The sequence below is a fragment of the Pseudochaenichthys georgianus genome, chromosome 16, assembly GCF_902827115.2.
Source record: "Pseudochaenichthys georgianus chromosome 16, fPseGeo1.2, whole genome shotgun sequence".
Classification (NCBI taxonomy): domain Eukaryota; kingdom Metazoa; phylum Chordata; class Actinopteri; order Perciformes; family Channichthyidae; genus Pseudochaenichthys; species Pseudochaenichthys georgianus.
The window spans coordinates 39,427,731-39,480,924 of NC_047518.2; the positions used below are offsets into that span (position 1 = coordinate 39,427,731).

Here is a 53,194-nt window from a genome sequence, read left to right on the forward strand (position 1 = left end):
AATGTTGTCTGTCATAGTTGGCCAGAAAACAATGCCACGTGCTCTCCGCTTTGTAGCTTCTTCGCCAGGATGTCCTCTGTGCATGATGCTGATGTATTCTTTCTGTAGTGACAGAGGAATAACTGCTTTGTGACCCTTCATTATGACTCCATTTTCAACAATCAGTTCGTCTCTGAAAGGAAATACGGTCTAATGGCATGTGGAAGATTATGCTGTTTAGCGGGCCACCCGTGTCTGATAGTGGTGCTGAGTGTTTGCAGAGTCATGTCTTCAGCGGTGTGCCTCTCTAACTCTTCTAAGCGAGAGGAAGATATGTAGTTAACAGTCATCACGTCGAAGTTGTCCTCTTCTTCAGCTTGCTGAACTGTGGAGCTCGCGACAAAGTGTCAGCCAGAGTGATGTCGTACTTTTGTAGTCGTAGCATCATTCTTTGTAGTCTTGCAGGTGCTGTGTGTATGGGCTTTTTTAGTATGGTGACGAGGGGCTGGTGGTCTGTTTCAATAGTGACTGGTTTACCATAGATATAGTCATTGAATTTTGAACATGCAAAGACCACTGCCAACAACTCTTTTTCGATTTGAGCATATCTGGTTTCTGTTTCAGTTAGTGTACGCGAAGCATACGCTACAGGTTTTCCTTCCTGCAAACACGCTGCACCGAGTCCGTACTGTGAAGCGTCACAGGTAAGTGTCACTGGCTTGTCAACGTCGTAGTATAGCAACACCGGTGGGCAAGACATGCGTTTCTTTAAATCTTCAAAAGCTTTCTGCTGCTGTTCGTGCCATGTCCATTCTGTGTCTTTATGTGTGAGCTGCCGTAGTGGAGCTGATAGCTGGCTGAAGTTTGGTATGAACTTTCCAAGATAGTTGACCATCCCCAGAAATCTTTGTAAGGCTGGGACGTCTGCTGGCACTGGCATCTCCTTAATAGCACTTGTTTTGGAAGGATCTGCTTTGAGTCCTTCACTGGTGAAAACATGGCCGACATAGCCGACTTGGCTTAGCCTGAACTTGCACTTGAGGGGGTTAAGCCTTAAGTTTACCTCCCTGACCCTGTTGAGCACTTTTCTCAGGTTGGCATCGTGCTCTGCAACATCTTTACCTGCAATAATGATATCATCAACGATTATTTCACAGGGGTATCCGTCGAAAATCTGTTCCATGGAGCGCTGGAACACCTCGCTGGCAGAATTGATTCCAAATGGCATTCTTAGAAATCTGTAACGACCAAAAGGGGAGCTGAAAGTGGTTAACATGGAAGACTTATGGTCGAGTGGAATCTGCCAAAAAGATCTCTTTGCATCTAATACAGAAAACATAGTTGCTTTTGACATGTGTGTGGCGACTTCTTCCACAGTACGCATAGGATGGTGTGGTCTTTTCAGAGCCGTGTTCAAGTCTCTTGGATTGATGCATATCCTGATTTCTTGTTTGTCCTTTTTGCTAGTGGCTACCATAGAGGACACCCAATCAGTGGGCTCTGAGACAGGAATGATGACGCCCAGTTCCTGCATCTTGTCGAGTTCAGCTTTGACTCTGTCTTTCATAGCCACAGGTATGCGATGTGCAGGACGAACGACTGGTTTTACATCTGGGTCGAGAGTCATGGAGTACGTCACAGGTAGCTTTCCAAGCTCATCAGAGAAGAGATCGCTGTATTCTGTTTGGATCTCAACTGAAAAATCATCGTCAGTGGGGCTTAATTGATGAACTGCTTCACTGAATGAAACTAGTCCCATCCGTCTGCACGCTCGTAGCCCAAGCAGTGGCAGGACATCCTCTTCCACAATGTAGAATGGCAGTGTGTGGACTTTTCCCACTAGGTGGCACTGCAGTCTGACTACGCCCGCAGTTTTGATTTTGCTACCACCATATGCAACAAGATTAGTGGATTTAAAACACGTCTGTATTTTTTCATCTCCTTTTATCACATTGAATGACATTTTTGACATAACATTGCACTTCGCACCAGTGTCTACTTTCATCTCGACTACATTGTCATTGATTTGCACTGTGACAAAAGCCTCATCATTTTTATCGATCTGTGCATCAGTTGCGTCAACACTTACTTGCAGTGTTACGCCGTCAACATAGAATGTTTCATCTGTAGTTGTATCAGCTTGATCAGGTTCTAGTTGATGAACTATCCTCCTGGGCCCTTGCTTGTTATATGCTTGTTGTATGGAATTGCAACACTTCTTGAAATGATTCCACTTTTTGCAGGTATGACACTGTTGACCATTTGCTGGACAGTTGTCCCTCTTTGCTGCATGACTACCTCCACAGTTGTAGCAGTTGGAAATAGAGCTAGCTCCATTTGCCTGAGGTTTCCTTTTGTTGTCGTATTTTCGTGTTCCTCTCTGGTAAGTCTGAACTGAATCCACATTTGTGGCAGAGTGCTGTGGCATAGCTAGCGTTTTATTGTGCTCTTCAGTCATCTCATGGATCTGACATATGTTAACAGCCTTGATTAGTGTTAAATCACAGTCTCTCAGGAGCACTTTCCTTAAGTTGTCATTACTGATACCACAGACCAGTCTATCTCTGGTTAGTTCTTCATAGAGATTCCCAAATTTGCAGCTCTTTGCCTTGATCCTTAAAGCACTGACATACGATTCAATTGACTCACCGATTTTTTGATTCCTTGTATTGAACTTGTGTCTTTCCATAGTGACATTTGTTTGAGGGTTACACATCTCCCTAAATTTCCTTTTTAGACACTCCGGGTCTTCTTTAGACTCGGCATGAGTGATGATGGGCGCATCCTCGCCAGGACCCCTCACTTCAGCCGCATAGACGAAAGACCTCTCGCGCTCGATGGCCTCTGATCCCGCTATATTGAGGAGAATGTATGCTCGTGTCCGTGCTGGCTTGTCATAGTGTGCCGCCGCGATGAAAATGTCATATTCCTGTTCGAATACTCGCCAGTTCTCTGCGATGTTACCGTCAAAGACGAGTGGGTCGGGTCTCCGGAATCCTTCCGCCATGTTAGCTTAGCTGCATGCGTCGTGTTGGAGCAGGCTTAGTTGTCCTCTCAAACGTCACCCAGACGTGAAAAATCCGCCGTAAAAAAACTCCGGAGACTTGACTTCTGACACCATGTTTGATGTTCTCATAAACGAGTCATGTTTGTTATAGAACTTGGTTTAATAACCTTGATAGTAACGGAGCAACATACATACACCTGGTAGTTATCACAACACTACTCGTGTGCCGCATGTAGATCCCTACATCCGGTACGGTGTCTGCAGAAGGACCAAAGAGACCAAATGCGAATACACAAATAAAATAAAAGAAGCCTCCCGTGAGTTACGACAAGCTATAAAGTAGATTTAAAAAAACTTTTATAGAATAAAAGCTCACTGCGGGACGTTATAGAAATGCGTGTGTGCACCACGACAAAGGAGCCTGATTCACTTTACATTGGGGTTGTTTGCGTGGTGCCGACACGTAAATGTAACAAAGTTCGTGACTCCGCCACGCATTGTGGTGTTAAGGAGTCGTGGTGGAGTCACGCATTCTGGTGAGATCAGGTTGCAACCAAACCAATGAGTGTGGAGCGGTGTGGAGGGGGAGTGAAAGATGTTTGGAGTTTTATTTGAGTTATTAATTTACATTTTTTGTCTAAGAGATGCTGATTTGAAACCGTTGTTACATACAGTTACGGCATTTCCTGTTTCTGCCGGAGAGAGGGGAGGCCGTCCCAAAGCTTGCTGCTGTGTTTACTCCCTCCATCTGACAGGAGGGAGCCTCTTGTTGAGCTGCGAGTGTGGCTACAGACGGAGTTCACTCCGTCACGGAGGGGTAGGGTCGTGGGAGTGGTTTGAGATTGGGCCTAAATGTCATAAAGGGAGGAGGAGAACGAGTCAGGAGGACATGTTCTTCCAGCTCTCGTACAAAGATGAACTTTGAATTGAATGACCAGATGTTTACAGATGTACAATTAATGATTGTTTTTATATTTCCAATGACCAGACATGTGTTAAATAGTGGTGATTAATATATTGTTGGTACTTCCGGTCTGAGTTGTAGAGGGTCTATGGCAATGTCTGACTTTGATTGGGACTGAGATATTTATAAAACTGTTTGATTGGTTTCTATAAACTTAAAATGTGACAATCTTCTGATTAATCTTCTGGCCCTACTGTGTGGTTGAATGGTCAAATATCTAAACTTAAATGTGACGAATGATACAATGACATCACTAATCTATTGACTTTGTCTCTAGTGCTATCAGCTACCAGCTTAAGATTGAAATGAAAAATTGCCACAAATTTAGGTTGAAATGTTATTCTGACATCTTTTCTGTTACCACTGTTCTTTTACTGAATTAACGGACTCAAATTCCCTCTCAATACCTTTTCAATACAACATTGTTATTACAAATAAACATTAAAAAAAACACAGAGGACAAAAACAAAAAAGGCCATTAGATAAGAGCTGAATCTTAAACAAGAAATTAAAGATTTGTCGAACCTTAGCTGAAACATTCAGACATTTATTTATTCATTGATACTGGTTCTTACATCCTTTAAAAAAAAAAACTTCAATTAGGGTTTATACCAGCCGCTCTGAAATATTTACAATGGAAAATGGAAATGTTTCTCTGTTGTAGTCGACTGATCCACCACTCGATGTCACTGTTGTTATTTTGCATTAGTAGTAAAATAAATCAAGAAAAAGACAAATCATAAAAGAGATAGAAATTAGTTAAACAGAGAAATTGTAAATACACATAATGCTGTAAGGAGTGCTGAAGTGCAATATTAAATCATATTTAAATGACCTCGGGGAAAACAGCATAAAAAGCAAGGTTTTACGCCTTGATTCGAATGAACCCAGGTTTGGGTCCGACCTCAGATTCTCAGGACACTTGTCGTAGTTTCCAGACATTTTGTTGTCTGTTTTTACAATGGCGTTAGCTATTTTAGCAGTTAGCCTCTCCACTCAACTTCATCAACAAATAATGCTTATCATGATGAGGTAAAAAGGTTAAAACGTCATTTTCTGCAACAATGTTTTCGTTACCTTGGTTGCTGATTGGCTAATGGTTACACAAGACAACACATCTTTATGACATCATAAAGTGGCCAAAATCTGATCAGCTCATTTTCAGACAGGTTTTTATAGAAATGGATCAAAAAGAGAGAGAATATTTTTTCCTGAAACTTTCAGAGTCTCTTTCCACAGAGGGGACACATGGTGATGTAGAAGAGACATGAAGAAGAGGGGACACATGCTGATGTAGAAGAGACATGAAGAAGAGGGGACACACGTTGATGTAGAAGAGACATGGAGAAGAGGGGACACATGTTGATGTAGAAGAGACATGAAGAAGAGGGGACACATGTTGATGTAGAAGAGACATGAAGAAGAGGGGACACATGTTGATGTAGAAGAGACATGAAGAAGAGGGGACACATGTTGATGTAGAAGAGACATGAAGAAGAGGGGACACATGTTGATGAAGAAGAGACATGGAGAAGAGGGGACACATGTTGATGTAGAAGAGACATGAAGAAGAGGGGACACATGTTAGAAGAGACATGAAGAAGAGGGGACACATGTTGATGTAGAAGAGACATGAAGAAGAGGGGACACATGTTAGAAGTGAGAAGAGGGGACACATGTTGATAGAAGAGACATGAAGAAGAGGGGACACATGTTGATGTAGAAGAGACATGAAGAAGAGGGGACACATGTTGATGTAGAAGAGACATGAAGAAGAGGGGACACATGTTAGAAGAGACATGAAGAAGAGGGGACACATGTTGATGTAGAAGAGACATGAAGAAGAGGGGACACATGTTGATGTAGAAGAGACATGAACAAGTGGATTTTGCATAATAGGTGACCTTTAACATGTGACATTCATGATATTACTGCACTGTAAATGTAATCTTTTCTGACACATTAGAAAAAGCATTTAAAATAGTAATGTGATAACATTTAGGGCCGCTTTGTCTTTATGTTGTGAAGTTCTTCTTCCTCTGAACGGCCTGTTGGACGAGAAGTGAAAAGAGGGAAGTGTCAAAGAGCTTTGATCAACTGTATGTTAGAATGAGTGCTCTGATAATGTGGTTCTATTCCTTCAGATTAACTAAGTTACATATTTCTACAGAAACCTTTGAACATACATATATCATATCATAAAACGTACCTTTAGCACAAAGAAGACGGCTGAGTCTATACATTCTCGTATATCGCTGAAGTGTTCTCATACACAGCCTCTTCTACTTCTAGGAGGAAAGAAAAGTATCATTACATCTTATTTTTAATACATAGTACAATTTGATCACATGGATACTAACCTTTAATATCAGATTGTGGTTCAGCTTTGTTGTTGTTTCTGATTGTGTTACTGCTTTGTTGTTGTTGTTGTTGTTGTTGTTGTTGTTGTTTTCTAAAAAGCAATGATAAAATATAGACATTCAAACAGATCAACTCAATTCAAACTGTTTTTATTACACAGACTGCAGTTTAGATGTTTCAACTTACTTTGTGTTATAAACGTAGTACCCTCCACCGACAGCTCCAATGACGACTAAAACAGCGATTACTATTCCAGCGATGCAACCAGCCGAACAGCCTGGTGGTACTAAAATAAAACAGGAGATAAAACATGACTTTTACATCATTCTGTAAACGGGAACTGTCTCTTCATCTCATCATCCCAGCGGATAAAAGGCACAAATAAGCACAAGCACATAAGAGCAAACAAAAGCTCACAGGCACAGAGAATTAAAAAAGATAAAATCATAAGCGTTACAGATTAGAACAGCATGTTTGATTGTTTGATTTGAGTTTAAGATTTTGAGAGATGTCACGTTCCTTAATTCTGGTTATACACGTGCCGGTTTTATAATAATGATAATGATTTTTTGGAGCCCGCTAAGATGTTCCTTCTGATTTGAATGTACTCTTACTACTAACTCGCTACCTGTATGTGTTACGCTCAGTTCATGGACCGCTGATGATTTTCTCCCGGTTATATAATTCCTCTCTTCACAGAAGTAGTTCCCACTGTCAGAGAGTTCAGAGTTGGTTCTATAAATCACAGCAGAATTGATTATCGCCCCGGTGTTCGGCATCCTGGGGGGTGTACTACGAAGCAGGATTTTCGCTTAGCCGGCTAAATTCAGGGGAAACTCCGGCTTTCCGGTCCTACGAAGCTGGTTCTCTTTTTAGCAGGCTAGATCTCCATGGTAATATATGCTAAGCAGCTAACCTGGTCGGGACCAGGTTAGGTTGCAGGCTAAGAGCTCAACTCAGTGAAAGCACCGCCTGCTGACCAATCAGAGCTATGACGCTGCGCTGTCAGTGCGCTTCTCCATGTTTGTGATTGGTCGAATGCTCCAAATACCACCCCTTTCATGTGAACGCGCACCTAACTAGATAGGACACGGCTGGCTTGAGCGATCCACTTGATAACCCGCGTCGTAGTACAGTTTAGCGACAGCGCGTATGTTTTGGATTAGGCCAACCGGCTAACTCAAACATATCCAGGTTAGGTTGAACCAGCTTCGTAGCATAGGCCCCTGGTCGGGACCAGGGGGGTATACTGCGAAGCAGGATTTTCGCTTAGCCGGCTAAATTCAGGGAAAACTCCGGCTTTCCGGTCCTACGAAGCTGGTTCTCTTTTTAGCAGGCTAGATCTCCATGGTAATATATGCTAAGCAGCTAACCTGGTCGGGACCAGGTTAGGTTGCAGGCTAAGAGCTCAACTCAGTGAAAGCACCGCCTGCTGACCAATCAGAGCTCAGTGTGCGGAGTTTAAAGCGATCAAGTCATATCACAGGAGAAAGGAAATACAGAAAAACTGCCGTCGCAGGAAAGACGGCTGGCAAAAATCACCGACTGTGTGAACGTGAACATTAATAGAATATCACCTCCATCTTCAGAGCAATCTGACTATTATAACATTAGCGTTAAGAAAGCTTACTTAAATATCGGCCACAACATAAGTAACCGGATCAGAGTACATTAAGTACAGTCCGCGGCATATCACTTCATAATGTATCATATATCTCCTTATCTGAGTCAGCTGAGCCGTATCTGGCCGTGCAACACTCACAGTGTCACATACTGTATGCAGAAGTATTATTTTAAGCAACACATTAAGTTGACGAAACACTCGAGACAAATGTAATTGAAGTCAGATCGTGTTTTAGACGGGGCAGTGATATCATAAACCTGTTAATGTACGCATTCAAACACGTGTTCTGTTCCAGCTGTATTCACCTTGCAGGTGCAGCTCTGTGGCTTTGATCCTGATCAAGTGTTTAAGTCATGGATGTTTAAAGTTTAACTTCTTCATTTTTGACAGCCCGAAAAGGCAACGTGGGCAACACCTCCGCTTCTCTGTCCCGCGGGCCCACCACCTACGGGAAACATCGATGGGGTCGGGTGCGCTGCCAGACGGGTGGCAGTGAAAGCGGAGGGTCTCGACGGACCAGACCCGGGCGGCAGAAGCTGGCTTTGGGGACGTGGAACGTCACCTCTCTGGGGGGGAAGGAGCCGGAGCTTGTGCGGGAGGTGGAGCGGTACCAGTTGGATCTGGTTGGGCTCACCTCTACGCACAGCGTCGGCTCTGGAACCTTACTTCTGGATAGGGGTTGGACTCTATTCTTCTCCGGAGTTGCTCAAGATGTGAGGCGCCGGGCGGGTGTGGGGATACTCACAAGTCCCCGGTTAGGTGCTTCGTTGTTGGAGTTTACCCCAGTGGACGAGAGGGTCGCCTCCCTACGCCTGCGGGTTATGGGGGGGAAAACTCTGACTGTTGTGTGTGCTTATGCACCCAACAGCAGTTCAGAGTATTCGGCCTTCTTGGAGACCCTGGAAAGAGTCCTGTATGGGGCTCCTGAAGGGGACTCCTTAGTCTTGCTGGGAGACTTCAACGCACATGTGGGCAATGATGGAGACACTTGGAGGGGCGTGATTGGGAGGAACGGCCCCCCTGATCTGAACCGGAGTGGTGGTTTGTTACTGGACTTCTGTGCTAGTCATGGATTGGCCATAACAAACACCATGTTCGAACATAAGGATGCTCATAAGTGTACGTGGTACCAGAGCACCCTAGGCAGAAGGTCCATGATCGATTTCGTTATCGTATCATCGGACCTGAGGCCGTATGTTTTGGACACTCGGGTAAAGAGAGGGGCGGAGTTGTCAACTGATCACCATCTGGTGGTGAGTTGGGTCGAGTGGCGGGGGAAGCCTCTGGATAGACCTGGTAAGCCCAAACGTGTAGTTCGGGTGAACTGGGAACGTCTGGAGGAGGCCCAAGTTCAGGAGGCCTTCAACTCACACCTCCGGCGGAGCTTTTCGGGCATTCCTGTGGAGGTTGGGGACATTGAACCAGAGTGGTCGGTGTTCAAAGCCTCTATTGCCGAAGCCGCGGTGGGGAGCTGTGGTCTCAAGGTCTTAGGTGCCTCAAGGGGCGGTAACCCTCGAACCTCCTGGTGGACACCGGTGGTCAGGGAAGCCGTCCGACTGAAGAAGGAGGCCTTCAGGGATTTGTTATCCCGGGGGACTCCCGAAGCAGTTGCAAGGTACCGACAGGCCCGAAGGGCAGCAGCCTCATCCGTGGCCGAGGCAAAGCAGCGGGTGTGGGAGAAGTTCGGAGAAGACATGGAGAAGGACTTTCGGGCGGCACCAAAGTTGTTCTGGAAAACTGTCCGACACCTCAGGAGGGGGAAGCAGGGAACCATCCAAGCTGTGTACAGTAAGGATGGGACGTTGTTGACCTCAACTGATGGAGTGTTGGGACGTTGGAAGGAACACTTTGAGGAACTCCTGAACCCGACAACTCCGCCCTCTATGTTAGAGGCAGAGCTGGAGTATGACGGGGGATCAACGCCAATCTCCCGGGGGGAGGTCACTGAGGTCGTCAAACAACTCCACAGTGGCAAAGCCCCGGGGGTGGATGAGATCCGCCCAGAAATGCTGAAGGCTCTGGGTGTTGAGGGACTGTCATGGTTGACACGTCTCATCAACGTTGCGTGGAAGTCGGAAACGGTACCGAAGGAGTGGCAGACCGGGGTGGTGGTCCCCCTTTTCAAAAAGGGGGATCAGAGGGTGTGTGCCAATTACAGAGGCATCACACTACTCAGCCTCCCCGGGAAAGTTTACTCCAAGGTACTCGAAAGGAGGGTCAGGCCGATTGTCGAACCTCAGATTGAGGAGGAACAATGCGGATTCCGTCCTGGTCGTAGAACGACGGATCAGCTTTTTACTCTCGCAAGGATCCTGGAGGGGGCCTGGGAGTACGCTTATCCGGTCTACATGTGTTTTGTAGACTTGGAGAAGGCGTATGACCGGGTTCCCAGGGAGTTACTGTGGGAGGTGCTGCGGGAGTATGGGGTGAGGGGGTCTCTACTCAGGGCCATCCAATCTCTGTACTCCCAAAGCGAGAGCTGTGTCCGGGTCCTCGGCAGTAAGTCGGACCCATTTCCGGTGAGGGTTGGCCTCCGCCAGGGCTGCGCTTTGTCACCAATCCTGTTTGTAATATACATGGATCGGATTTCGAGGCGTAGTCGTGGGGGGGGGGGTCTGCAGTTTGGTGGACTAAGGATTGCACCACTGCTTTTTGCAGATGATGTGGTTCTGATGGCTTCATCGGTCTGCGACCTTCAGCACTCACTGGATCGGTTCGCAACCGAGTGTGAAGCGGCTGGGATGAGGATCAGCACCTCCAAATCTGAGGCCATGGTTCTCAGCAGGAAACCGATGGACTGTCCACTCCAAGTAGGGAATGAGTCCTTACCCCAAGTGAAGGAGTTCAAGTATCTCGGGGTCTTGTTCTCGAGTGAGGGATCAATGGAGCGTGAGATGGGCCGGAGAATCGGAGCAGCGGGAGCGGTATTGCAGTCGCTTTACCGCACCGTTGTGACGAAAAGGGAGCTGAGCCGGAAGGCAAAGCTCTCTGTCTACCGGGCCATTTTCGTTCCTACCCTCACCTATGGTCATGAAGGATGGGTCATGACCGAAAGAACGAGATCGCGGATACAAGCGGCCGAGATGGGTTTCCTCCGCCGGGTGGCTGGTGTCTCCCTTAGAGATAAGGTGAGAAGTTCGGTCATCAGGGAGGGACTCGGAGTTGAGCCGCTCCTCCTTCGCGTCGAAAGAAGCCAGTTGAGGTGGTTCGGGCACCTAGTTAGGATGCCACCTGGGCGCCTCCCTAGGGAGGTGTTCCAGGCACGTCCAGCTGGGAAGAGACCAAGGGGTAGACCTAGGACCAGGTGGAGGGATTATATCTCTTCGCTGGCCTGGGAGCGCCTTGGGATCCCCCAGTCAGAGCTGGTTGATGTCGCCAGGGAAAAGAAAGTTTGGGGCTCTCTGCTGGAACTGCTACCCCCGCGACCCGACCACGGATAAGCGGGAGAAGATGGATGGATGGATGGATGGATTTTTGACTAGTATTAAAGTTCACTTTTCATTCAGGTAGTATGACGCTGCGCTGTCAGTATGCTACTCCATGTTTGTGATTGGTCGAATGCTCCAGATACCACCCCTTTCATGTGAACGCGCAGCTAACTAGATAGGACACGGCTGGCTTGAGCGATCCACTTGATAACCAGCGTCGTAGTACAGCTTAGCGAGAGCGCGTATGTTTTGGATTAAGCCAACCGGCTAACTCAAACATATCCAGGTTAGGTTGAACCAGGTTCGCAGTATAGGCCCCAGGTTAGGTTGCAGGCTAAGAGCTCAACTCAGTGAAAGCACCGCCTGCTGACCAATCAGAGCTCAGTGTGCGGAGTTTAAAGCGATCAAGTCATATTACAGGAGAAAGGAAATACAGAAAAGCTGCCGTCGCAGGAAAGACGGCCGGCAAAAATCACCGACTGTGTGAACGTGAACATGAATAGAATATCACCTCCATCTTCAGAGCAATCTGACTATTATAACATTAGCGTTAAGAAAGCTTACTTAAATATCGGCCACAACATAAGTAACCGGATCAAAGTACATTAAGTACAGTCCGCGGCATATCACTTCATAATGTATCATATATCTCCTGATCTGAGTCAGCTGAGCCGTATCTGGCCGTGCAACACTCACAGTGTCACATACTGTATGCAGAAGTATTATTTTAAGCAACACATTAAGTTGACAAAACACTCGAGTCAAATGTAATTAAAGTCAGATCGTGTTTTAGACGGGGCAGTGATATCATAAACCTGTTAATGTACGCATTCAAACACTTTTTCTTTTGCCAGCTGTATTCACCTTGCAGGTGCAGCTATGTGGCTTTTATCCTGGATAAAGTGTTTAAGTCATGGATGTTTAAAGTTTAACTTCTTCATATTTGACTAGTATTAAAGTTCACTTTTCATTCAGGAAGTATGACGCTGCGCTGTCAGTGCGCTTCTCCATGTTCGTGATTGGTCGAATGCTCCAGATACCACCCCTTTCATGTGAACGCGCACCTAACTAGATAGGACACGGCTGGCTTGAGCGATCCACTTGATAACCAGCGTCGTAGTACAGTTTAGCGAGAGCGCGTATGTTTTGGATTAGGCCAACCGGCTAACTCAAACATATCCAGGTTAGGTTGAACCAGGTTCGTAGTATAGGCCCCAGGTGTAATTGACAGTTGGTACAGATGCAGCTGAGCAGGTTAATTTAAATGTGCCTCCAACATGTATCTGACTTGGACCTGTGATTTGAACTGTTTCTAGTCCGTCTGGAAAACAGATATTTGGAAGAATATAAAACGTGTTCAATAGTTCCTCAATAATCTGAACGTATCATTGTGAACAGTAGAGTTATAGTTTGTTACCTACAGTTAACAATCATGGAGTACTTTGCTTCCTCGCTGCTGAGGGGGTTGCTGATAATACAGGAATAATCTCCTGTGTGGTCTTTACTCAGACTGCTAAAAGACAGCTCTCTGCTGTTGTTGTTGTTGTTGTTGTTGTTGTTGTTGTTGTTGTTGTTGGTGAGGGTCATGTTTACAGTCAGAGTCAGATCTAAGCCTCCCTTTCTCCACTCTCTGGTAAAGACAGAGCCAGCAGCGTCACAGATTAATCTGAAAGAGTTCCCCTCAATCGGCCGGTTTGATGGAGATGTGACAGAAGCGCCGGATACTTTCTCTGTGGGGCAAAAGATCAGGTGAAAGATATAAAAGCAGGAACAAAAGAAGCTGATCTAATGCCTGAGTGAATAAATATAAAAGGAATAGTTCCTCTTTATAAGATGGGAACATGTTTCTACTTCCCCAACTATAGACCTATTTCTAATCTTCCGTTCCTCTCAAAAATTCTTGAGAAAGCGGTCGCAAAACAGTTGTGTGATTACTTAAAAAACAATGATTTATTTGAAGATTTTCAGTCTGGCTTTAGAACACATCATAGCACAGAGACAGCTCTGGTTAAAGTCACAAATGATATTCTAATAGCCTCAGACAAGGGACTTGTCTCTATTCTTGTTTTGCTCGATCTTAGTGCTGCATTTGATACTATCGACCATGATATCCTATTGCAAAGACTAGAGCACTTAGTTGGCATACAGGGAACTGCTTTAGGCTGGTTTAGGTCCTATCTATCTGAACGCTCTCAGTTTGTACGTGTTAACGATGAATCTTCCACGCAAACCAAAGTTAGCCATGGAGTGCCACAGGGCTCAGTGCTCGGACCTATTTTGTTCACATTATATATGCTTCCGTTAGGCAATATTATAAGGAATCATTCTGTAAACTTTCATTGTTATGCGGATGATACTCAACTATATTTATCAATCAAGCCTGATGAAATTAATCATCTAAATAAAATTCAAGACTGCCTTAAGGACTTAAAAACGTGGATGACCTTAAACTTTTTGATGTTAAACACGACCAAAACTGAAGTTATTGTACTTGGCCCGAAGAATCTACGAAACAAATTATCTAAAGACATACTAACTATGGATGGCATTAATTTGGCCTCCAGTGAGACTGTAAGGAATCTTGGTGTTATATTTGATCAGGATTTATCCTTTAACGCCCACATAAAATCAATTTCAAGGACCGCCTACTTCCATCTACGTAACATTGCAAAAATCAGGCATATCTTGCCTCAAAACGATGCAGAGAAACTAGTCCATGCATTTGTTACTTCTAGGCTGGATTATTGTAACTCTTTATTATCAGGGAGTACCAAGAAGTCAATCAAGTCGCTTCAGCTGATTCAAAATGCTGCGGCTCGTGTACTAACCAGAGTTAGGAAAAGGGACCACATTACTCCTGTTCTGGCTGCCTTACACTGGCTCCCTATAGAACACAGGATAGAATTTAAAATTCTTCTTCTCGCCTACAAAGCCCTTAATGGGCAGGCGCCATCTTACCTTAAAGAACTCATTATACCCTACTGTCCTACTAGGGCATTGCGTTCCAAGAATGCAGGGTTGTTGGTTGTTCCTAGAATCTTTAAAAGTACAATGGGAGCCAGAGCCTTTTCTTATCAAGCTCCACATTTGTGGAATCAGCTTCCAGTTTGTGTTCGGGCGGCAGACACCCTATCCGTTTTTAAGAGTGCGCTTAAGACCTTCCTTTTTGATAAAGCTTATAGTTAGGGCTGATTAGATTCAGCCCCTAGTTTTGCTGATATAGGCTTAGTTTGTCGGGGGACATCTTACTTCTTCCTTCTCTCTGTCTATACCCGTGTACACTCATGTTCCGATTAACCCAGCTTCCCCAAATGTCTTTCTTTTTGGTGTCTATATACGCTGGGATCCGGAGTCATGGATGATCCTGCGGTCCTGTGTCCTGGATCGCGAGCGCTGGATCTTGAGTCGTGGCTGTGGTCCTGGATCATAGGTCCTGGATGGATATCCTCGTGGATTCATCTTCCTATTATACACACATGCATTTCCAAACATTTGGACTACCTATGTTGCAAATGTATTATCTTTTCAATTTACACACGGCATCTATTGCACGTCTGTCCGTCCTGGGAGAGGGATCCCTCCTCTGTTGCTCTCCCTGAGGTTTCTCCCATTTTTCCCTTTAAACTGGGTTTTCTTTGGAAGTTTTTCCTTGTACGATGTGAGGGTCTAAGGACAGAGGGTGTCGTATTGTCATACTGATATTCTGTACACACTGTGAAGACCACTGAGACAAATGTAACATTTGTGATATTGGGCTATATAAATAAACATTGATTGATTGATTGATTGATTGATTGATTGACTTCCCCCTGAATATATACGTAACATGCCGAGTGTCTGACTGCCAACAGTTTTTTTTAAATGCATTGTTTTGGACAACCAATCGCTCAGAAATATCATCTATACTCTATAACTTTACAATATATATATATATTAGGGCTGTCAAACGATTACAAATTTTAATCAGATTAATCACAGTTTAAAAATTAATTAATCATGATTAATCACCATTCGAACTATGTCCAAAATATGCCATTTATTTATGTATATTGTTGTGGGAATGGAAAGATAAATGAAAGAAGGCGGATATATCCATTTAACATACAGTATCTATGTTTATTATAACATTGTTCTGCGTGTCAAAACGAAAGACAACCCACACACCTATCAATCATCAAACCGTGGGGTCTTAATTCATTACGTGTTGATATCAACGGGGAAGTACTTCAGGAAAGTCGGGGGGGGGCTAGTGGAGTACTTCGTGACCACAGAGTAGGCTTGTTTGAGACAAGCAAGACCTGCGCAGACCTGCGCAGTTGCGATCAACGTCTTGCTCGTGCGTTGCATGATGGTTAGTCATTTTGTCCGACTTGCTCTGGAGGCTCGCCCACATGAGACTTTGAAATCTCGCGGGACAAAGACGCCCGCAGCCTTGAGAGCGAGGCGAGTTGGCACAGTTGCTCTCCACGAGCTGCGGAAGCGAAATGCTTGATGGGAAACGGCTCGCTGGTATCTCGAGCTGAGCGCTCATTGGTGGTTTTTACCACGTGCTGCTGATGAAGCTCTCCAATTGGCTGGCAAAAGTTTGTTGTTGTTTTGTGTCAGTTTTACGTCGCCACATCCATTCCCATTTTCATCATTGTTCCACAATGTTTATCATCATGAAATTAATATCTATATATTTTATACTATACTGCTTACCGTTTTCATACTTTATATATCTTAGCATATTCATACACACTGTTCATACTGCTCACAGGCTGATATCTAGTGTATTCATACCCCACTGTTTATTCATCATTCAATTCATTCTATATGTTATTCTGTAGATTGTGTACATTACTTTCCACTTCACTGCTTGTTGCACCTGGTTAGAAGCTAAACTGCATTTCGTTGTCTCAGTACCTGTAATATGTGCAATAACAATAAAGTTTCTCTTTAAGTTAAACCAAATCATTAAAATAAAATCTATTGTAATGTAATGATTTGGTTTAACCTTATTTATTGAATACATCATTTAAAATGGCAAGATTAAATCAAATTACATCCATTTTGTACACATCATAAAGCTTAAAGTGGCAGCTAAAGAATTAACACAGCAGCAGGTCTGTTCAATGCATGCTCATGAAGCCTCATGTGTGCGGATCATCATGTCATTCTCCATACAATACATGTGGGATTTCTATTGCATCCACTTCATCTGCAACGAAAAACGCCAACGCAATTTCCGCCATTGCAAACCCAGCCAGTCAAGCCGACTCCGAGTCCGAGCTGTCCGACTTAAGACGAGCTTTTTGACACCTCCCCCGGCTGCGATCGGCTACTCTCGTCTACTTTCGAGGCGAGCCGCAATGTGTCTCAAACAAGCCTACTGTGAACGTTGTGATCAGCTGTTTTAGCGCAGTTCTCCAGTGAAGGGGGGAGTCTCCCTCCGCAGCCGGTTGACGTAGTTTTGGCAAGTCCGTTGTACAGACCGACGTTAACAGCAGCCCTGTCTGTGCACACGGAGACCGACTCTGTCGTCCGGTGATCTAACCGCCTTCTGGAAAAGCTTCACAAGTACGTCGGTACGCAAATGCGCTTTGTGACACAAGTGACGGTACGCATTTCAGATTACATAACCTGCGTACCAGTTATTATGTGCACCCCTGTACTACAGCAAAAGTATTCTGCGTCGGGACTTCCTGCAACAACACCACGCCGTTATCAAAGATGTTCTATTGAGAAGACGATCACTACGTGACAAAAGTTTTGAAAACCGTGGCTACTGAAATCAATCTTACTAATTGCTGTCTGTGCAATTTACTCCGCGAGTTGGCAGACTTTATTTTGCTTACTTTAACATCATCTCCATAAAGCCATTTCTTTATATGGGTGTAGCCTACCCCAGCCATACCCTGGCCCTGCCACTGGTGGCACGTATGGGGCGGGCCATTCTGCACATGCGTTAAATATTTTAACGCAATTAATTCAAAAAATTAATTACCGCCGTTAACGCGATAATTTTGACAGCACTATCTTCCTACGAATATATATATATATATATATATCTATATATATTCGTAGGAAGATAGTTTGTCAGTTTCCACGCTGACAAACAGAAACAGAAAACGTCTTCATTAATTGTAGGATTTATTTTACAACTGAATCAAAACAGTGGGAGTTAAAGGAATGAAACTTTTTCAGGTACTTTTCTTTCCATTTGTTCGAATGTAATTGTTTCAAAGATTAAAGAAATAAAAACGATTTAAATGTATTTACCTGTTGTTATTAAAAATGTAGGAAACACATCCAGAACATATCAAGCATATGATCTTGCAAAAGAATGATTTATTGTACTTGTATCTATATTAGTCTCAAAATACTCACAACAGTAGGAGTTTATTGCTTTGAGTTAAACAAAGGTTCCTTTTATTAACTGATATTTTATAGTAAGGAAAAGAGATTTGAGTAAACCTTTCTTATCACATCTGTATGCATTAAACCTCTCAATGCAAACTTACTCAGTACAGAGATGGATGCAGGCGTAGACGTCTCATATCTCAGAGTCTTCTCGTTGAAGGCCTGACAGCTGTAGCTTCCACTTTGATTCATCTGAACGTTCATCAGACTGAGATCTGGTCCCGGATCAGACAGCAGGTCTCCATTCAGAAACCACTTGAATACAGCAGGAGGTCCGGAGTCAGCTGAGCAGGACAGGCTGATGTCTGATCCTTCCTGATGGTGCTCTTTGGGCGGAGATATTGTCCAAATAGTATTTTCTGGGCCATCTGAATTTAGCAGCAAAAACTTAGTATTCACAACTGCATAGTTATACATATACAAGGATATTTGTTGTATTATTTAATACTCAATGTGTGAATAAAACTAAACAAGGTACGATCACTTAACTCTGACAATTATCTAAAGTCTGTTTGCAGCCAGATCTTTTTAGGTAAATGTACTGAGCATGCAGGTTAGTAACTCACAGTAGATGGAGAGGGTTACTGGAGCACTGGTTCCCTCACTGACAGGATTAGAAACATGACATCTGAAGGGTCCCTTATCGTAGCGCGTCACATTAGCTATAGTTAAAGTGGATCCTCCATCAGTGATCTGCACTCTGTCACTTCCTGTAACCTCAGAGCTGCTGTTCAGCCAGAGGACAGAGAGAGGGGATCCAGAGGACGAGCAGGACAGACTGACGGAGCTGAACTCCACCTGCTCTGTGCTGCTGGAGGTTACCGTTACTTTGGAGACTGGTGCTGTGGGTTAAAAACAAAAACAATGTTTAAAGCTGCAGGGGAATAAACCTCATGATCAATATTCATATTCATGGCTGCATATTGCCAACAAATTGTTTTTACCTATTATCTTAGGACAATGGTTCAAGGACCAACAATGTTTATTTTAAGGATTTTAGAAATGCCATGCCCAAGAGAGGGGACTTTCATTTCAGTTTTTGTTAATGTTTTGTCAAACTGGCATTGATTTAACTAATCTGTGTTTTCAGACTGTAATTTTTAATGTTAGTTCTTTATGATAAATGTTCATTATGATGAAGTTCAATTTGGCTAATCTAAAAAGTATACCTATAACTGAATTCATTGTCTCTTTGTACATATTTAGCATTTGTTGAAAACGAGACGTTAGATGTACACCAAATAAATCTTCAAACTCAAAGTAACAAATGTGTAATATATTGTTGATTACAATTTATGGAAATACCATTAAAATAAGCATATTGTTCATCAACTCAGTGGAGAAGTGACTCACAGTAGATGGAGAGGGTTACTGGAGCACTGGTTCCCTCACTGACAGGATTAGAAACACGACACCTGAAGGGTCCCTGGTCGTAGCGCATCACATTATTTATAGTTAAAGTGGATCCTCCATCAGTGATCTGAACTCTGTCACTTCCTGTAACCTCAGAGCTGCTGTTCAGCCAGAGGAAAGAGAGAGAGGATCCAGAGGAGGAGCAGGACAGGCTGACGGAGCTGAACTCCACCAGCTCTGTGCTGCTGGAGGTTACCCTTACATTGGAGACTGGTGCTGTGGGTTAAAAAACAAAACATTTTATAAAGTTACAATATAAGATAAATTCTGAAATGGCTGGGAGTGAGTCTCATGTTTAAGATGAGATATTGATTATTAATGGCTTCACATTGAAAGTTTATACACGTTCATTCCACCGAAAATATGAACATTTTCTATATTTTTATTAGATGATGGTTGTGCAAAGAAGAAAAAGCCTTATATCATTGTTTACTTAATCAATCGCTACGCAACATCTTCATTCAGCAGAGAAAGATATGCAACATGTAAGAATTGTGTCTCACCGTATACTTCCAGTCTTGTGCTCCCTGTGGTGGTGCTCCAGGTAAAATGGTAACTGAGTAATCTCCACTGTCAGTTAGAGCCAGGTTCCTGAGCTCCAGAGATCCAGTAGACATGAAGAAGGTGATCCTGTCTTCATACTCTGGTGCAGGGAAGTTGTTAACATTCCAAATAAATATATCTTCAGTACCAAATTTCCAGTTCACTGATTGAAAAGTTGTTCCTGGAGTCAGTGTTGTGGTGAACATCACTTTCCCTCCCACAGCTGCATTCAGACGGTATGGCAGCACACCAGCTCCGTCAGTTACACCTGGAGAGAGACAGAGAGAGGGACCTACTGTAGAAATCATTCAGCACACAATACAGCAGCAGACAAAGTGATATCTGTGCTCTCTAAAGAATTCTAATCCAGGTCCTCTTGGTACAACAAACCTAATGACTGTTTTCAATGTTCTGTTATAGTTTTAAAATATTTCTTAAACTGCAAACATGAACAAAACATCTGTATTAAGTTAAGGTGATCTTCAAATGACTAACCAGGTTTCACAGCAGGTTTGGGTTCTAAACCCGTTATAGACTTTAGATTCAAACAACAGGGAAACTTCTGTCAGCTGAGAGAGAAACTGACTGACCAATGATTGATGAATAAACTTTGATGACCAAACACTTTTAGCTGCTGAAGAGTATCAAACGGTAAGAGCTCACCTGAGAGGACTCCCAGGACGATGAAGTGTATCACAGCTACTGCATTTTTTTCTGTAATATCATCAAATCATAGGAAAGAGATCATACTCCTTCATCTTGCCTTTCGGATTAAAGAATGCTGATTTCAATATATGAAGGTAAAACAAGGAAGTAGTGTGTAGGCGGGGTTTTCCCATTGTAATGCCTCTGTAAGGTTATTTACCTCTACTGTTGATCCTTCACAGGGTATGCAACAAGCATCTTTTCAAAGGTCCTTTATAATTAAATAATTAATGATGTCCAAACAACACCATGGTGCTGTTGAATCAAACCAAATGTGTCAAACATCTAAACTGTTAGCATGTTGCCATGAAAAGGGTCAGATTAGACAATTTCTTCACTGATCTTCACCTGCAGGTCTATCTTTTCATTTATCCAGTCTAATGTTTTATGATCTCCAAGAATATTTGACACAAAATTAAATTGAAATGTATTGTTTAGATTATTCTGAATTTGTTGCTACCTTTTTACTTTATAATTTCACAGACTCAATATCCTCTCCGATACAGAATTCTTAAATGCAAATAAACATAAAAAGCAAGCAAATCTAACATATGTATGTATTTATTTGCACAGATGTGTGCTTAACATTCTGTTTTTCTTTCTTTAATTTAATCAGATTCTTTTTTTTATCTGAAAAAAGTGATTTCTTTATTTATGTGAGTTCCGAGAAATAAAAAGTAGCTTTTTAAAATCTTACAATTCTAGAGAAAAAAAAGTTTGAAGGTAAAGCTTTTTGTGTTTTTACAGCATGAATGTTTAAAACCAAGGCTCTTATTTTGTATTGCCAGAATACTATATCAAATGAAAATATTATACATGCTCCGTACATTTATTATAATGATCTGTAGATGGGAACAATATTCACTGTAGTTTGCCATGACTCTCATGTGGAATTGCTGTTATATCATTTCAAGTTTTCTTTGGTCTAACAGCACAATTGATCTATACCTATACCGATAACTAATTAGTTTCTTTCATGCATATTATTATTGATAACAAATATGCCATAAGTGGTTGTGTACAAGGTTTTGCATATATAATAGGCAAATATAGGCATAGTAAAGAAAGTATGTAAATTAGCTGTTGTCTGATTATTAATACCACAGTAGTATTCACGTCCCTTCAACCATCAGTATGTCATGCAAACATATTTACACCACTAGAGGGCGATGTCTTGCAGCTTTAGAGCCTGAAGCTTCAGTGGGTTTCATGGGAGCCTGCCTGCAGACCGTCACTCTCAGGACAGTTCCGGTGCAGACCTCCACTCTCAGGACACCTCGGCTGAAGTCGAATAGTCCATTTAGCTTAGGAACCTTCCTAAAGGAGTGAAATGACCCGGAAGTCCCTCAGTGGCAGCCATGATAAGTGCCGTTCGAATTCTCTAGAATGATGAGAATGATAGGAAAGGAGGTTTCAAACTTCCTTTATAACCTCCTTTAGTTTAGGAACCACTGGACCTCCCTAACCGCCAGGAGAAGCGAAAATGCTGCCCCACAATGCCTTGCAGCCGCAGCATTTGCCGTCACTCAACAGTCGGCCGTTCACGGAAACAACCGATTATGACCGAGAAATGATATCATGAAAGTTACGGTGCTTATTAAGCTTTTTAAAACATAGGTGGTAAGTTGCCAAAGTGCTTTGTTTTGAACGTGCATCAGTATTATAATCAAAAAGAGAGAAATATGAACGTTAGTTTTTACTGAAATTATCAAATAAAGTCAACATTTCAGTCTTTATTGAGCTGTGTGGAGTTTGTTCAACTTTTAAAAGATGTCTGAATGGTGATGTACACAATGATAGATGTTAAGGACTAACGTTTATAATAAATACATCTGTATTGATTTTAAGATCTTTAGTTCATACAATCATACGTATTGGGATCATTGGTATTAATGTGGACCGGAGGGAGAGGGTGACGAGCATAAGTTTCACTTTCCTTTTTTATTTCAATTCCAACTTTGGTCATGAAGAATATGTTTCTCTGTTGTCCACGTTCATAAAGCAAAGCAGCAGCATCAGAGCACGGTGCAGAGTCTCTAGATGAGTTTACAGTAGTCCCTCGTTCTTATTAAACATCCATGTTGTAGTCCGCTGTATAGAAAACTGTAGTTTCCATGGTTTCCCCACAGCAGCAGACGCACATTCATGACTTCCGCTGGCGCATCATAAACACGTCGGATAGTGAAAGTGCATTCGGATTCTCTAAAGTACCGCAGTCTCTTCTCCTAAGTCCTTTTGAATTCTCCTATCCACTATCCCTTAACCCCGTGACGTTTCACTCAGAGGTCAAGGAATAGACGATAGGGTTAGAACTTAGGAGCTGATATTTAAACTATCCGACTGCAGCCCTCCACTGTCAGTACAGGAAGTGACGATTCTGACGCGTTTTTTCCCCGCCCACCGAAGGACTCGTTTGATGGAAGTTTTCAAATCACAATGGAGACTCATCACGGAGGTGATGAGTCCGACCACCGTGCACTTTGGGTCGGCCTTGGTCAAGCCCTTTTGACCCCCCCAGCCTGGTTCTCGTAAAAGTTTTTCGCTCAAATGACACCATGGAGATATGTAACGGGAGTTGACAGGGGACTCTGCCCGCCTCACGAGTGCCTATTTTCGGACACTTTTTTTTTCACTTTTCCCCGGTTTTATTATTTTTTAGGTTATTTCACCCGGTTTCTACCGGGGACATTGCCCGGTCTCGGGTGTCCCCCCACGGCCTGTGTCCAGCCCCCCCCCCACACTCATCCATATATTAACGGATTTTGACAATTGTTGTTGCATTTTTCTCCTCTCCTCTCACTGATCGAATGGCAAACGCGACCCACTGTCGGAGGGCCTCCGCGCCGGCCGATATGAAGCGTGACCAAGACGCACCGTCCAGGGGTCCCACGGGTCCCGCAGCGGGGTGGAGGTTCCCAGCTGGAACCTCTCCACCTCCGCCGCGGTGCACCCGGCAAACACGGTTGTTTCTCGAACCTTCCACTGTTGTCTAGCGGGTGTAACTAAAATACAAGATGTCGTATTTATATATATAAATAAAATATATATATATCTATAGGCTATATATATATATATAGATAATAAGTGTCAGTGCTATTTTATGTTGTATTAGCGTGCATTTCCTGTTCGGAAAGTGGTGCTGTACTGAGAGTAAACAATACAAGGTGTCCCTATTTTTATATATATCTATATACTTTATGTATATAATAAGTGTCAGTACGATTTTATTTTGTATTTGCGTGCATTTCCTGTTCTGAAAGTGGCGCTGCGGCTGTACTGATAGTAACTACAATACAAGATGTCCGTATATATATATATAGATAGATATATACATATATACATATGTATTATATTAAGTGTCACGATCCGATTTTATTTTGTATTTGCGTGCATTTCCTGTTTGGAAAGTGGCACTGTACTGATAGTGGTGATTTTATTTTGGAATTCTTAGCGTGCACTTCCTGTACTGACAGTGGAGGTGTCCTGAGAGTGGAGGTCTGCACCGGAACTGTCCTGAGAGTGGAGGTCTGCAGGCAGACCCCTCGTGGGTTTACTCATTATGCAGAAACGTTGTACCTCACCACGAAGGTAGTTCTGCATTTACTCACTGATATATTTTCAGAACTGCCGGAGGCTCACATTTATCAGGACAGTCAGAGTTTGATGGCTGACATTTCCTCTGCATTTGATATCTCAGAGTTCCAACAATATGTTCGCTTTACTAGTCTCTCTGGCTTTCACAGGTGAAAAACTTACATTACTGCTCTTCCTATACCTACACTTCCTATACTCAGGGGCACCGCCAGGGATTTTCGGCCCCATGAAAAGATATCACATTGGGCCCCACCACCAGGCACAGGCCACGCCAACAAAGCAAAATTGCTGTAACCACACCTCCAGAACCCAACCGATTCATTTATGCTTTAAATAACTCTACCTGTACAGGCTTGCATCTATCTTGTAGTCCAATACTAACTGCACAATATTTACTGATACTGAGCTGTGAACATATAACACTGTGCAGACGTGCAACATTCTGCTGCAGTAGAATTCATTATTTGATATAACACTAACATTCCTGACAATAGACCTCAATAGTCATCTTTTATGGTGTACATGCCTTTTTAATAACATCTTTGAATGGAACATTACCATAGCCTTGCCCTTTAACAGTTATTACAAGCCCTGGCTCAGCCTTACTCACCAAGAGCCCAGCGCCTAGCCTTCTTACAGGCAAAGTCACTGATCAAGTCCTTGAAGTCCAGCTTTCTAGCCAACTGGCTTTCAATGGACAGCATGGCAAGACTGCAAAGCCTTATGGGGGGTCAGGGCTGCGGAGCCTAAAGATGGAACTATTGGTCCTGGCACCAGGGGGAGGGACAACTGATTTAGTATGAATATCTGCTAAAAATGTACCTGCATTTATTAAATGTCAGCTAAAAGAGCAGTGAAATGAAAAACCTCTGCATTTTCTGTGAAGATAGTAACAGTACTTAATGTCAGCAAAACATTACAATTATTATTTACAATGGACTACGCTTAGCTAACAGACTAATTTCCACTACTCATAGACCACACCCACCTTTTCTTTTGAAAAACTGGGTGACATACTGTTGCCCTTTAGTCCCTCTCTCTTGTCTTTCTCTCCTTTATTTTCTTTTTGAAAGCCTGACTTTGTTAGTCGTTGAGACATTGTACACACGTAAGTACTAGCCACCTCACATGCTCTCACTCTCTGCTGCTAGAAAGGGCCCCACACAGCGTTTGTAGGCAGGACCAAACCATTACATTTAAATAGAGGGGGGTGTTCGATGCTTTGGATAATTAACATTTGGAAGAAAAAAAGTGAAATGAATCGTAAGTTTAGTGAGTACCTTATCAATTTAACGTTCTATTAATGTTAATTATTGAGGATTGATGAAAGGTTACTTAAAAAAAAATTCTTAATGTTCTAAAAATGTTTGGGGCCCCTGTCAGTCACGGGCCCTTAGAATCGTCCTAAGCCCCTGCCTATACTTATAACAATTGCTGAATTGGTAAACAAGTTGTTAGAAAGGAGTTCACCTATTAATCTGGAGTTCTGCTCCAGATTAATAGGTGCCTCAAAAGCATCATAGTTAGCAGACCAAAAGCATGACTGATAAAGGTTCAGTGCTTAGACAATTTTTTTTTTTTTTAACAACACCACATCTGGCGTCACAGAGATCTTCTGTTACTGTCCTTTCTTCTTAGAGGAAGTACAGAAACACGTAACTCTGGATTTGTTTTAATGTTTGAGGTGCAATAAACGACACAGCAGCTTTTCGGCATGTTACAACTATTATTTTCTGTCTCGCTCATGAGAGTAACAGCTGGAGAAATTACAGCCTCGCCTACTGATTTCAAATGTGTGCTCTAAAATGATATTTATAAATGACTATTATCAATATCATAAGCAAGATAATAAATGGCAAAGATATGTAGAAAATAAACGTATTTAAGATACGTTCATAAGAAACGTAACGTGGGAGAAAATACGTTTCTAGCTAAACGTAATTGAGAATGCAGTTTAGCTCTGTGGGAACGTAATTTTTAGGAGACAGGGTTGCCTATTTTTGTAATTAAATAATAATGTGCTAAATAATCCATTGCTTTGAGTTGTCATCTCTCAGAAAACATCCCTATCAGGTGTTAACCCGATAACTACAGCTCAAAGCCAAGGGTCACAGAGAGAGGGTCACATGGGTGCAGAGAGCACCCCGAGCCACCTGCAAGGAAGCACGAGGTCATTCGAGATGAGAGGATCTTTCTCTTCACCTTTCTGATAATGCCTATTTTAAGGTTAGTTTGGCCATTAAAATGCGGTTTGATGTCATTTGATGCGAGAAATATGAGTTGATAGATGTCTTGTAATGCACTGTTGAGGAACCTGCGACCCAAGTTTTTCATTCATTGCCTAACTACACCGTTTGTGTAGGCCTATATGATATGTCAATAAACCTTAGAAAATCTTGAAATCTTGAAAGGGATGTGCAAAATAGTCATTATATACAGTCTTTAATTAACTATTAGTAGAGAATAACGAGTAATGAATATACTTTATAGGGATTCTATTAATGTCTAATTATACAAATAATAAAATTCAATAACATGCTTTAACCACTAGGTGTCCCTTTCTATCAGCTGTGCACCTTTATGGCCTATCTACCAATTAGATCAAATATAAAAGTGAGCCGAATTAGTGTTGATACTGCAAGGAGACGTATTGTGTGAAAAGAAATGTAAGATGTTGTTTAATGGCTGATATATTTATGATCCACGTCACGTTTTCAGTTCCTCATGTTTGTCTAAGTCTTCTCATCAGGGCTCTATAAATACAGAACTACGGCAGATATGTAATATTTAATGCAGCCGAACCGTGTATTACAATGCGATGATTACATGTGATGACTTTCAAAGAGAAAAGCAAGCACACTCGGAATAAAGTATTATTTTATTTTTAAAATAAACACCATCTCCCAACGTGCATTGCGGCTAAACCATCCAATCACCGAGCTGAGGATCTTGCCTACGTCTGTTTCCGGTATTTGTTTATGACGATGTGCTGTGAGATGTGAGACTGGGTTGGAGAATTGCACAGGGGAAAATAACGTATCTATGCCACAATTTTAGATGCAGATTTTGTTAAACTAATACGTTTGCGCTGTGGACCAACACTATACTTTGACGGGGAAGGGGGTAGCAATAAAGATAACACCATTAAACAGTTACACAACATAACAGAAATAATATCGATTGTCCCTAGCAACCACCTTGGTAACAATGAAAATGTTGTATGTACACAATTTTCTGAAGTAATCTTCGTAATAACTAGCAAACTAAAGATCATGTACATCCACTGCACACATAATCTGAAATAACAACTCATATTTCTCGCATCAAATTACATCAAAACGCATTTTAATGGCCAAACTAACCTTAAAATAGGCAAGTTCCACCGAGAATAAAACGAAGGTCGGCCATGTTTTTTTTGTATGCAGAGAGAAATTTGAAGATCACGTGACATAAATGCCAGCCATTGGAAATGAATGGTGAAAAAAAACGTAGGGATCCTACAATTTCAGAGGCGTTTTTGTAGAAATACTACATCCCAAGTTGTGGACCAACGTAGTTATTACACGTTTAGATGTGAGACTGGGTTGATCTGACAGGTGTCCTTTGGCACTCCGGTTACAGAACACAGTGATTCAGAACATCTGCTGGACAAGTGAAAACCTGAATGTTGTTTTCTCACAAGCTTTACAATACGCTAATAACGGGAAGGGCTGCATTGTGTGGAACCTGTTCTAAATGTCATGATTTAAAGGTTAGGATGATTAAACCTGTGCTCCATCAAGACATGACATACCTGTGAAAGAAACCCTTCACACACAAAGACTGGAGTCTAGACAGCTGCTGAAAGAAGAGATTTAGAACGAGGCAGAAACCAACCTTTAAACGTGTATTTGTGCAGAGAAAGACACTTGAGAGGAACAGGGAGGACAGATGAGTTTAAATGTGATATTGAGAAGTGAACACAAGTGAGTGGTGAGATGTCACAGGTTCTCTGTGCAGGCAGAGCATCCAATGCAGGGGTGGCTTACCGTGTTCATCATGGACCTGGAGTCTTGGTGCATTACAGCACGGTTCCTGCAGCCGGGGCGCCGGACAACAGCCTGGGCTTCTGTTTGTCCACAGAGAGGCTCAGCATGCAGCAGCTCAACAGGAGGCTGGCCTCGTACCTGCAGCAGGTAAGAGACGCATTAATTGAACATAAAACAAAATGTCTCCTAAGATGCTTCAGCTGCAGCACAGAAACACTCATATTTAACTGCAGCTATGGAGCTTCGTACTGATCTAAGTTGTATGATTATTTCCACATATATGTACATCAACTTTTTATTCTTTGATGCTTCAGGTGGAAATATTCCAAAACCTTCCCACTCTTCTCTCCGATGTATCTCGCAGCAGAAATAACATCACTATAACCATTAGGATTTATAAGTGTTTTTTTAATTATTGTTTTAAAGGGGAAGGATAAAATAAAATTAGCCATTTCTCAACAGACTTCTTCTTTGACTGAGCACCGAATGTTGGAGCTTGGCTCACAGCAACACAGGTTATGCCCTATTTATTTGGGTGTTTACATTTTAGAAATTATGGGGGATTAATAATATTTCTCCACGATATTTTTTCCTTTTGAATTTAAGCTCAAAGTTTCCTGTGAAGAACTGTGTAATAGGTTATTAGCTGAAGTACAAATATGTAAATTAAATCAAAAAAATCTTTCCATTCTGCAACTTCATGTTTGTCCTTCATTGGATTCCACAGGGCTGTGATATTTGTATGTAGAGTGATGAATAACAATAATATTACATATGCTTTTCACCTCCGATTGGTGGATGCAGGTCCAGAGTCTGGAGGTGGCCAATCAGAGGCTGGAGTGTCAAATCCAGGAGCAGCTGGACAGGAAGTGTCCCCAAGAACTGAGACAGCTGGACGGACACCTGAAGGCGATGTCCCTGCTGCAGGGACAGGTGACACAGAGAAACACTCAATCCAATTAAATAACAATTACAGCAATCTGATCTAATGCATTAACTACCATAAGAAAACCAAAACAACGAAATACAAAATAAATAATAATGTTAATAATAATAATGATGATAATAATAATAATGATGTTGGTTTACTGACAATACAATAAAAAGTAAAGTAAGTAAAAAAAATAAGAAAAAAGTAAAGAAAATATGGTAAAATATTTTTTAAATAATAATATGGAATAAAATAAAATAACAAAACAACAACAACCAGATGAAGGACAAATAAAGACAAGTTAAGGCTAAATATAGGCCAGATATAAATATAATATTGATCAGATAAAAAAAGGCAAATAACGACCAAATAAAAGGAACTTCAATTCAAGTAAAAGTCTAAATAAAGTACATAAAACGATGAGAGAATGACCAGATAAAAGCAAAATATAGACTGATTACAGGCAAGAAAAAAGGTCAAATAAAAACCAGATGAATGCCAAAATAAGCCAAAGTAAAAAATAAAAAAAAAACAGATAAAGACTAAAGATAAAATAAGGACCTAATATAGTCCATTCAAAAGCCAGTCAAAATAAATTGAAACAAATTACAATCAGTAAATGCCAAAGTCGGGCCTGTTGCAGCTTGCAGGGGAATGTAGGTTTAGCATCTTCCTCCGGCGCCGACTCTTTAGGAAATGTTGCTTCTGCTTAAAGGTTAGACAGGTTGAGACGAGTCTGACTATACAATGTCACGATTCAAAAGTCAGAGATTAAATTTGAACTTCAACATGATCATTTATCAAAGAACATCCTGAATAGGTGGGGTAAGTGTGAGAAGTGTTTCATTGGATAGTGCCCTCCACAAGCCTGAGGCAGTATTCATCATTTATATATTCTAGTAACTTTCCCATCATAAATATAAGTCACCTTCATCAACTTTTTTTGATCATCTTGACCCATATTTACCACAGTTTTATAGCTTTGGTAGCAAATAAACCACAAATAGCAGTTATCCTTTTTCAAGCAACAATTGAACATATCAGACATCATCATCATCGGCTGCCCATCCCGTATCAAAGACATCCAGAATTTCCACTTCACCATTGACAGCCACACTCTATCTCCCCCCCTCACATCCGCAACCTCGGAGTCATCTTAGACAGTCAGCTCAAATTCAACCACCACATCAATCACATCACCAGGACCGCCTTTTTCCACCTCAAAAACATTGCTCGTCTCCGCCCATCACTCTCCTCCTCTGCTGCTGAAACCCTGATTCATGCATTCATCACTTCACGACTCGACTACTGCAATAGCATCCTCTACGCTACGGCATACCATCCAACCTCCTCAATAAACTCCAACATATCCAGAACTCTGCTGCCCGCCTCCTCACCCACACCCGCTCCCGATACCACATCACTCCCGTCCTCCAGAACCTCCACTGGCTCCCCATCCGTCAAAGAATCAACTTCAAAGTCCTCCTGATTACTCACAAAGCCCTCAACAATCAGCCCCCCCCCTACCTCACAGACCTGCTGCACCGTCCACCACACCCCTTCCCGCTGCCTCCGCTCATCAGAAGCCAACCTCCTCTCCATCCCCACCCGCATCAAGCACCGGACCTGGGGGGACAGAGCCTTCTCCGTCGCTGCCCCCTCCCTCTGGAACTCACTCCCCCAACCCATCAGAGACTGCACTGACCTCACCACCTTCAAAAAACTTACAAAAACTCACCTCTTCAATCTGGCTTTTAATGTGTGATTGTTTTTGTATTATTTTACTTTAACTTTAACTATATATTTATAGTTAAAGCGGTCTAGTGTGCATCTAGACCGGGTGACGACACTACCTATTGACGCAGCAACCACTGTAAGTTATATTCTTGTTTAATTAGACTTCTCTGTTTCATTTATTCTACTCTGTATAATTGTTCTGTAGTTATTGTAGCTAAAACGGCGCTTTTGAGAGATTTTAAATCTCAGATCTGCTCAAGTGAACCTGTTACACAGGTCTCAGTGGGTCACTCAACCCTGCATTACAATATAGGCAGGGACACTCTGCTGATTGCGTGAAGTACAACAGCGTGACTTAGTCATCTTTCAGCTAAAAAGCACTCAAATACCGCATTTAAAATCTGAAGAACTCAGTGTGCATCTAGACCGGGTGACGACACTACCTACGACACTACCTATTGACGCAGAGAGGGTCCGAGTCCGACCCTTGTCAATTAACTACAGGGGTCCCTCAGGGCTCTGTTCTTGGTCCCTTCCTCTTCTCCCTGTACGCAAACTCGCTCGGATCAGTCATTAGCCCGCATGGTTTTTCATACCACTGCTACGCTGACGACACCCAATTAATTCTGTCCTTTCCCCGCTCAGAGACCCAGGTCGTCGCACGCATCTCTGCTTGTCTAGCTGACATCTCTCAGTGGATGTCCGCTCACCACCTCAAGCTCAACCTTGACAAGACTGAACTGCTTTTCCTTCCGGGAAAAGATTGTCCCACTCTTGACCTGACAATCAACATCGGCACCTCTGTTGTTTCCCCGACTCAGACTGCAAGGAATCTGGGTGTGATCCTGGATAACAACCTGTCCTTCACTGCAAATATCGCTGCTACAACCCGCTGTTGCAGATACACGCTTTACAACATCAGGAGGATGCGTCCCCAGCTGACCCAGAAAGCGACGCAGGTTCTGGTCCAGGCTCTCGTCACCTCACGCCTAGACTACTGCAACTCCCTCCGGGCTGGTCTACCTGCATGTGCCATCCGACCTCTGCAGCACACCAGAATGCAGCGGCTCGTCTGGTCTTCAACCTTCCTAAATTCTCCCACACCACTCCGCTCCTCCGCTCCCTTCACTGGCTTCCGGTAACTGCTAGAATCCACTTCAAGACACTGGTACTTGCGTACCATGCTGCGAATGGATCTGGCCCTTCCTACATCCAGGACATGGTTAAACCGTACACCCCAGCACGTTCACTCCACTCTGCATCAACCAAACGACTCGCTGCACCCTCGCTGCGAGGGGGACCCAAGTTCCCATCAGCAAAAACACGTGGGTTTGCTATCCTGGCTCCAAGATGGTGGAATGAGCTCCCCATTGACATCAGGACAGCAGATAGCTTACACACCTTCCGGGGGAGACTGAAAACTAATCTCTTCCGACTCAACTTCGAGCGATAGAACTATTAACACAGAACTGCTAACAGAGCACTTATATACTAATAAAGGACTGGCTTATCTATAGCCAGTTGAGTAGCACTTGAAATGTTTGGCTCTATGAAACCTGTACTTATATGATTCTGTTTTCTTCAAGGTTGTGTCTTCCTGGTCGAATGTACTTATTGTAAGTCGCTTTGGATAAAAGCGTCAGCTAAATGCAATGTAATGTAATGTGTTGTTCCTGTATTTTATTTTATCTTCACTTTATCTGTAAAGTGTCTTTGAGCACATGTAAAAGCACTAACAAATTAAATCTATTATTATTATATTTATTAAAGGTGGGGTAGGTAAGTTTCAGAAACCGGCTCGAGATTGCCGCCCTGTCTGTCGGCCTTCCATCTCGTGCATGCACAAATGTATCTCGTGCCGTCATTGGGCGTGCCGTCAATGGGCGTGCCGTCATTGGGCGTGCATTCATTGCAGCAGTACTTCAATGACTCGCCAGCAACAGGCGGCCACTTTCACCAGTCTGCTGACGTCATGTGCGCGTTCATGTGTGTTGGAGGAGGTGCTCTGTAAGGAAGTCTGAAGGAAGGGGCGGATTCTTTTCGGCTGTGTACTTTCAGCCTGTTATACATGATTAAGTGTCCCTTCTGTGTAAAGACATTAGAAAAGTTTCAGAACAAATATTCTCTCTCTTTCTGTCTGAAAATGAGCTGATCAGATTTGGGCCACTTTGTGATTGTTATTATGTAACCATTAGCCAATCACCAACCAAGGTAACACCTGCCCACCTTATCACCTGAATCTCCTCCTAGAGCAACAATGTGTTTTTCCCAAACGATTGTTATTACACACATTTACAGACAATATTCTTGCAGGTTGCATGATGTTCTTCATTTTGTTTCTTTATAGTTTATTGCAGTTAGCAAGATAGTAGTAGTATAGCGCATTGCTTTGGATAAAAGCCTCAGCTAAATGAAATGTAATGTAACGTTTTATGTGAAATAATATATAGTTGATTACTCTGGCTATCTCTCTCTCAGATCAGTGATTGTCTCTCGGCCCAGGCTGAGGTGAAGCTGCAGCTGCTCGGTGCAGAGCTCACCATCATGAAATTCAGCGCCAGGTACATCCAATTTACACTAAAGGTGCAATGATTAATCAATAAATCAATAAAGTTATTTTCATTCTTTAAACTTTAAAGAATGAAAATAACTTTATTGCCCTTGGGCAGAGAGATGTGACTGGATTCTCTGAAAACTATCCTGAAGAGTTTTCAGGACAGTATCCGGGGAAGTGCCAGCAGTGTACAGAATCGTGTCATCAGCATATAGGTGGATAGAGGAGTTGCCCACTGATTTATCCATGTCATTTATAATATAATTATTGATATCCATTCATATATTAATGTTTATATTATTGTATATACTGTAATAAACACATTTTAAAATATGTATTGTTGTTATATATGTTAGTACAATGTGCTTATTGTTTTTCTTCATGTCAATATTTCTAAAATATGTCATCCTCTGATCACAAAACACAATTTCAATCCAGGATAAATACAGTTTTCTTGATTCTGATCGATCCAAAATTAAAGTGATTCAGGTTTCAACAGTAATCCACAAACCTTCAACACATGCTCATAAAGAGATTTCCCATCATGCCCTGCTGTGTGAACAGGTGTGACAAGGAGCGTGAGCGTCGTGGTACTGTGGAGGCGGAGCTCGGTGACATGAGGCTGCTGCAGGAGGGGCTGCTGCACATTCTGCCAGAGCTCCACAACGTGTGGAGAGACCTCACAGAGCAACTGATGGAGCTGCAGAGACAACACCAGCAGGTAGCAACACCATGCATTACACCATCAGGTAGCAACACCATACATTACACCATCAGGTAGCAACACCATACATTACACCATCAGGTAGCAACACCATGCATTATATAAGATGAGATAAGATAAGATGAACCTTTATTAATCCCGAGGGGAAATTCAGATGTATAAAGCAGCAACAGGGTAAGCGTGAAAAAAACAGTACAGCAAAGATTCACACAGATCAATAAAATCTAAAATAAATAATAAATAACATAAAATCAAGGAAATAATAATAATAATAATAAAAGACTAAGAAAATAACTGTCAGCATATATACATATTTGGTCATCATCTAAGTTATAAAGTGCGGAATAAGTTCAAGTGACAAGTTAACATGGGTTGTGAAAACAGTGTACCACAGCAGGTACCACAATTAAAATCAAAGTAGGACTTTCTATGATGCCCATGTCTGATCAGAATCAGAAGAGAATGTCTATAATGCATTAGAAACATACTTTTAATGGATTACAATTGGATAATAGATATGTTTAATTATGGTTATAAGCACTCATAAACATTCATAATGTTTTAGAACCATTATAACAGTATTTCATTATGAGGTCAGAAATGTAAAACTTAATGGCTTACTTAATTCACTGACTTTTTAGGAATAATTATATATATTTTACTTTACTTTAAATAAAAATGACTGTTAAAGACTTATCATCATATAATGATACTTATTATATAATGATTAAAAGAACATGATGAGTAATAAAAAGAAAAATATGCATTATAAAAGTAATAAATAATGCATAGTAGAAACCGTCTTGTACATTTTGCAACCCTGTCTCCTAAAAAAAAGGCTTGCATATTATTTAAATGCATAATTATGAGATAGTGAAGCATTACCAACCTAAAAATATAATAATGTAATGCATCCTATTTAGATTGTTATTATATTTTAAAAGAATACAATGGAAATTGAAAAGGAAATAACGCATTGTAAAAAGAAAGTGATGCTAACAGGAAGATAGTAACATTGAAATGCAATATAATACTATAATGCATTATTTATTTACGAGTGCCTATATTTATACAAAGTTTTAATCAGAATACAACATAACAAAGTTTGTTTATAATATATCAGAGACAGGTATGTGATAGATTATTCACATGAAAGTTTACGTCCTGTTTCCTGTCTACCTGTCCAGGACAAGCGGGGTCTCCTCGCCCAGGCGTCAGGGGGTGTTGCTGTGGAGATGCAGACGACGGGGTCATCAGATCTGATCCAGCAGCTGGAGCACCTGAGGAGTGCCGGTGAGACGCTGCTCCACCAAGAGCCGTGCTACAACACCCAGGTACACCAACATCTGCAGCACCGGCCCAACCAGCCTAAACCCAAAGAAGAAGAGGTTGCATATTCATTTTATTATGAATTAATATACACTTTTTTAAGTAGCTTAAATTGTTGCCTTATACAATGTCCGAAAATTATTAAACATTCTCTATTTTGCAAAAGTTGAAAACAACAAGTTCTGAAATGTTTGCAAACATTTCTTTAATGATTAATTGATTGATCAAAATAGTATAAAAAGTATATATATTTTTCTGTCTGCAATTTTTTGGAGCTCTAATGTTCTATCACAGTTCTAAACTTATGCGGCTTTTCAAACCGTTTCCTGCACGCCTCGACGTAAGAGAGACGTAAGCGACGTCGCCTCTTAGCTCCAAAGCTCTTGCCTCTGGACCGACAATTTTTTGGAGCTGGAAATGAAGCGGATTCCGGAGCTAAGAGCCGGCGCCGCTCCGGTGTGAACTGGAAAACCCGGCGCTTTTCAGGCTCTAGCTCCGAGCCGGAGCTGAAAAGACGCTGGTGTGAAAGGGGCATTAGTGGAGTTTTGGGAACATTTTATAATAACATTTGTAATAAATACTAACTTGATAGTTAAAAAAGACTTGCGCGTATAGTTATTTACTGTTCAAAAATGAAATAAGTACTCATTAACAATGGCATTAACAATGGTTAAGGGTTCGCAGGTTTTTAATGTTAGGTTGTTGTGTTCAGATGTCTTTGCTGAGCTCTCCAGCGGTGACCTTTGACCCTCGAGCAGAGTCAGAGGTTGTGCAGGCTGAGGTTGAGGAGCTGTGGAGAACAGCAGACGGTCTGGAGGAGGAGCTCACACAGCTGCAGGATCTGGTTAGAGACACTTGAAGTTAAAACATTGGTCTTGACTGTGTAGAAATTGAGTTGATGAGAGACTGACTGTGATTAGGATATAGTCATTAGAATGTATGTGTTATGTTAGATATGTGGTTGTCAACAGGACAAAGCCACAAACATGTGATGATCTTATAAACGTTGCATTGCTGCAGACTAAACTGGCTTACAGTATATAAAGAAGTTTAAAACATCAACAGCATTAAAATGCAACATATTGCAGCAGTAATATTAGTCCAGAAACATCTTATATAAAGGTGGGGGACATGTTTCTTCCTAAAAATCTAGTGGAGTAAAAGTATAAAGTAGCCTACCCCAAAACTACACTTATGGCGCTTTTCCACTGCAGGACTTGGTAGGCCAGGCTCACTTTATGCTGCGTTTCCATTATAGTTTAGTAACAGGGGTAGTAACTATAGTAACGCAGTGTAGGGGGGGCGATCGCCTGTTCGGCGAGTGGAGCGACACTGCGTAAAACTGCCGTGACGTCATCTTCAAAGCGAACCACAAAACAAAACATCAGCCGTTAGCTGTTAGCACTCAGAGCTCACAGCCCCTCATATCTGTTCAGAGACTAGACAAAAGTTAAACAAGTACAAACCACAGACTGCCTGTGTCATGGCGAATACAGTCGCTGGTTTATTTATGTCGGTATTAGGCCGTTGTTGTGAGTGTGGATGGAGCATATACAACGTTAGCTTAGCCTTTTCGATCCGATCTCCATTCAGAAAATACGCATTTTAAAAGGTTTTTCGCCTGCCGTCTGTCTGCAGACCGGTATCAGTATGTTGTTACTTCGGCATCATTTTGAAACCTGTATTACAATTAAATAGAGGTCAAATATGTTCATTTTGTTGTAGTTGTAGCCCCCTTGCCAGCGATTCTCTCTTACCATTCAGCAGTCGAGAGTGTTTACGTCACTAGTTTAGCATATTCAGCCGGGTTGTTGGCCCGGTAAGAACCTCGATTTTGGAGGGCCAGAAAAAAGGTGAAAAATAGCCCTGAGCCGGAACTACCCCTAGTGGAAAAGCAAAAAAAAACATGCTACGTGCTGCCGTGGAAAAGCGCCATTAGACTCAGTACTTGAATAAATGTATTTCACTACATTCCACCACTGACCGTATGTGTCTGCCTGTGTAGAACATGGTGTTGGAGGATTCCAGTCTGCAGCAGACAGAGTCCTTCGGCCTGCAGCTGGTGGACCTGCAGCAGAAAGCATACGTCCTGTGCAGAGACCTGGACTCAGAGCTGCAGTTTGCAGCTCAGCAGGATGAAGAGCATCAGACACTGCTGGAGGTAAACAGCAGGCTGGAGACCCAGATAGAGGACTACAGGAGGCTGTTGGATGCATCAAGCATACAAGGGTAGGACATAAAGACAATTACATGTGATCTGCTCTATCGAAATCAGTCGCATTGACCCGAAGACACATTTTGATCGATATCAGGATTGTTTTTGTACTCCAAATATTTAGCAAAATATCGAGTTATCCTTTTGAGAAATAGGCCTTCAAAGTTTCCTCTTCTCTGGAATCCATCGGTCTGATTGATTATTAGCGGCTAATAAATGATCAAAATACTACGGAGGGAAGATATTTTGGATTACTGGTCTGGGGGAAGCTAGCGAGTGTGTGTGTGTGTATTTTTGCGTTTGTGTGTATTGTGTTTGTTTCCCGGGGAAAACCCTCAGGAGAAACACCGGCTGTTGTTATCCCTGCTGTGACGTCAAGTTACTCCGTTCTCCGCTTGTAATTATGCCGTTTCAAGCTTCAAAGTTGTATTTATCATCTGAATTTGCCAACACAAGTTTAATATTCTGAAAGCCAGCTTTGTTTATTTGAAATCAGATGAAAACAAACTCTCACGGACCCTGCCGTGTTATCTATGATTACTATACTCTTACATTCATTAGTTCAGCGGAGGCAGGGGGGCGGTGCTGAGGAACAGCAGAGTGTGAGTGAGAGGTGCCATCTTCCCTTTACAAGCTTCAAAAATGTATTTATCGTATGATTTTGGAAATAAAAGTTTCAGATTCTAAAAGCCAACACTTTGTTTATTTAAAATCAAACAAAACACCCGAACCCCGAAAAACTATTTTTTTATGCAAATCCACGTTGCGACTTCCAACTGATTTCGATAGAGCGGGTCACAAATAATGTTTGAAACTTAGTTTGCAAATCATGTTGTTTTGTAAGTTCTTTTTTTAATGTTATGTCTTTATATCTCCTGTTCAAAGGGTCTCAGGTCCTCAGTCAATCTTTGCGGCTAACGTCACATCTTTCTGTGCTAAAACCAGCCCACCTGCCTACAAAAGAAACATCACACCAATAAATACATTTAGCGTTCTGGGAGGAAATCTCAGGATGATGGAGGTTCAAGCTGTCTCTAGAGGCCACACACACAATGTCATACAACAGCAATCGGAAAACTCACCAATAAAATCGATTAACACTTCAAATCTGACGGGATTATTCCACAAGCCTGAATACCAGGGCACAGGAGCTCTTCCAAAAAGCACCAAGAGCGAATCTATCACCGTCAGCACAACAGTGGACAGAAAGGGCAGTCCTGTGGAGCATAAAGTCCATACTAAAAATGGTGAGCTGCAGAACTCATCCATTGTCAGTACCGAGATCAGCCACGTTTTAGAAGAAGGGGCTGGTGGCAAAGCTTCTAAGCCGAAGATAAGTACTGCACAAGAACACACAGCATTGGCAAAACCAGAAGATCTTACTTCTAAACAAATAACCACAGGAACTAGTTTGCAGGCCGATCAAACAACGACCCACGTTGAAACAGAGGTCCCCAAAAGCGTTTCTTGTGTAGAACTAGAAGTAAAGCAAGAACAGCTTTTGGCATCAACTGATCCCAGTAAAGGAACTGATACAGAGGTAAAAAAAGAGACAGAATCTACAAAGGTCATGTCTTTAAGTTTGGAGATTCAAGCAGAAGCTGAAGAAAATGCGGGGACTGCAGATAAAGCATTGTTTGCTTCTGGATCTCACATTCTTACTTCTGAGGAGGATCAGGGTAAGGTCTCTTGTGAAGTAGCTGATATTACTGCTTCTAAACTGGAGATTAATACTCCACAAGGAAACACCACATTAGTTCTTGACATACACTCTGCAAAGAGTGCTGCTGTTCAAGAAAACACAGAACCTTTTACCAATAAACAAACTACCGCAGTTGGTTTGCAGGCTGATAAAACAGGGACACACGTTCAAACAAAAGTCCCAACACACATTATTTGCGCAGAACAAGAAACAAAGCAAGAACCACATTCAGCAACAAGCGATCCCAGCAAAGAGGCCACTGCAGATGTAAAGAAAGAACCAGAATCTATGACCTTGGCTCCCAAAGATTGCACTGACCAGGGTACTGCCAAAGTTGTGTCTTGAGTTTGGAGACTCAACCAGAAGCTGATGGGGATGAAGGGGATGTTGTCGTTACAGCATCCATTATTTCTGTACCTCACATGCATGGGTCCGAGGAGGGTCAGGGTAATGTCTCTGTTGAGATAATCCCGATCGAGGACATGGATGTGGAAACAGAAGAAAAGAATGAAGAAGAAGGAGTAAAAGTAGAAGGTACCTTCTCCAATGCCGAAAGAAGAAAAGTAATGGAAGAAGCAGATACACAGTCCAGCAATGCAACTGCTTCATCTGGTGGCCAAGACAACAATTACAACCTTGAAAGTAAATCTCCAAGTAGAGAGATTTTGAAGGACCTTGAATTGGAAGGGAACGTTTTGGTGGGTTTCCATGATACCCTTGAGGAGAAAATTGACCCTACTGAGTCGGACAACGAGATCATTAATATAACAGAGATTAATACTCCACAAGGAAACACCACATTAGTTCTTGACATACACTCTGCAAAGAGTGCTGCTGTTCAAGAAAACACAGAACCTTTTACCAATAAACAAACTACCGCAGTTGGTTTGCAGGCTGATAAAACAGGGACACACGTTCAAACAAAAGGCCCAACACACATTATTTGCGCAGAACAAGAAACAAAGCAAGAACCACATTCAGCAACAAGCGATCCCAGCAAAGAGGCCACTGCAGATGTAAAGAAAGAACCAGAATCTATGACCTTGGCTCCCAAAGATTGCACTGACCAGGGTCCTGCCAAAGTTGTGTCTTTGAGTTGGAGACTCAACCAGAAGCTGATGGGGATGAAGGGGATGTTGTCGTTACAGCATCCATTATTTCTGTACCTCACATGCATGGGTCCGAGGAGGGTCAGGGTAATGTCTCTGTTGAGATAATCCCGATCGAGGACATGGATGTGGAAACAGAAGAAAAGAATGAAGAAGAAGGAGTAAAAGTAGAAGGTACCTTCTCCAATGCCGAAAGAAGAAAAGTAATGGAAGAAGCAGATACACAGTCCAGCAATGCAACTGCTTCATCTGGTGGCCAAGACAACAATTACAACCTTGAAAGTAAATATCCAAGTAGAGAGATTTTGAAGGACCTTGAATTGGAAGGGAACGTTTTGGTGGGTTTCCATGATACCCTTGAGGAGAAAATTGACCCTACTGAGTCGGACAACGAGATCATTAATATAACAGAGATTAATACTCCACAAGGAAACACCACATTAGTTCTTGACATACACTCTGCAAAGAGTGCTGCTGTTCAAGAAAACACAGAACCTTTTACCAATAAACAAACTACCGCAGTTGGTTTGCAGGCTGATAAAACAGGGACACACGTTCAAACAAAAGGCCCAACACACATTATTTGCGCAGAACAAGAAACAAAGCAAGAACCACATTCAGCAACAAGCGATCCCAGCAAAGAGGCCACTGCAGATGTAAAGAAAGAACCAGAATCTATGACCTTGGCTCCCAAAGATTGCACTGACCAGGGTCCTGCCAAAGTTGTGTCTTTGAGTTTGGAGACTCAAACAGAAGCTGATGGGGATGAAGGGGATGTTGTCGTTACAGCATCCATTATTTCTGTACCTGACATGCATGGGTCCGAGGAGGGTCAGGGTAATGTCTCTGTTGAGATAATCCCGATCGAGGACATGGATGTGGAAACAGAAGAAAAGAATGAAGAAGAAGGAGTAAAAGTAGAAGGTACCTTCTCCAATGCCGAAAGAAGAAAAGTAATGGAAGAAGCAGATACACAGTCCAGCAATGCAACTGCTTCATCTGGTGGCCAAGACAACAATTACAACCTTGAAAGTAAATCTCCAAGTAGAGAGATTTTGAAGGACCTTGAATTGGAAGGGAACGTTTTGGTGGGTTTCCATGATACCCTTGAGGAGAAAATTGACCCTACTGAGTCGGACAACGAGATCATTAATATAACAGAGATTAATACTCCACAAGGAAACACCACATTAGTTCTTGACATACACTCTGCAAAGAGTGCTGCTGTTCAAGAAAACACAGAACCTTTTACCAATAAACAAACTACCGCAGTTGGTTTGCAGGCTGATAAAACAGGGACACACGTTCAAACAAAAGGCCCAACACACATTATTTGCGCAGAACAAGAAACAAAGCAAGAACCACATTCAGCAACAAGCGATCCCAGCAAAGAGGCCACTGCAGATGTAAAGAAAGAACCAGAATCTATGACCTTGGCTCCCAAAGATTGCACTGACCAGGGTCCTGCCAAAGTTGTGTCTTTGAGTTTGGAGACTCAAACAGAAGCTGATGGGGATGAAGGGGATGTTGTCGTTACAGCATCCATTATTTCTGTACCTCACATGCATGGGTCCGAGGAGGGTCAGGGTAATGTCTCTGTTGAGATAATCCCGATCGAGGACATGGATGTGGAAACAGAAGAAAAGAATGAAGAAGAAGGAGTAAAAGTAGAAGGTACCTTCTCCAATGCCGAAAGAAGAAAAGTAATGGAAGAAGCAGATACACAGTCCAGCAATGCAACTGCTTCATCTGGTGGCCAAGACAACAATTACAACCTTGAAAGTAAATCTCCAAGTAGAGAGATTTTGAAGGACCTTGAATTGGAAGGGAACGTTTTGGTGGGTTTCCATGATACCCTTGAGGAGAAAATTGACCCTACTGAGTCGGACAACGAGATCATTAATATAACAGACCAAGGAGCAATGTTGAGTATCACAAAGTCAAGAAAGTCGATTTTAAGTCTAACAGATTCTGATGTGGCTTTGTGTTTATCTGACCACGAGGAGATTCAGAGTCCAACAAATCCATTCGCATGCTTGAGTCCAGAAACATGTCTAAGCCCAGATGAGACAGAGGTGCTAATGAGCATTACAGATCAAGTATTTTGCCCAGTTGATCCAGAAGGGGATGTTAAAAGTTCTGATTCTCTTATGAGTCCAAATCATCCAGACATATGTTTGAGTCCAGTTGAGGTTGAGGTGTGTCTGAGTCCAAATGGTGAGAAAAAAGACAAAGAAGTCTGTCTGAATCTAACTGAGGCGATTGCACATGTGAGACCAGTAGAGAAATACGTTCAGTCGACAAAAGAGGAAGGCCAGTCTCTGTCCTTTAGTAGCGATCGCACTTTGCCAGGAGAGGACAGAAATATAAAAGCCAGCGTTACAGTCAGAGATGGGGACAGTTTGTGTTTTGGATTGTTTCAAAACAGTGGAGGCGTGGAGTTTGGAGGTCCAGGTGGTCCTCGTATCATAGCAGACAAAGAGGGACAACTTGGCTTTGGAGACCTATATCGTAAAAGTGTAAGAGATGATAAAGATCCCATAGAGAGTTTCAAAGATACAATTTGCATTGCAGATAACAAAGATGTTCAGAATCTAAAGGAAGGAGGAATGTGTGGCTCTGTAGGCCAGCAAGAGATTGCCAGTATGGATGGTAAAGTGAGGGGACAGAAAAACAATGATTGGCAGGTTGCCAAGGAGACAAGTAACAGTGAACAAGTGTGTGTAAGGTCAGCTAGCTTTGTAAGTCTCCCTGCCAATGAAGGATCTTCCTTTAGTGATTTGGCGAGTAATTCAGGAGGTAGTATTATGGCTAGTAGTGTTGTTGGCACAGCTGCAAATTCATCAGGTAGGGTCAGTGGTAATGCAGAAGCTGTCATTACAACTGGGTAGAGGGAACTCTCAGGCAGGGAAGTGGAGACTGGAGGGTTTATGGCGGCAGTCTGGGATGCAATAGTAAAACTTTCCCCAGTACAGGGAGTGAAGAAAGCCTGTCAGGCAACACGCTCCCTGTAGCAAGCCGAACAGAAAAAGGGCGGTTCGGCAGTAGAGAAACTGGGGAGTGGGTAGTTTATGGTGGCAGTCTTGGACGAAAGGGCAGCCTTGATGGTGGCACTTGCTCAGTTGCCTCAAACCCTGCAACAAGTGCACCAGAAAAAAGAAGATTTGGCAATAGAGGGAATGGAGAATCATGGTTTATGGAGGTAGTCTTGGACGTGAAAGCAGCTTGCCCAGAACAGGGAGTGAAGAAAGTCTGTCTGTGGGAAGGATCCCTGCAACAAGTCCACCAGACACAGGAAGGTTTGGAAGTGGAGGGAGTGGAGAGTGGATGGTTTCCAGCGGCAGTCTAAAACGCAGTGATAGTGTATCCATTCCACAGAGCAGGGACAGCCAGTCCACTGCCATGCACCTTCCAACAAGTCCTACAGGGACAGGGAGATTTGGTCTCAAAGGGAGTGGCGAGTGGAGAGTCTATGGTCAGAGTTCTGGACGTATGAGCAGCAATACCTTACCCAATGCAGACAGCGTAGAAAGACCTTTTATGGCAGTGCGACAAGCAACAAGCCCACCAAGAGTGCAGAGGTTTGGCAGTGGAGATAGTGGAGAGTGGAAAGTTTATGGTGGGAGTAGTGAACGTTTGAGTAGTGCCAGTAATGCAGACAGGGTCAGTGTCAATGCGAATGTTGGCAAAGTCATCAGTCCGCCGAGTATCTACACAAGTACTGACGAAGGCTCAGCAGTACTGGTAGTGGTGGCAGGCTCAGCAGCACTGGTAGTGGTGGCAGGCTCAGCAGCACTGGTAGTGGTGGCAGGCTCAGCAGCACTGGTAGTGGTGGCAGGCTCAGCTCGGGTAGTGTTGTTAGGCGCAGTAGCAGCGTAGGTAGTGGTGGTAGTTTAAGTCACTCAGGAAGTGGAAGCAAACTAAGCAGCTCGCCCAGGAGCCACAGGATCAGCAGCTCTGGGAGATTCGCCAGCACTGGCAGCAGCGACTCAACGCCAGTTTACAGCTCAGCAAACGAACGGAGGAGCACAGTGGGGATTGTAGGGCGATCAGGTGGAGGGGGGACAACCAACAGCCAACAAGCCCCTAGCCCCGGGTGGCTGAGCAGTTCACCAGCTAGCAGGAGAGGCATGGGAAGTCCTGGGACCTCATCTAAAAACAGCAGTGGAGGTAGCAGCGACCATATTAGCAGCCGAACCGATGTAAGGATAAGCGGCTCCCCTGGGTCAGGGAGCACTAAATGCACAGGGGGGAGGGTAATCAGCAGCAGCATCCGGCCAATCAGGAGCACTGGCAGCGGAGCCGGAGGCAACAAGGAGAGAATCAGTGTGTGTAAGATGGCGGCGCTGTCAATCTCTGCAGCAGGAAGGGAGAGAATTCAGGAAAGACAAAGACAAGCTCAACAAAAACAACAACAACAACAACAACAGGCTTCAGGTGAGGGACTAGTTTGACTTCAAGTAAACCAATATTTGTAAATGTGACCAATGCAGGGAGAAATACTTTAAAGATTCTAGTTACTAAAAAACGGATTATAAAATAAACATTGTTGTAAACCAGTATAATAAATTAAGAATAATCTTTCTCTTGCAGTTACCTCTCCCCTCGTGCAGCACTGGCTGACCACAGGTGGCGGGGTTACAGGTGGCAAACCTGACGACATCTTGTGAATGGACCACTAAAGAGAAGCAGTGTGACATCATGTATAGTTATATATGGTAGTTATTATGTGGTATTATGTGGTATATTAGTGCAGTGGTTCACAAGATACATTGGAGGAAAGGAAGATAAACAAAACGCTTTTTTCGACTTTTCTCCAAGTTTATCTGCTTTAGTGAAATATTTAGTATTATCTGTAGAATAACTCAACATTAAATGGAAATATTTAAGTAATTCACAAGTATCTCTAAATTGGATGGAAATCTTTCAACTAATTCCACCACTGAATAATACTGTCTTACATTTCCACATACTGTAGGAGTAGTTTAAAATCTGGAGCGGGTTTAATAAAACTTAATAGAGATTATATTCGAATAACAACCATTGTGTAGTTTAAAGGTCCCACGTCATGGCCATTTCTACTGATCATAATTCCATTGTTGAGGTCTACTAAAATACATTTATATTGTGCAATTTTCCAAACTCACATTGGTTTCTCATACAGCATCTCTGTATATTATGTGTATTCACTCTCTGTCCTAAACAGCTTGTTGGAGCTCCTGCCCCCACCCCCCCCTCAGTGGCCGTCTGCGAGACAGCGAGACACAGCGAAACCCAGCCCGAAACACACACACACCCGCAGCCTGGCTGGGAGTTTGTGTGTGTGCCCAGGCTGGTTTCCGCGGTGCCTCGCTGTCTCGCCGATCCAACACCAGTGAGCCAGCTCACAGTGTCCCGCTCCTCGCAGCAGCGAGCCTCGCAACGTCCCGCCGTGTGTGTGTGTGTGTGTGTGTGTGTGTGTGTGTGTGTGTGTGTGTGTGTGTGTGTGTGTGTGTGTGTGTGGGTGTGTGTGTGTGTGTGTGTGTGTGTGTGTGTGTGTGTGTGTGTGTGTGTGTGTGTGTGTGTGTGTGTGTGTGTGTGTGTGTGTGTGTGTGTGTGTGTGTGTGTGTGTGTGTGTGTGTGTGTGTGTGTGTGTGTGTGTGTGTGTGTGTGTGAGGAAGTCCGCGGATTGGTCCAAGCGTAACGGCTCTGCGGACGTAACTATACCCGAAATACGTCACTATACCCAAGAAGTAAACAATGGAAAAAGAGAAATCTCCAACGAGGCGTTCTGGGGCAGCACAGACAGGTCTTCTCTGTGTTAGAGTTTTACTCGCTACAGGGTGCACTTTGAGGGTTTGTGACTCTGCAGACCGTTTACATGCATAAAAACCTTCATAACACACAAGGGGACGGAGAATAACCAGAAAGCATGACATGGGACCTTTAAAGTTTTATCGATCTTTTTTAAGCGACTTTGAGAGACTTTTAATCATAATCATCACTTTGCCTATTCTCAATTTTTACGTTTTCAATAGTGTGGTGTTTCACAGATATGTATATCAGTTTCTGAGTCTTTGTGTTGCATTTATCTTCACAATATAATCAAAATGCAGCCTCACTTGTCATGTTGATTCTTACTTTTTTATTAAAGATTTAATCTGGTCATGAAGCATTCTCCGTGGTGTGTCGTCTCTGTTTCTCCTCATGCTGTTTTTATATCTTTCAAACATCATAAATTGTACATTTTAATCTGAAAATGAAGAAGATGAATAACCAGACTCGTGTTCTCCTGCTCAGATAAAGGGTAAAGAAATCAACTCATAGATATCACCGAGAAACTTCCCCAGTTGATTACTTACATTTAAAGAATCAGTTTTCAAAAAATATATGTTTGAATATGCAAATGAGGAATTATCTTATTTAAAGTCTGCTTATTGGCATACATTTCCAGAGCAGAAACCTGAACATTAGAGAAAGACAGATTGAAAATTCATATTAATAACATTTTTACTGAGGCAATTTTGGTTATCCCTTTTGTATAATTTCATAAATCAGGAAGCACTGTCAAAAGACATCAGTAAAAAGTAAATTCAGAGCACAATGCATTGTTATCCAAAAACGAGTTTGCTCAATTGAAAGTCAGTCTCTTATCTCCTTGAAATATAGGTCATTATTGCTAGCTCGCATGGATGGGGTACATTATAACACCACAACAACAACAAAAACAACAAGAACAACAAGCCATTATACTTCAAAATGTAAAAGAAAATATCAATAGATACATCAATCTATAAAACGTGCATATCATAAATTGTTTAGAGTTAAACAGTTAAAATTGATAATAATTAAGTGTGTCAGAAGAGACTCAGTAAATTATAAATATATAATCCTGTGATGGAAACTTCTGAAGCAATGGAGACAGGATTCAGAGACACAGGGAGAGCGGGAACTTTGATGGCAAACACTGGTTTATTTTGAGCTTCGGCCGGAGAATTCAAAAGACATATCGTATGCCACGAGTTGACACAAAAGATGCCAATCCAATTCTGAAGATCTGTAATAGAATAATCAACATGCTGCATAACAAGATAAAACAGGCAAAGCACCATGACACCTCTATCAGCTGACGCCAACAGGCAGGAACAGGGTGACAAAACACTGAGAGCACTGCACCAAAGGCTACAGGTGCCTGAGCTCAGTGAGGTCAGTACAAACTGATTAACTGGGTCAAAGTTATGCGCCTAGGAAAATATTTCCCCAACAGTTTCTCCCTTTTTATCAATTTTGATAAACAAAATCTACCCCAAAAATAAATGTGTTCAAATCACTAATAAATGAGATTCTTCAGAAAGGGTGTTGGGATTCTACTACTTTTGCAAACAAAATATTAATAAAACATTTCAGATTGAAACAGTCAATCATAATCCTAGAAAATGATCTTCCATCAGCGTTTTGAGCATCTTTTTCCAAAGGAATAACATATCAAAATAAATAAAATAACACAGGACAAGGAATAACGCAAATCATGTAATCCTAATGAACTTTATCATATATTTATCAATTATCAATATTATACATTTGTATTATCAATTTAGTCAATTCTAATCTTTCTCATTAACATATATTACTTTTAAAAGACTAAGTAAGAATAAAGATATTCTGATTCTGAAGCTAAACACCTATTTTACCAATTACATTACAGAATTACATTACTTAAACTATCAATCATTATGTCATTTCAAAATCGGAAAATATTCAAAAACTTTTGTAAAAACCTGGAAAGGAAGGATTAAACATTCTTAAAACTTTAATTCACACATTTTAAAATGCTACAACTGATCTGTACCAAATTAACTCAATTAATTATTCTTCTTAGCCATACTTACCTGAACATCTACTCATGGTACTTTGAAAGGGTTCTTCTGTGTATATCTAATGTTGAATATAGAATATACATTTCTTTAAATTATACTTCTCTAATTTGAGGATCACATATGGTATATGATTGGTTTATGACTTATTATAAATATTTGTTTTGGGCCACAACTTAAATTAATCAAGAACTTGGGTCTGTATGTGCATGGAAAATGCATTAAAGAGTAGTGTTGTTAACCCTGATTGCTGGACGATTAAGGATATTAACATTATCTGTTATAATACTTATTATTCAATAATATCATCGGAAAATATATATTTTTTAATGTTAGTGCGAAAGTGTAATCTGATCTGTCAAAATATTAATCACCAATGTTTAACACATCTCTGGTCATTGGAAATATAAAAAACAATCATTAACTGTACATCTGGTCATTCAATTCAAAGTTCATCTTTGTAGGAGAGCTGGAAGAGCATGTCCGTCAGTCTTCCGGACTCGTACTCCTCCTCCATTTATGACACCGTTCTGAGTGTCTGGTGTGTAAAGGCACTCTGATACTGTAGATTAGCCCCCCAGTGAAACATTACATGTTACTTGTTAGATGCTTTTATTCAAAGCGACTTACATACTCAATACTGAGGACAATCCCCACAGGAGCAATTTGGGGTGAAGTGTCTCAGGGACACAACGACATGCTGACTCTAGTGGGGTTTGAACCTGTGACCCCCTGATCCAACACCAACGCACTAGTCCACTGCACCACACGCCTCCCGAAACGGAGGCTCATCTGCCTGTATTCCTCACGCTATCAATGTTGAGAGCAGTGCAACTGCGTATGCCCAGTGGCGCATCCAGGTTTCCCCCCCGTGATAGGAGATGTTAGGAAGACATCAAACTGCTCCAAGAAACACGGAAACTTGTATTATAGAGGCCTCTGAAGCCCTGGCTCGTCCTGCAGGGTTGTCTGCCTGAGCCCACCGAGCAGAAAGGTGAAGAGAAGAACCCCCTCTTATCAGAAAGGTGAAGAGAAGAACCCCCTCTCAACAGAAAGGTGAAGAGAAGAACCCCCTCTCAACAGAAAGGGGAAGAGAAGAACCCCCACTCAACAGAAAGGTGAAGAGAAGAACCCCCTCTCAACAGAAAGGTGAAGAGAAGAACCCCCTCTCAACAGAAAGGTGAAGAGAAGAACCCCCTCTCAACAGAAAGGTGAAGAGAAGAACCCCCTCTCAACAGAAAGGTGAAGAGAAGAACCCCCTCTCAACAGAAAGGTGAAGAGAAGAACCCCCTCTCAACAGAAAGGTGAAGAGAAGAACCCCCTCTCAACAGAAAGGTGAAGAGAAGAACCCCCTCTCAACAGAAAGGTGAAGAGAAGAACCCCCTCTCAACAGAAAGGTGAAGAGAAGAACCCCCTCTCAACAGAAAGGTGAAGAGAAGAGTCCCCTCTCAACAGAAAGGTGAAGAGAAGAACCCCCTCTCAACAGAAAGGTGAAGAGAAGAACCCCCTCTCAACAGAAAGGTGAAGAGAAGAACCCCCTCTCAACAGAAAGGTGAAGAGAAGAACCCCCTCTCAGCAGAAAGAGCAGGTCTCCCTTGAAAAAGAGATCAATGACCTCAATGGGATACACCTGGATAAATTAAGGTTTGAAATACAAATCGGCACAACACATAGGGATGTGTTCTGAGAGATGACAACTCAAATAAATGGATTAGCACATTACTATTGAATTATACAAAAATAGGATAGGCCCCTCAGATTGCTTTGGGAGCCTTCCTGACACATGCACAATGCACATGCATACTTTGAAGGTTTGTGTTAGTCCTGTAACATGCAAGGATCATATACTCATCAGTCCATAGCAGAGAAATGTTATTGAAAGTTAAAGGTGAGCCCCTGTGGATATAACCCCTTCTCAATTATTCTAAATGTATATTAATTCACCATTTACCATTTGATAAAATATGAGTTTACCAGACATATTTTTTCTCTTCTCAAAAACATAGGTTTGAAAAACAATTTAAACAACTATTTAAAACATTTGGGACAGCAGTGAGAATGTGAGGTGCCTGTTATGAGAAACAATGTGTTGCTTAGACTGAACTCGAAAGGAAGCTCTGAACTCTGTCACTTCCTGTAACCTCAGAGCTGCTGTTCAGCCAGAGGAAAGAGAGAGGGGATCCAGAGGAGGAGCAGGACAGCCTGACGGAGCTGAACTCCACCAGCTCTGTGCTGCTGGAGGTTACCGTTATATTGGAGACTGGCTCTGTGGGTGAAACACAAAACATATTTTATAAAGTTACAATAGAAGAAAACATTGAAGTGGCTGAAGTCTCACCTTAAGAGGAGATATTGATTATTCATGGTTCCACATTGAACGTTTTTACAAGGTCCATCTACGAAAAAAAGCAACATTTCATACATTCATGAAGGTGGTGCAAAGAATAAACGGCCTATATAATTGTTTACTTGCTCATTCGCTATACGCTACGCGTGAATCTTCATTCAGCAGAGAAAGATATGCAACATGTGAAACTTTCTCTGCGTATACGTCCAGTCTTGTGCTCCCTGCTGTGGTGGTTCTCCATGTTAACTGTGTATTCTCCTCTGTCAGTTAGAGCCAGGTTCCTGAGCTCCAGAGATCCAGTAGATGAAGAAGGTGATCCTGCCTTTATACTCTGGTTCAGGGAGGTTACTCTCAAAGAATGTTAAATATATCTTTAGAACCAAATTTACAGAGCACTATTTGAAATGTTGTTCCTGGAGTCAGTGTTGTGGTGAACATCATATTTCCCCCCCCCCCCCCCCCCCCACACAGCTGCATTCAGACCATCTGGCAACACACCAGCTCCGTCAGTTACACCTGGAGAGACACAGAGGTCATTGGAAAATAAGCCCTGGGACAAAATCCTGGATTTTTATTTGTATAAGTTAAAAAGTAGACATTTTGATATTTACTCTATCATATGCCAAATGTCTTACTGTAAATAAAACAACATTTTCAAAGCAATTCACTTTTATCAGTCATACTTTTGGTCTGTATGATGCTTTTGATTCACAAACAATGAAAAACAGACCTCCAGATTAATAGCAAAACTCCTTTCTAACAACTTGTTTACCAATTCAGTAATTGTTATAAGTATAAGAAATGTAGGTATAGGAAGAGCCGTAATGTAAGAGTCTCACCTGTGAAAGCCAGAGAGACTATCCATAGTAAAGCAAAAATATCCATTGAGGTATCTTTGTGAGATATCAACATTCACATAAATGTCAGCCATCAAACTTTGACTGTCCTGAGCCTCTTGCCGTTCTTAACATGTCAGTGAGTAAATGCAGAACTACCTTCGTGTTGAGGTACAAAGTTTCTGCATAATGAGTTAAACCCAGTGAAGCTGCAGACATGTCCTAAAGCTGGAAGACATCGCCCTCTAGTGGTGTAAATATGTTTGCATGCCATACTGATGGTTGATAAAGAGACGTGAATACTACTGTGGTATTAACAATCAGACAACAGCTGATTTAGTAAATACATATTTAATTTAGGCAAAACTAAGGGCATTTCAGGTTATGGTATGATTTTTAAACATTAATCAAATGCATAAAGCAAAAATAATTATTTGGTATAGATCTATCAGTTTTGTTGTTTGACCAAAAACAACTTGACATGATAAAACAGCATCCCTGCATGACAATCGTGACCTGAAAGTCGGACCTCTGAGATGGGAGTCTGAATTCTGAGAAAAACCGTCAGAATTCTGACTTTAATAAAAATAATTCAGTTTTTTCAGAAAATCTCAGAATTCTGACTTGTTTTCACATGCTGCAGTTCAGTCACAAATTCAAAGGTTCTAATGTGCACATAAGTGCAGGGGCGGACCTAGCACATTTGGTGCCCTAGGCGAGCTTCACCACTGCGCCCCCCCCCCCCCCCCAAAAAAAACATCTTAACAGTTATACAGTAAAGTAAGGCAAGGCAAGGCAAGGCAAGTTTATTTATATAGCACCTTTCAACACAAGGCAATTCAAAGTGCTTTACAAAAAACGAAAGACATTAAGAAAATGGCATTTAAAATCAATCATTAAAAAGAAAAGATAATAAAAGAAACATTAAAAGATAAAGGTTACAGTGCAGTTTAAGATGTGAATCAATTAAAAGCAGCGACAAAAAGAAAAGTCTTCAGCCTGGATTTAAAAGTAGTCAGAGTTGCAGCGGACCTGCAGGTTTCTGGGAGTTTGTTACAGATAATTGGAGCATAATAACTAAACGCTGCTTTACCATGTTTAGTTCTGTCTCTGGGGACAGAAAGCTGACCAGTCCCTGAAGACCTGAGAGATCTGGATGGTTCATAATTTAGCAGGAGGTCAGACATGTAATTTGGGCCTAAACCATTCAATGCTTTATAAACCAGCAGCAGTATTTTGAAATCTATTCTTTGACACACAGGAAGGCAAGGCAAGGCAAGGCAAGTTTATTTATATAGCACCTTTCAGCACCAGGCAATTCAAGGTGCTTTACAAAAATGAAAGACATTCAGATAAAGGCATTTAAAAACAGTAAAAGATAATAAAAGAAACATTAAAAGAAAAACAAAAAATGAAAGACATTAAGAAAAAATACATGGATAAAAGTTACAGTGCAGTCTAAGAAAAGTCTTCTTGCTGGATTTAAAAGTAGTCAGAGTTGCAGCGGACCTGCAGGTTTCTGGGAGTTTGTTCCAGATACTTGGAGCATAATAACTGAACGCTGCTTCTCCAGGTTTAGTTCTGACTCTGGGGACAGGAAGCTGACCAGTCCCTGACGACTTGAGAGTTCTGGATGGTTCATAATTTAGCAGGAGGTCAGAAATGTAATTTTTGGCTCATTTCCCCTTATGTTAGAATATTGTTTTTGTATGTAAGAATAATGGTTGCAGATATAGAGGGGTAAAAAAAGTAAAAGTAAAAAAAAAAAAAAAAAAAAAATTGTTTTTTTTTTTTTTTGGGTCCAATTTT

At 42.0% G+C, this 53,194-nt stretch overlaps 2 protein-coding genes and 1 long non-coding RNA gene across 3 annotated transcripts; 1 reads left to right on the top strand and 2 right to left on the bottom strand.

Annotated features, from left to right (window-relative positions):
* Positions 1–5,954: 5,954 nt before the first annotated feature.
* LOC117460352 (uncharacterized) lies at positions 5,955–6,382 on the bottom strand. The gene is made up of 3 exons (XR_004553630.2): positions 6,311–6,382; positions 6,160–6,238; positions 5,955–5,998 (listed from the first exon to the last, which is right to left on the bottom strand). It is a non-coding gene; the product is annotated as an uncharacterized lncRNA (long non-coding RNA).
* A 111-nt stretch (positions 6,383–6,493) lies between these two features.
* LOC117460698 (cell adhesion molecule CEACAM5-like) lies at positions 6,494–23,984 on the bottom strand. Its single transcript, XM_071206077.1, has 8 exons — positions 23,898–23,984; positions 19,682–19,748; positions 19,119–19,394; positions 18,332–18,607; positions 17,867–18,133; positions 12,781–13,093; positions 6,940–7,046; positions 6,494–6,597 (listed from the first exon to the last, which is right to left on the bottom strand). The coding sequence occupies exons 1-8, from the start codon at positions 23,982–23,984 to the stop codon at positions 6,494–6,496; spliced, it is 1,497 nt and encodes a 498-aa protein (XP_071062178.1).
* A 4,013-nt stretch (positions 23,985–27,997) lies between these two features.
* Positions 27,998–37,556, top strand: LOC117460699 (keratin, type I cytoskeletal 14-like). The gene is made up of 7 exons (XM_034102244.1): positions 27,998–28,195; positions 28,853–28,981; positions 33,195–33,277; positions 33,835–33,991; positions 35,182–35,328; positions 36,036–36,167; positions 37,329–37,556. The coding sequence occupies exons 1-7, from the start codon at positions 27,998–28,000 to the stop codon at positions 37,554–37,556; spliced, it is 1,074 nt and encodes a 357-aa protein (XP_033958135.1).
* Positions 37,557–53,194: the final 15,638 nt, after the last annotated feature.

Bases quoted from the DNA above. Each gene is read 5' to 3' on its own strand.
- LOC117460698 (XM_071206077.1), bottom strand. From the start codon at position 23,984: ATGAGTAAACCCACGAGGGGTCTGCCTGCAGACCTCCACTCTCAGGAC. The intron at 18,608-19,118 runs GTGAGTCACTTC...TTTAACCCACAG, and splicing joins AGTAACCCTCTCCATCTACT to CACCAGTCTCCAAAGTAACG. The intron at 6,598-6,939 runs GTAGCGAGTTAG...GTTTTATTTTAG, and splicing joins ACTGAGCGTAACACATACAG to TACCACCAGGCTGTTCGGCT.
- LOC117460699 (XM_034102244.1), top strand. From the start codon at position 27,998: ATGTCACAGGTTCTCTGTGCAGGCAGAGCATCCAATGCAGGGGTGGCT. The intron at 28,982-33,194 runs GTGACACAGAGA...TCTCTCTCTCAG, and splicing joins TGTCCCTGCTGCAGGGACAG to ATCAGTGATTGTCTCTCGGC. The intron at 35,329-36,035 runs GTACACCAACAT...TGTTGTGTTCAG, and splicing joins AGCCGTGCTACAACACCCAG to ATGTCTTTGCTGAGCTCTCC.